Source organism: Phaseolus vulgaris, chromosome 8 (assembly GCF_000499845.2).
Source record: "Phaseolus vulgaris cultivar G19833 chromosome 8, P. vulgaris v2.0, whole genome shotgun sequence".
NCBI classification, from domain to species: Eukaryota; Viridiplantae; Streptophyta; class Magnoliopsida; order Fabales; family Fabaceae; genus Phaseolus; species Phaseolus vulgaris.
The window spans coordinates 42,736,860-42,808,948 of NC_023752.2; the positions used below are offsets into that span (position 1 = coordinate 42,736,860).

Here is a 72,089-nt window from a genome sequence, read left to right on the forward strand (position 1 = left end):
TTTATGCTTTACTTCTAACTTTCATTCATTATCAGGCGTGTCTATAATGTCTTAGCATTGTTACATATGTTTAAGACTATAACAGTTGTCAGTACATTAAACTCAGAAATCTTTCAATTCTTTTCATTATTTTTTTACCTGGTATTCAATAGATTTTAATATATTGTGCAATTGTGATTGTTATTATATTGTTCATTATTAATCACTCAGTGATGTATTAAATCCTTTGATTGTTTTTACGTGTTTTGGCATACATTTTCACTTTTGTTATATGGACTTTTAATTTATTTTTTTTGTTCTATGAGCACTATATGTTTTTATTAATATTTGATCATTTGTCATTATATATTTCATATATTTGATTTCAAATTATATCAAAGAAGGTGGTCGCATAATTTAATATGCTTTTCACCTAAAACATGTTCTGTTAAGGAAAAAACATTTCTCTTTTATCTGTTCTACTTTAAATGTGTTTCTATAATGTAATTAATTGTACTTTTTACATAATTTTTTTTAATTGCAGAAATTAGTGCAAGATCTTTTTAAAGATGTACCTACATGATGAAGTTAGTGGCCAACAATCAAATTTACATATATCATTTTTATTGAAATCTCAAATTAGCAAATAATTGTAATGTAAATGTTATGGAGACAATTAATTAGTTCCTCTTTTTCTTTTATAATTCCTGTACTATTTACAATGTAAACTAATGTAATCTGATCATGATTTGTTTAAATGTTTATCTACTATATTTAATACTTAATTTGAATTTGAATTATTCACATTTGAAATAAATTTGTCTTTATAAAAAATTTCTAATTTATATTAATTATTATAATTATAATAATGATAATTAAATATAGTAAATTGTGTATGAAATTTTAGGTTAAATTTTTTTTATCTATGAAATTTTATATACCATCGACTTGAAATTTCGAATTACTTGAACAAATTACTTTTTAAATTTATTTCCAAAAATTATAATAATATTACAGACACTTTAAAAAGTAACAAAATTAATCATCAAAATCAAAATGAATACAATTTTCAAATTTTCAAAATAAAATTAAATTAATTTGAAAAGTATTTTACTTAAAATAATAATGATAAATAAAAAAATAGACATTGGAACTTTCTGGAAACACCAAATAAACCATTGGGTTTCCTAACCTTACTTTCCAATTCATTATTCACTTTTCATCTCTTGGAATTTCTATATTGAAAGCAAAGTTATGTTTTTTCCAGCAGAGAAACAACCTTTGTGGCAAACGTCTGTGTTTCCATCCTTTGTTTCAGATTGGCTTACTTCCTCTCTACATCTTAGCAGAATCTGGTGGGTTTTGTATTTTACATTGCTAATTTGTTAATGCTTTATTCTTGAGCTCTACAACATAAGACCCTATTTCTCTTTAATTTTGACATACCCACTTTAGAGGTATGCGTGGTTTCGGAAGTGAAAGTAATTTTTGTTAGAATGGATGGCTTTAAACTAGAGGGGGTGAATGGTTTAAAGACGGTTTTCGCAAACTTTTAAGTCAAGAATGAAATTACTTCAAGAAACAATTGATAAGGAATTCAGTTTGCCAAATCAACAAGCAAAAACAACAGCACCAGGAAAACAATCGGTTGTTTCGCAGAAACAATCGGTTGTTTATACCAGTTTGCAAATATCAAAACTGAATTTAAAAAGTTTAAGGATAGAGAGAATGCACACAGATGTTTATACTGGTTCACTCCAAACCCAGAGCTACATCCAGTCTTCTCAGAAACTACTGAGGAAATCCATTAAGCAATCAAATCTAGATCACTTACAACACAACCAAGAAAGTGACCTTGATCCCCTCAAGACACACACTTCTCTTGGCCAACACACCAACACTAAGAATGCTGATCTTGATCCCCTCAAGAACACAGAGCAATTCTCAGCAAACACACAAACAAACTTGTTCTACAGAATACAAGGATTACACTTGTTACATAAGCAAATCTAAAATCAATACAAGCAGAAATCATATCTCACACTCTTTGATCAATCACAATCTCTAAGCAATCTCAACTCTTTGAAAAACTCAAAAAACTTGTATTCAAAAGATTGTTACTCAAATCTGTTTTTCTGAATTTATTCAAAGATATTGTTTGTTATCAAATCTTAACAAACTTATTCATTGCATTTAATGATTGGTCAAAGCATTTAAAGACTGAAGCGTAAACAGTTAAAGCATTTAAAACTCAGTCAAAGCTAAAACAGTTTTTCTGTTATGGTACCAAAACAAACAATCGGTTGTTTCCTCGAATCAATCGGTTGTTTTGGTTTTAACAGCTCAACCATTTGAAAAACAGTTTTCAATCTTTTCTCAAAACATCTAAGTATAAAACAATCGGTTGTTTTTCACTTAGTTTGAAAAACACTTTTTCTTTTAAAAGATTGAGAATGTTTATGCTTTGGATTCAATCTAGAGTGGATTACAAAACTCAAACTACCCCAGATCCTAACTAAGACAGCTCAGCAACATTAAGCACAGCCAAGCCTTCAACATGCTTCAAAGGGTTTGGATTCTTCAAAGCTTAAACACCACTTGGTTCAACAATCTCCCCCTATTTGATGAAGACAAATCCCTTATGCTTGTGTTGTACTTGATTGAATCTGAAGCAGTTCCTGCAAGATATAGTTTTAAGCAAAGCATAGAACTTCTGATAATTGGTTAGCACAGAAACAAATACAGATATTCAGAGCATAATATCATAGTAAACCATAAGCATATATAGGAGCAAAAACCTATAAGGTTTCACTCATCCAAACTGTTTTGCAGAAAATTAAAAACTGAAATTTAAACACAGCATATTTAAACACAGCATATGTCTCCCCCTATTTGTCTTCACAAATAGACAAAGAGAAGAGATAAACAAGATAATTGTTTTGATTACATCAGAATTAAACAGCAAAAGCAGCAAAAACAAAAAACTGATATAGCCAACAAAAACAATCGGTTGTTTCGATACATCAACCAGTTGTTTTTCTTCATTCATCATCATCAGCAAACTGAAGGTCAAAGATTTGGTTCTGGACAGCCTCAATCTGTTCATCTAGAGTCATGAAGCGTGCATCCCTGTTGTCAAACCTGTTGTCAATCCTCTGGAAATTGCTGACACAAAGATCATGGAGATTTCTTTGATTCTCTTCAAAGCTATCAAGCCTATTGATCATGAGTCTCTCAAAAGGAGACATGGTTTGCATCCTTTCTTCTTGATTCCCAACACCAGCACTAGGTCCAGCATCTTGATGTGCTTCAGGTAGATCTTCATGTTGAAAATCCATATCAGCAAGTTCATCTTGTTCATGATCAGCAGCAGCACTAGATGAGGCACCAAAGTCACCATCTCTGCTAATCCACTTGCCACCTACTTTGGTAAAACCCATTTTGCTGAGTGATCCATTGTTCAACTCTTGAGTTGACTTGACCAACTCAGATGTTTCATCTTCTAGGTTCACTTAAAAATAGAGTAGAAAGTTAGATACCAAAACAGCATATGGATAGCGATAATCACTTAACCTCATTGCCTTTTGCATGTGCTCTTTGATGATGTGAATCCAATTGACTTTGATCTTCTTCATGATGCAGAAGATGTACATCAGATCTTCCTCAGTAAGAACAGAAGGATTGCTCCCCCTTGGTGTTAGAATCCAAGTCACAATGAGGGCTAGCAACCTTTAATCAAGCTTTAGGCCTCCAACAGAGCATGTCCTAACTTGAGCATGTTGGTTCTTCAAGCAACTTTTGTAGTATTGGATTTTGTTGAAATCCTCCACTACTCCAAGGTTTCCCTTATTAATCCTGAGACCATAAAACTTAAGACCAGCAACAGCAGCCCATACCTCATGGGTTATCTCCATTTCTACACCTTTTACATGAGAAACTAGGTTGTTTCCCTCAAACTTGAGATTTGTGTAGAACACCCTTATCAAATATGGGTAGATGTTTCCCTTCATCTCCAGGAACTTTCTGAGAGATTAATCTTTGAGTAGCCTCCTTACATTGTCAAGCTTTTGGCTTTTCAGCCAATCAAAGCACACAACCTTGGGGTTGTTTATCATTTTGGTGCTTGTTTCAAACCTATACCTCTCAATTAGATCATTGTCTCCAGAAAAACATCCTTCTAGCCTTCCTCCAGACCTTACAGCTCTGGTTTTGACTCTCTTTGAGATGGGAGGAGTTGAGTCCATGATGGCAGAGAAGAAAACAGAGAAAAGCTCACTCACAGATTTTACAAGAGATATTGCAATTGGTTGTTCTTGTGGAAGAGATCAGCTGCAACAGATTTTATAGCAGTAATAGAATAAAAAAGAATTCAATGTTGTGAGTGGGTACCAGATTTTCAGAGAGAGAGGACTTGACCCTGCCCAGCACAAAAAATGTCAGAAAAATCTGAAAATCACATGGTCTTCACATGTGATCTTTGACTAGTCATTAAGGCTCTTGAATTTCCAAGATTTTGGAATATATTCCTTTATGAATGTTGTAACTTCTTTCTGAACGTGATCAGCTTTCAATACAGGTTCATTGACCAAGGATTCTCTCTTTAAATTGATCTGCAACGGATATAAATTCAAAATAAAAATTAAATTGATTTCATCATAGTGTTGTCAGGCTCAAAATAATCGGTTGTTTCGAAGAAATAATCGGTTGTTTTTCTGCAACAGTTAAACTGATTTTGAATTTTAACCATGAGCAGAAAAAGTTCAAAGCAGATGAAGTTAAGCATTTTAAAGAAGATATTTAAGCATGAGAAAGAACTTAAAAACAGAAATTAAGAACAGAGAAAGGAAGGTCTTATCCTTTATGTTGTTCTTTCAATGAGCCATGTGCTTTGTGATCAAGAAGTTTTAATTTGACTGTTGAGGGATTGTGGACAGATAAAACATTGATTCAGCTTCAATGTCGGTCTGTTCCTTCCAAGAACTTGATCAGATGACTCAGTCTTCCACACTTCTTTCAGAATTCCTACACAAGCATGAGTTCAAGCAACAAGATTTGGCCCCTTTACAAATGTGGGTCCAATTGATTTCTTTTTCTCATTTGGAACCTCACATCCTTTAGGAATCCATTTCATGAAGCCCTTGGGAACAAAAAACTTTCTTATTTTCCAAAATCTAACCGAATGGCCCTTCTTCATGCAATAAAAGCATGTAACAACCGGTTGTTTCGAATTAACAATCGGTTGTTTTACTGGCTTTCTTAAAAAAAATTTGAAAACTTCTCTTGATGGTTCTGTGGATTGAAACCTAAACCAGCCTTTCCAAAAACACAGCTTTGAGATGCCAAGACATTCTCAAAGTTAGATTTCCCTTTTGAAAGCTTGTCCACAGTGTCAACCAGATAATGAACCTTTTTCTCAAGATTTTCACAATTTTCGCAAATGAGAGTGTCACACTTGCAAGAAGAATTTTTGAAATGATTTTCCAGATTTTTGAAATCATTTTTAGATTTTTCAATCTCATCTTCAACTGATTTCACTCTCTTTTCCAGCCAGCTGTTAAGTTCTTTCAATCGGTTGTTTGAAAGAACCAATCGATTAGCTTCATCATGAGTTTCTTGAAAAGCTTCAAGCAATTCACTATAATTTTGTTCATTTAAAGAAGCACATGAACGTACCTCACTTGAGCTACAAGATTCATCATCTTCTTCAGCTATCAAGCAGATGTTTGCTTTCTCATCTTCACTTGATTAAGAACTTGATGATGATACCCCATTTTCATCCCAAGCTATGTAGGCTCTCTTTGTCTTGCCTTTATTTTCCTTATTGCTAGGCTTTTTCTCCTTGCTCTTATTTGGATAATCTGCCTTTATATGACCTTGCTCACCACAACCAAAACAAGTATAGTTATTGGAATTAAAATCATTTCATTTCTTGTTTCCATACCTATCTTTGTTGTTGTCCTTGTTGCGGTTCCTCTTCAAGAATTTGCTGAACTTTCTTGACAGCAAGCTAAGGTTTTCCTCATCACTGGATTCTTGTTTTCCTTTGTGCTTGGAAGCTTTTAAGGCTATGCTCCTTACGTGTTTGTCTTTGCTTTCTTGAAAATTGAGTCGAATCATCTCTAACTCATGTTCCCTAAGCTTACCAAACAAAGAAGTTGTACTGGGACGACCGACCGGTCTATGGACCCGGTCAATCTACGCAACTAGACCCCACCTTAAGGTACGAGGTCGACCACGTGGCACATGTGGCCTACCGACATAAGAAGCCCAAGTCAAAGGCTGACCCGATTAGCAAAGGCTAACCCATGGTTAGGAAACAACCTAATCCAACCCTAATAGCTAAACAACCCCCTAATCCGACCCAACAACAAGGGCCCATCAAGGTAATATAAATATCACGCATTCCAAGGAAGAAAGTACGTCATTATCTACAGTATTCTAACCAGTCGAATACGACACGTGAGACACGGCCGACCGAGTGGCATCTGAAGACAGTAGTTCTCCCAGTCCCCAAACTAGTTTGAGAACAGAAGCCATACTCAAGGATGTTAGATCTTTAGATTCAGAAATAGCAGTTACCTTGGGTTCCCATGCTCTATCAAGAAATTTCAAGATTTTGATGTTTAGCTCTTCCTTTTCAAAGGTCTTGTCAAGGCTCATGAGATGATTGATGATGTGCGTGAATCTTTTCTGCACCTCAGCAATTGTTTCACCTTTGAGCATTCTGAACATCTCATACTCTTGGATTAGAGCATGTTTCCTAGCTCTCTTTACCTCATTTGTACCTTCATGAGTTACTTCTAAGGTGTCCCACATTTCTTTTGACGATTTGCATTGAGATACCCTGAAAAACTCATCAGAATTTAAAGCAGAGGTTATTATATTTTTGGCAATGCAATTGAATTTGGCTTTCTTGCTTTCTGAATAAGTCCATTGAGACCAAGGCTTTTCAATGAAAGATCCATCTTTTTCAAACTTTGGGACAAAATGACCATTTTCAATTGCATCCCAAATTCCTTTGTCAAGTGATTCCATAAAGATTTTCATTCTCACTTTCCAAAATTGATAGTTCAAACCACAAAACAGAGGTGGTCTGTTGATTGAAGCACCTTCCCCAAAAGGTAGTCTATCAGCCATTTAAAAACAGTTTTAGGATCAACTTGAATAAATTTCAAGAACCAAGCTCTTGATGCCAATTGTTAGAATGGATGGCTTTAAACTAGAGGGGGGGTGAATGGTTTAAAGAGGGTTTTCGCAAACTTTTAAGTCAAGAATGAAATTACTTCAAGAAACAATTGTTAAGGAATTCAGTTTGCCAAATTAACAACCAAAAACAACAGCACCAGAAAAACAATCGGTTGTTTATACCAGTTTGCAAATATCAAAACTGAATTTAAAGAGTTTAAGGATAGAGAGAATGCACACAGATGTTTATACTGGTTCACTCCAAACCCAGAGCTACATCCAGTCTTCTCAGAAACCACTGAGGAAATCCACTAACCAATCAAACCTACATCACTTACAACACAACCAAGAAAGTGACATTGATCCCCTCAAGACACACACTTCTCTTGGCCAACACACCAACACTAAGAATGCTGATCTTGATCCCCTCAAGAACACAGAGCATTTCTCAGCAAACACACAAACAAACTTGTTCTACAGAATACAAGGATTACACTTGTTACATAAGCAAATCTAAAATCAATACAAGCCGAAATCCTATCTCACACTCTTTGATCAATCACAATCTCTAAGCAATCTCAACTCTTTGAAAAACTCAAAAAACTTGTATTCAAAAGATTGTTACTCAAATCTGTTTTTCTGAATTTATTCAAAGATATTGTTTGTTATCAAATCTTAACAAACTTATTCATTGCATTTAATGATTGGTCAAAGCATTTAAAGACTAGAGCGTAAACAGTTAAAGAATTTAAAACTCAGTTAAAGCTAAAACAGTTTTTCTGTTATGGTACCAAAACAAACAATCGGTTGTTTCCTCGAATCAATCGGTTGTTTTGGTTTTAACAGCTCAACCATTTGAAAAACAGTTTTCAATCTTTTCTCAAAACATCTAAGTATAAAACAATCGGGTGTTTCGACAAAACAATCGATTGTTTTTCACTTAGTTTGAAAAACATTTTTTCTTTTAAAAGATTGAGAATGCCTATGCTTTGGATTCAATCTAGAGTGGATTACAAAACTCAAACTACCCCAGATCCTAATTAGGACAGCTCAGCAACAGCAAGCACAGTCAAGCCTTCGACATCCTTCAAAGAGTTTGGATTCTTCAAAGCTTGAACACCACTTGGTTCAACAATTTTCGTTCTTTTTTTATTATGCATACAAATATTAATTAAAGTTCTATTTTTTACATGCATTTAGTTGACATATTTAAGGTTAAAGCACTTCATTCAAAAATCAACCCAATTTTATTTACAATTTACTTATCCATGATTTTTGTTTGCTCATTTATCTTTTCCTGGAATTAGGCAGTACAACACATTTATTGAAACCAACAATGTAAGAAAAGGAGAGCTTTTGTGGGTCGTTGACAAATTTTAGGGTTTCTTGCAAGGGTTCTTTTTTTGGGTTAAATATAAGAGCGCTTTTTGAATTGTCCAGAACAAACATACATAAAGTTTTCATTTTTTTGCTTACTACGATTCTCAAAATAATGATATCCATGTTTAAAATGTTGTGCTTTCATCTTTTTGACAACTAACTTGAACATTCTTTAAGGTTATGCTTTACAAATAATTGCCATTTTAAATTTGTTCTGTATTCAACCTAACAACAATAGGATTTGTATACCTGAAAATAGTTTGTTCTGAGTACAATACTCTTTGAAGTTATGGAGGAACTGAGGCCAAAGTTTACTACAAGAAACGGGGTTGGTTCCCATTCTCAGGTAAACGGTAATGTATCAAGGAATACAACTACAATTATATTTACGTTTCTTTAGTCATATATGTTCTTCATTGTCTTTCTGAACATACACATCAGTGTAGTTTTTATTCGTAAATATTATTTATTTTAGCCAAAATAATGAGAAAACAGTTTATGATACAAAATACGTGAAATATTCTTTTTTTTCTGTTTCCACCAAAGAAATCCAACTTTTTTTTTTAATTGTAGCATCAGAATTTTTCATCACAAGTCATTCCAAATGGAATACCATTAGCTCAGATAACCATTTCAACTTGAATTGAATCTATGATATCTTATTTTATATTTCACATATATGTATATAATAGAATGTATTGCTATTTGCAGAACATGTCATTCCCAACAGAGAACTGTTAATTGTAACTTACCAAATATTTTAGTACTTGTTAACTGCACTTTTGAACATATTTTGTAAAGGTAATTACAATCGAGGAAGTGTAGTTAATAACACAATAAGCTTAGATAACAGATCCAGTAAATACAGTGTTGAAATCCTGCAATCAATGACTAAGAGCTTGAATTTTGAAGATGTGCAAAATGAAGCAAATAATGGTAATAACACAATGTGGTTAGATAACAGGTCCAGTACATACAATGCTCAAATCCTGCAAAACTAAGACCTTGAATTTTGAAGAGGATGAGCAAAATGAAGCAAATAACTGTAATAAAAAAGAATTAAATGTTAATTTTAATTTAGTTAATTGCTTCAAAAGCACTTTGATTTACTGTGTTTTGTGTTCAGATCAGAGCATAGAAGTTTACACTTCTGAACTATATTCAAAAGCTGAAAATGAAGGTGCATGTCTCTAACTTTAACTTATGTTTTAAAATTAAATGCATTAATGTAAAGGTAATACATAACCTTATTTAATATTTCAATATAGATATTGTTTCATTTGGACAACCGAATATTCAATGTCAATATTGTTTGGCCGAGGTGTGGTATGAAGAAAGATCCCTGAAAGCAAAGACTTACCTAAAGGTTGATTTTTCTATATGTTGACAAAAAGGAAAAGTACAGCTACCTTTCCTACAACAACCTCATAAATTGATGCTAGAGTTATTAAATGGTCAAGATCCACAAAGCCAACATTATTTACAACATATCAGAAGTTACAATAGTATGTTTTCATACTTCAATTGGAGGAAAAGTTCACTCTTCGGTAAATGATGAGTTTGGGCCTCCTCAATTTATTCTGCATGGATAAAACTATCATAGGATTGGAAGCTTACTCCCTGACAATGGAGAAATGCCCAAGTTCGCACATATATGATACTCAAAATGAAGTCTCAAACAGAGTATCTCACTTTGGGTATGTGTTACATTAGGTTAGTTTATTTTCAAAAAATTCATTTATAAAATCATTTTGAATTAATTATTTATTTAAATTTTATGTAGGTACAATTTGAAAAAGTTGAAGTTTGATAAATCATTGATTCAAGATCTTACCAAGATGATTGATGATAACAATGTTCTAGCAAAAAGTTTTAGAAGGGTCAAAGATTTTGTAAATTCTAGTGTACATTTAGATTTTGGATTGAGGTTATTTAGACATCGGTTAAAAGATCCTAGAGTGTACAATACCCCTATAACTGATGAGATAACAGCGTTAATTGTGGGTGATATGAGCAACTTGGATGTAGGACGAGATATCATAGTGAAAAAATATTCTGGACAATTGTTTAGGTTGCATGAGACACATACAGCCTTCATCCCATTACAATATCATTTAATATTTATCACTATTACCTACAATGTAAACTGGTCTGAAATACGTGAGTTTGTTACATCAAGAGGATTAACTGCTGTTGATAGGCCAGACATAGTTTGCAAATTATTCAAGATGAAATTAGATCAAATGATGTTGACTTCAAAAAAGATGAATATTTTGGCAAAGTTAATGCAGGTAATGACATTAATCCATATTTTAAAATTTCATTGAGGTTTTATGCATTATAATTCAAACAATTTCTATCTTCTAATAGGTATGTACACTGTGAAATTTCAAAAAAGGGGTTTGCGTCATGCCCACGTATTATTGTGGTTGGATGGAAAGAAAAATTTAAGAACTCCAACAGACATTGATGGAGTAATTTCAGCAGAATTACCGCATGCATATTTATATCCTAAATTGTCAAAGGCAGTTGCAACATACATGATACATGGTCCATGCGAGCCGCTCAGTTTTCCTAACGGTACATGTTCAAAATTTTACCCAAAGAAATTTAAATTGTTGACTACTATTGATGAGGATGGATATCCTTGTTACAGACGTCAGGATAAAGGAATATTCATTCTTAAAACAGGAATTAAGTTAGACAATACAAATGTTGTCCCATATAACCCATTGCTACTATTGAGGTACCAGACTCATGTTAACACGGAATATTGCAACAAATCCAATTCAATCAAGTATTTGTTTAAATATGTCAACAAAGATCCAGATAGAGAAAATTTGAAAATTACTAATCCTCAGAAATACTCTACTGAAACACCAGTCATAGATGAAATTAAACAATATTATGATTGTAGATATATATCTCCCTGTGAAGCTGTGTGGAGAATATTTGCCTTTGACATTCATCATAGATGGCCTTCAGTTCAAAGGTTGATTTTCTATTTGTTATACGAGCAACCCATTCTATTTAAAGACAATGAATATATTGATGAAATATTGCATACAAATGATCATAAAAGAACAATGCTTTTAGCTTGGTTTGAGGCTAATAAAATCTATCCAGAGGGGGAACTTTTGACTTATTCTTAATACCCTAACCATTTTGTGTGGATGGCAGAACAAAGAGAATGGAAACCAAGGAAGAGGGGTGTTAGTATTGGAAGGCTTACATATTCTCTTCCTGGGTCAGGGGAATTATATAATCTCAGGTTATTGTAATTATGATAACATCAGGACTATTAATGGTGTAATTTACAAAACGTATAAAGAGGTTTGTTATGCCATGGGGCTATTGGCAGAGGATAAAGAATTTATTGATGCCATTATAGAGGCCAGCAACCTTGCTTCAGGAGCTCTTGAGAAGATTGTTTGTTACACTGCTACTCATGAATACTATGTCTAGACCTGAGGAAGTTTGGAACAAAACTTGGAAATTGTTATCAGATGACATTGTATACCAAAACAGAAAAGAGTTTAACCTACCAGGTATAACTTTCTGTTTTCCTCAAACTTTATAACATATTATTTTGCTCAAGGTATGACATGTTGTTTTGCTAGGTCTTACAATTGAAGATGATCAAATACAAAACCTTTGTCTTCTACAACTAAAAGACTTATTAATTTCTAATGGTAAATCTTTAAAAGACTTTAACAGTCTTCCACAACCTATTCATTCAGATTCTTTTATTTATGATAATAGATTCATTATTAATGAATTAAATTATGACAAGTTACAAATGTCTGAAATGCATTCTTCTCTTTGTCAATCTCTAACTGTGGAGCAATTGTTGGTGTATGAGAATATAATGACAGTAGTACTGTCACAAGTTGGCAGTTTTTTTTCCTATACGGGTATGGTGGAACAGGAAAAACCTTTATGTGGAAAACTTTGTCTACTACAATTAGATCAAAAGGGTTGATTGTGTTAAATGTAGCTTCCAGCAGTATAGCTTCTTTGTTACTACCTGGAGGAAAAACAACTCATTCTACGTTTTGCATTCCTTTGTTAATAAATGAACATTCAACCTGCAACACACCTCAAGGAAGTTTTCGTGCCAGATTGATGATTTAAACTAAATTAATTATATGGGATGAAGCTCCAATGATGAATAGATTCTGTTTATAAGCTCTTGATAGAACTCTAAGGGATGTCATGAGAGCTGTAAGTGAAGAAAATGCTCTTAAACCTTTTGGTGGCAAAGTCATTGTATTGGGAGGTGATTTTAGGCAGATATTGTCTGTTGTAAAAAAGAGGTCAAGATATGACATTGTGAAGGCAACAATGAACTACTCAGAATTGTGGAAACATTGCAAAGTCTTCAAACTTATAGAAAATATGAGATTAAACAGTGAAAAATCAAAGTAAACTGCATCAGAAATAAAAGAGTTTGCAGATTGGATACTTCACATTGAAGATGAAGATATGGACTTAAATGAGTTGGGACAAGCAACTATTGAAATACCACAAGACATTCTAATTCTAAATGTTGAACAACCTTTATTACGCTTGGTTGGATTTGTTTATCCAGGGTACATGCAGAATCTGAACTCTGATGGACTTTTTTATGATGGTGCAATATTGTGTCCTATTACAGAATGTGTGGACCAAGTGAATAACTTCATTCTATCTTTAATCCCCGGAGAAGAAGTTACTTATTTAAGTTCAGACTCTCCTTGCCAATCTGATCAACAAGAAAATGCTCAAGCTGAGTGGTTTACAACTGAATTTTTGAATGATATCAAATGTTCCGGAATTCCTAGTCATGGTGTTAAATTAAAAGTTGGAGTTCCAATAATGTTTCTAAGGAACATTGATCAAGCCAAGGACTTTGTAATGGAACCAGATTACTAGTAATTCACTTGGGGAAGAATGTCATTGGTGCCAAAGTTATTACCGGATAAAATATTGGTGATAACATATTTATTCCTAGAATGAATTTGACTCCTTCTGAATCAGGCATGCCTTTTAAGTTCCAAAGAAGACAATTCCCAATATCTTTGTGCTTTGCTATGACTATAAACAAAATTCAAGGTCAAACACTTAATAAAGTTGGTTTATATCTACCACGTCCAATGTTTACACATGGAGTGTTGTTTCCAAAGTAAAATCCAAGAAAGGGTTGAAAATATTAATTTTGGATGATGATGGAAATACCACTAATTCAACTACTAATGTGGTTTACAAAGAAATATTTAAAAATGTTTGAAACATATTGTTAACCCATACTTATCAGGTATGAAAATTCTTTAATCGAAAACTATTTATATGTCTCATATATTTCTTCCAATATATCTTCTAATATATCAACAATAAACCCATATTTTTTGTGATCCTGCCTGTTGACCGAAACGCTGGAGCCTTACCTCGTCAAACCTGGATCAACTTCTGCGCCGTGTTAGCCTCCGTCCTTCACCGCGATCCACCTCAAGAACCTGCAAAAGACAGAACGGCGCCGCTGCGGCCGATCACGCTCCGACGCCCAAGTCAGCGACTGAACCACCAAATACTAAGAGAAAACTCAAGAACTCTAAGGAACCGTGCACAAATTCTCTCTCAGCGTACTCAAGACTCGCAAGTGTAAAGAAACAATCTAAACGTGCGTACCTCAGAAGTTCGTTAGAAACTCTTATATACCTGGGCACTTTCTCTCTCCTGGCAGTTACACATCTGGACACGTGGCTCGCATCCAGCTGTACACGTGCCATCATCTGGAGCATCCTTGACTTGGGCGCTACTTCTTACTCTTCAGGTTTTTTGGCTAAGTTACTTATGCATGATACAACTCAGTGCATAGCTGCCTTGGAGCGTGATCTCTTCTGGGTGGCGAGTTCGGGTGCCTTCGTACACACCTTCCCTGTGGTCTCGCCGGCCGCCTTCATGATCTGCCCTACCTGCTTCACCGTGTATGTTCAAGTAAGCTGTCTCCCGACCTCATCCTCTGGCCAGCTGGGAAATGACTATCTGCCTTCATCTTCGGCGATGTCCATGTTTCGGCGATCTCTAATTACTTGGTCGCCTGGGTTCACATCTGGCGACTTCATCTTCAACCCGGTGACCGCCGGTTTAGGTATGCTGGAGATCGGAGCACGCCAACTTAATAATTGGCGACTACACGAACCCCCCGACTTCCTTCCCTTCTGCCAGCCAGGTGTCCCATCCAATACGCCTATATAATAACTCGATGCCACGTCATCACTTCCGACTACCAGGGCGGTACATTTTGTATTTACAGGTTTCTTCTATTTTCCATAGTATATCTTTCAACATGACTATATTGCATTACAAAGAATGGTATTTATCTATAACTTCTTAATAAATTTCATAATTTAAATTCTTTATAATTTTGGTTTTATAAATTTGTTTCTTTTGAAGGGTTTTAATACAGGAACTTCATTGTACTTAGTGAGAAACAAGGGGATATTCGGTACTTAGTGAGGGTTGGAGTGGTTCGGCCATCTCCATTTGAGGGTGAAGATTGAAGACTAAAAACCTAATTCTAAAGAGAATTTGACAAGGGAGCAATTTGAATGGCACTTGGGCAGCATTTCATTACTCAAAATAGTCTTCCAAATACATGAGCCAAGCCCTCTTATTTATAGTGTTTAGAAGGCTGGAAATTAAAAAGAAAGTGGAGGGAAATTCAAATGAAAAGCATTTGAATTTGGAGCCAATTCCTAACAAGGAAAGTGTGACTTGGTTTCATTTTTTTGGCACCTCCTAAATCTACACCTACACCTTCTTTTTATGTCACATGGAAGGTGTGGCTTAGCTTTATACATTTGCACCTCTTATATTTATATCTACACCTCCCTTTATGTTCTACTAAAAATACTCAAAAGTAATTACAAAAGAAACACATCCAATGATGCTTAGTTGGCCAATATCTTCTATTTGTTGGGCTTGAGCTGAAGCTTGAACTTGTATTTGGGCTTGGGCTTGAGCTTTTTCTATCATGGGCTTGGGCCTCTTCCATCATCCCCTCCCTCTTGAAAAGGATTTGTCCTCAAATCCAATGCTTCTTCTTCATCATCATTATGAGGATGTATGTGGTTGGATGGTTTCCATCATCCCCTCCTTCTTGAGAGAATCTGTCCTCAGATCTACAGGTTTGATCTCGAACAACAGCCTTATTCTTATTTTGAAAACTAGGCTCGTCCTCCAGGATCAAATGTCCATCTATGGGAATCCTGAAACAAAGCAAAGGAGTTAGTGTGAGCAATTGGAGAAAACTTAATTGTATAAAGTTGCCATTTTTGTTTTTCTTTTGTTTTTTGCAACTTTTCACAATATTTCCTTTTTGATGGTTGTATGTATCCTCTAATCCTCTTATGTTTTATAAAATTTCCAATAGTAGTTACTTTTCCCTTAGGCATAATTCCTTTAGGAGGTGGTAACAACTTTAAAAGGGAAAGAGGACTATGTTCACATACAACTTCAAATGTAAAAATATGAGTAATCTTGTGGACTACTCCATTGTATGCATGCTCAATAGGAAAAGGATACTCATCCCAAGAATTGTGGTTGTCTCTCATGATTTCTCGAAGCATAGTAGAAAGAGCTATGTTTTCAATTTTATTTTGACCATTCTTTTGAGGATGATAAAAATTGAAGAGAACAATTTAGCTGCAAGTTTTCCGACGAGAATCCTCAAATCATGGTTTGCGAAATTTGGAGCTCTATCCAACACTATGCTTGAGGATAAACCATGAAGATGTATCACTTCTCTAGAGAAGAGTTTATCCATATCCATAAAAATGGAATCAAAAACCTTTTGTTGTCCTAGGAAGCTCTAATATGAAATTTAGGCTTGTGTCTTCCCAAGGAACATTTGCAAAAGGTGAAGGAGTATAGAGTTCATGAGACATTGCCTTAGGTGTAGTTTTAAAACAAGAAATGCATCTAGGGTAATGTCTTTGAACCTCCTTTCTCATGGGTGACAAAAGTTTTCCTTTTAAAAGCTCTAGAGTTTTATCAACTCTAATTTAGCCCATGAGTTCTTCTTCATGAAAGAATTTTTTTCTTATGTGTAAAGGTAGTCCTGTTGTTACAACCATTGTTTATGAGAATTTGTACATTTTGCGATGGTTGTCTCAATAAGACATGACAAGTTTCTTTAGGCACTAGCTCACATAAAAATTTGTCTTTGTAGATGCCTATAGATAACTTGTCCTTCACTTTGTGATATCTTAGCACATATGAGAAATAATCTACTTCATCTTTATCTATGCAAGCCTCTTTCAAGGATTCTTCTTTTTTGACTAGGCTTGCAAGTGTTCCTTTACAAAAGGTAAGGCTAGGTTGTTCAACAAGAAGCATATTTTCAAAGGTATTTTCAACTTTTACTTCTTGTTGAATGACCTTGTGGGAAGGCACACTCTTTTCCCAGGCCTTTTGTTCTTCAAGGGTTTTCTCTTGATTTTCTATTTTTAATATGCTTGTAAGGGGTGTTATAAGATATTCCTCATTCTTTCTAGATTCACACCACCCCTCACTTGGTTTTCCTTTTTCTTTTTCTTTAGCTTCCCTTTCGTGTTCCTCTCTTTTCTTTTGTATCTTTCTTTCCTTCTTTTCTTTATGGGAAGCAAACAATTTTTCTACCCTCATTTCCCAATCTAAGCAAGCTTCTACATTTTCTTTTCCATGGAAATGGGATAGGTCTACCCTAGCCTCTCTTAGGCTTTCTTGTTCTCTTCTATCTCTTCTATATCTTCTAGGGGGTGCTTGATAATAATCTTTTATTCTAAGGCTTCCCTCCCCAAAAGAATCATGATCTTTAGAGATAGATGCATGAGAAGGTAATTTTTTTGAAATTTGAGACTTCTCATCCTTTGCTTTAGTCAATTCATTAGTTTTGGTCTCATTCTCCAATTGTTTAGATGAAATTGATTGAATATCCTTGGAAAGTTGTTTTAAAAGAGATTTCAAGGATTTCACATCACTTTTAAGAGATTTAGAGGAGTGAGAAGACATGACTAAAACTTTGTGTTTAGAAATGTTTTACTTTAAGAAAGATGAGGGAAGTTAATGAAGGTAGTTTTCCAGGTAAGAGAGGTGAGTCACAATGGACTACTTAAATACCAAGTCTTTGCCTTAGCCAAAAACTATCCCTCAAGATCTTCACACAAATCTTTCTTTAGGTAAATCACTTAAAACACAATGAGGATGTAGAAATCAAATTTTTAATGCATAAAACAATGCAAGCTATCTAGCAAATTATCAAAGCTTTAAACTAGACAAAAACAAAAGCAATTAAGCGTAGCTAACTAAAGGCAATTGGCGAAATTAAAGCAATTAACAAATGCTAAGCTAGAAAGTTTAAGCTAGTCGGCCCTAGGTGAGGCTTCTTGGACACTTGGAGCCCTTGAAGACACACTGATGGAGATCAAGATCAAGAAGAAATAGAAGCCAATAATCAAGGACAATAAGAAGTAGAGGCCCAAGTTGTAGACGCTCAAGAAGTCATTAGCCCACCTCATAGGCTTACAAGGAGCAAGTTCAAGGAATTAGGAAATAGTGGAAGGTTGTTTTCTCTTTTTATAATATCTTGTGTTTTAAAAGGTTCTTAGAGGGAAACATTAGACACCTCTTTTGTAAAAGCATCTTTAGGCTTTAGTTTAGAAAATTCTAGAAACTTGGGGAGTGAGCTTAGTAAGGGTGTGAGTGTAGGAGTCTTTTGGGTAGCTTATAGAATAAGCTTTGTAAATGACCGGCCCTTGCTCCTATAAAAGGAGGGCTTAGGTCCTTCATAATTCAGATTTGATAATTGAAGTAGCAAAACTCTCCCAAATTGGTGATTGAGTGTGTGAGAAGTTGTCTTCTCCTCTTCCTAGTCTCATCTTAAGTGCCTTGGTTCTCTCAAGTGGCGGCATTGCACACTTATCTTGGAGCTCTCACATTTCAAGTGGCGTGTCCATCAACCAAGCTCTTCATTCACATAAGTTCCTCTCTTCTCCATCTTTTCATTTCATCTCCTTGTTCATACGAAGCTTAAACATGTCTTAGGTTCCTATTCTTGCAATTTCATTCGGTGCTTTAGCTGAATTCTAGTTATGGTTCGATTCTTCTTCTCTTTGGCTGGTTTCATTTGGTTCTTCTTCATTTCCTCTTAATTTTTTCGGTGCATTTCAGTTTCTAAGCTTTTTAATCGGTGCTTTTGTATTCTTACCTCTTTTAATCGGTTCAATTGGCAAGAAATGGGTCTTCTATGTGAGTTTGGTGTTTGGTGCAAGTTTTGGTGAGTTCTTGAAACATAGAACATTGATCCATTTCTATTAAAAGTGCCTATTCATTCTCCAACTCAAGTGGATTCCATAAAATGTCAAAGAATCATCTATATCTTGCTAGTGGAATCATATCACATACTCACCATCTAATTGCATGATTAACAAGTAATTAACAAGAGTTAAATTGCAAAGAAATTAAATGGCACTCCCTTTGTTGATTTTCTAATTGCACTCCCTTTGTTGTTTCTTCTTTGTTGGGTCTTCCCAAGGTGTGTGGTATATTTAGTATGTGTTTGTTGCTGCCCCTTGCCTTTGATCCTCTTGGGATTAGGTAATTAAATTCTTCAATCTAGCACCTATTAAGCAAAACTAGACTCACCTCAAGTCAATTCCCACTCAACAAGTACCAATTGATATTTAATCCACCACCAAGCTTAGAGGTCAAAGAAATAAAGCAAGAAACAAATTAATTTGAAAAACAGTACCACACAAATGGAATTAAATGTGACACAACTTAGAAAGAGTTCAAATGAAATTAGACAAGCAAATAAAAAGGTACTCAAAGAAAGGATGGCACACAAAAAGGAACCTATGGAATAGCACTAGATTTGATTTAAAAACCAAAAAGAGCACCACTGAAACAAATTGTTGTGGTCCAGAAAGCGTGATTTTCACAGATTTATGCTGAGCTGGCCTTTTAATATTTGCTTCTGAAAATTTATATTCAAACGCATGCACCATTTAATTTTAATAATTTTTCTAAAATCAGTGCTCAGAACCGCCAGTTGTAGCATCAGGATTGCACACTGCTTTTGTAATATTTATCTTTTTTTTCTATTTCTTTTTTTCAACTGATTCTTTTTTTTTCCTCTTTCTAACACCTCAATCTAGCAAAATCCAGAGTCTCAGAATTTTCTTATGTGGCATTTAATTTCCATAAGCAAAATCAGCCAAAATAGAATGGTGGAAAACAGAGGATTCTGCAAATCTGGAAACAAAAAACAGAATGATATACCAATGAAAACACAATGGAAATGGTGTAATAGAATTTGTGTGGATCTAACACACAAATATGAACTCAAACTAAAAATAAAAAGCACCAAAGGATCAAAACACAACAGATTTTAGATCAAGCATTCAAACCAAAAACAAGAAACAAAATAAACCAAGAAAAGTACTACTAGGATTTGATGACAAATATGGAAACACAAGACTTGACAAAACTTATAGATTCAGAAAATAAAATGACTCAAACATATTAATATGAACCGAATAAAATTTCAATCAAGACTCAAGAAACCTAAAAAAATCAAAAACAGCAACACAATGTATCAAGAATCCTACACAAAATTGAAATAAGATGCTCAAGCAGAATTTGAACAAAATCTACCGATTGAAATGAATAGATAAACATTCAAATCATATTAAAAACATAAAAACAGCAAGACAACTTGGAATCAAGATGAACAACTAGGAAATAAGAAGAACTCAAAAAGAAAACACAAAGAGATGCTCATCTTTGAAGACCATAGCTCATGATACCAAATGATGGCATTCCTATGAGCTCTTCTTTGATTCTGATGATGATGGGTGCGGAAGCTTAGTGGAGGAGACTGGAACAAGGCCTTCCTAGGAAGTGTGGGTGCCTTGAAGGTGCATGAGGAGTAGTGAGGGTTGGAGTGGTTCGGCCATCTCCATTTGAGGGTGAAGATTGAAGACTAAAAACCTAATTCTAGAGAGAATTTGGCAAGGGAGCAATTTGAATGGCACTTGGGCAGCATTTTATTACTCAAAATAGTCTTCCAAATACATGAGCCAAGCCCTCTTATTTATAGTGTTTAGAGGGCTGGAAATTAAAAAGAAAGGGAAATTCAAATGAAAAGCATTTGAATTTGGAGCCAATTCCTAGTCACATGGAAAGTGTGACTTGGTTTCATTTTTTTGGCACCTCCTAAATCTACACCTACACCTTCTTTTTATGTCACATGGAAGGTGTGGCTTAGCTTTATACATTTGCACCTCTTATATTTATATCTACACCTCCCTTTATGTTCTACTAAAAATACTCAAAAGTAATTACAAAAGAAACACATCCAATGATGCTTAGTTGGCCAATATCTTCTATTTGTTGGGCTTGAGATGAAGCTTGAACTTGTATTTGGGCTTGGGCTTGGGCTTTTTCTATCATGGGCTTGGGCCTCTTCCATCATCCCCTTCCTCTTGAAAAGGATTTGTCCTCAAATCCAATGCTTCTTCTTCATCATCATTATGTGGATGTATGTGGCTGGATGGTTTCCATCAGGTTATGTATTATAATATTTTACACATGTGTTGTTACATAATGCTCCCTAAATAAAGTGATCAAACTTCAGTTGTATTCAGCAGGTATATGGTTCTTATTTTACAAAAACAAGCAGCATAGTCACCAAAAATTAATAAAACTTTTGTTAATTAAATTTATTGTATCATATTATTCTATCTTATTTGTTTCATAACTATTAACTTCAGCTTTAAACTATTGAGACAAAACCTATGACAAGTACTCAATCATTCTTAATAATTTATAATATTTTCATGATTCTATTAATTGTCCATTCTTATATTGAGGTTTCTCTTTTATTTATTACATTTTGCAATGATACAATTAACATGTGGTACGAATTGATATTTGTTGACATTAAATACAATATTGATCAATGCTCATACTATAGCACCTAAAGAAAAACAACTATGTAGTCCATTTTGTATTGTTTTTAGTATGTTTTGTTCTTTTACTGAGTACTTTTTTTCTGTTATAAAGCTTTGAATTTAACAATACATCTTACTTCTTTTGTTATGGAATTTATTTTACATTTCCCATGAAATTATTGCAAAATTGTTGTATGAATTCAGCGTTAAATAGACTTGGTCACAAGTAATGAAGTTGTTATTTATTTTATAATAGTATTTCCTATAATTCATGACATTGCTTTAGGTCACAATTACTATGTCAAAAGTCTTTATTTAATAATATGAAAACATAATACAGTGATTTACAATACTATGCATACATGTAGGAGTATACATTTAAATTCTGGCTTGCTATTTTTGGAACAATGTGTTTACCATTTTTTATGTGATTAACATGTATAAGGCAACTACATGAATATATGATTTATAAAATTACTTTCTTTATTACTACCTCATGAATATTTTCCTCATAGAGATTGTATTTAAATATTCTCTATGCTTTAACTTTTGCAGCTACAAAACACCCCTTGCAATTTGATGAAAAACAAAATGCTCAAGCTGAAAGTTTCACAATAAAACTTTACTATTTATGGATCAAGTCTGTCTTTTAAATTTGAGAAAAGATAAATCTCAATATATTTATAATTTGTTATCACGATAAATATAAGACATGATCAAACACTTATTTCTAATTTGGATCATAAATTTTTATTTTTTTTGTGTATTTGATGTATTCTTAATTGTTTACTAATAATTGAATAATTGATGTAATTTTGATTAAGTCTAGCATCATTCTTAATTTTTATGTATAGATTTTTTATTATAATATTATTATTTAAATATCAAATAATGAAAATATTCATGTGCGTTGCACGGGGCAACATACTAGTTTGATATACATTTGAGTTTTAGATTGAATAATCCAAAATGTAAACCTCCGGATAATTTGAACCTTTATATCTACACGAGTGAACCTTTATATCTACACGAGTGCAGAAAGAAAGTATGAAGGTGATAAAAGAATAATGTATGGAGGTACAAGAAGAAGCAGTCCTAAATGGCTAGCAAAGAAATATGTGTCTCAATTGACACATATTGGGAACAAAAAACACAACACACTTTCATTCCAGAAAGGTAATCAAAAACTACATTCTGAATTACCCTCTTGATGATAAAAGTGTGTTGGCTTGAGTTTCTATGGGATTCCGGATTACCCTGTTGATGATAAAAGTGTGTTGGCTTGAGTTTCTATAGGGAGCATGAAATACCCAAAACTTGGTCGATTCCAATGACAATGCTTTTTTTGTTCTCAAGCTAACCCGTGAAAATGGTCAGTATATCAATCATCATTTATGTTATTACGAAAAGGAACCTGGTATAAGGCATAGCAGAAGTCATATACTAGCCAACTTATCAACAACATAATCGACAACTCGGCTACTCTTAAGAAATCTACCATAAACCTGTCAAGAAATATCCATCAGCGTCAATAGTTTAGAGTGATGTCAACCAAGGGACATGAGAATTTAAATTTATGCACAGTTTCATGTCCTCTTAATCTTCGAAAATGTTCCTATTTCAGAGAAGTAGGTGCTTTGAGTCCCACTACCAAATTGGTGAACATGAGCCTCTAGATTTGTCAGCTCAATCCCCTGAAAAACAATAAGTAACTCAACATTAATGCAAAACTTAAAACCAAAGAAAAAGTAATTATGGTTATTGTATTGGCCAGGAGTGTTTGGGACCTCAGTCCAAGTGTTTAGGTATGTTTTGGGCGAGTATGGGCCCAAAGGGTAGGCCATGAGCTCGGCCCAGATGCGGGTAGACAGCTCGAAAAAAATAATTAAAATAAAAAAATATTCTGATTGTTTATAATACATACACTAATTAAATATCGATAAAACTTGTTGGAAATAAAGTAGTTAACACCCGAAAATAAAGGTGCATGGAACAAAATGTTTTATTCTTATTAAGCACCCGAGAATAAAGGTGCACGTAAGCAGTATGTTTTTCTATTATAATTATATGATTTTTGTTGAGATTATATTCTCCCTATTGAAATCTTGCTCTGTAGAGATTGGAGAAAACCGTTGAAGGGATATCTATAAAAGGGGCTTAAGACCCCAAGTAAAGATATGTTGTTTCTGAATACTTGAGACTGAAACTGATTTGATATTTTTGAATGCTCTCACTGACTTAATCGTCGGAGTGTGATCAACAGGTAGAACCCCCTTTATCTCAGTGGAGCACCCAACACCTCAAAGCACTAATTGGAGACAAATCAAAATAGGAGCTTGCCCATTCAATTCGTCCAAGGTCAACTGGCGAGAACAGTTATTGTGCTAAAATTGCTATCAAAATCAAGTATTCCATCGTCCATCATAAATATCAGTTAAATTATGGATATGAATTAATTCACAAGATATATCCACTCTTAAACGAGATATATAACTTCATTGTAACTTCATTAAATCTTATATTCTATTATACATTCATTGGCATGTAGACTATATTCTGCTATTGAATTGCATCCCGTGTTGCATGAATTTGATAAGGATTGTGATGTCTCTTGTATTAGCCCGGATCTGGCCAAAATGTGTCACTCATAAAAGGACGAGGTTGCATGACCCAGTTTTAAGAAAACCTAAGTAAAAAGCTTTTTATTATTCAAATTGTTTATATAAAAAGGGCTAAAGTATTGATTTCCCCTTTTGGACCGAACATGTCTCCTCCATTTGAGACACCTATATCACATAGTTGTTTGGTGTTCATTGCTTTAACCTTTCCGTGTGACACTTGGTTCTACTATCAGGATTTTTTTGTCTTAGGGTCGATAACATTCTTTGCTAATCTCTTTGATTATGGCAACAATTCTTGAATAATTCTCTTCTATGGTAGTCTCCTCTCTTCATCCTCTGTCCTCTCTTTTTCTGAGTGAACTTGGAGACCTATTTGTGTTTTACTGGCCCCTGTTTCTGCTGCTACTATATTGTTGGCTTCCTAGTTCCTTTTTGTTGTTTGTTGTTGTATTTTATTAGAGACCAGCTAAAGTGAAAGTGGTCGATATTACTTGGCAATAATGTATAAGTGTCCCTACTCATAAACTTCAAGTGAAATGCAAATTTTGTTCTCATGTTTGTTGGGGTTGAGTGGTGAAAATAAAACATATACAAAATTAAAAAAAGTAAGTTCTTGTATAAGTTTTTCGGATGACCTTAAGGAAAATATTCATAAAGCTAGTAAAGAAAAAGCAAAGGTAAGCTTGACTCTTTGGAAGAAGGAAAGGAGGGGACATCAAACATTCTCAAGCAAAAGACTATGAATGAACTTTGTAAAAATTGAATATATGGAAAAAGGAGATCACTTAATAATTTTCTTGTTTACAATCCAAGTGGGAGTGTTTTCTTGAAGTCTTAGATAATATCATGTGATAAGGATGGCAAACAAATGTTTGAGTTGTTAAACAACATTGTTGAAGAAATTGGGGAGGAGAATGTAGTCCAAATTGTGACAGAAGGGGCATCAAATCTTGTGGCAGCAAGAAAATCTTTAATTGAGAAGAGAACCAAATTATTTTGGTCCCTTGTACAGCACATTGTCTTGATATTCCATAATGCCATTGACAATGCAAAGAAAATCCCTACACATATATATCTACATCCTATGTCCCATAAGGACTTCACCTTTGTTTACAAAGGACTTTCTACAGAACGGTCTCATGATCTTACATGCAAACTGAGAATATAAATATCAATTTGCCAACTTCCAGGTGAGTGTTGAGTTACAAGGAGATATTATTAATTATTGTAATTATTACCAAAAATAAATAGTAGGTATACAAAGTGTTATTATTTATTGTAATTATTTCTAGGGTGGTAGAGCTTTATATAATGTACCCTCTTGTACTGGTTTACAATCAAGGAATTGAATCAGATTTTCTCCCCAGTTTTCCAAGTATGTTCTACTTATTATATTAATAAGTGAATCACAATACATTTTGATTCGCGAGTCAGAAAATTGGCTTTCCGATTCACAAGTAGTATCCTGTTTCAACTACCTTGGTCAGTCCCAAGAACAGTAGTGTTAGTGAGACAGCAGGATGATCACTACCACAAGCGCTATGGATAGATACAAGCCAAATAATTACAATGCTAAACAATGTTTTCAATCAAAGCTTCCAACAACCAATTTGGGATAAATTCACTAATTTTAGAGTGATAGCAGGACGACTGCTACTCCAAAGACTATAGGTACAGGCTAAATAATTTAAATGCTAAATACTGTTTCCAGTTACAACTTCTCAACCATTTTCAAAATTCACTACTTTCGTTCTAGTTAGGTTCTAGTGAGCAGGAGAAAATATACAAAAACAACACAAGATGAGCAAACCTGAACAGGTGTGAATGCAAGACTTGATGTCAAACCAGATGTAGCACCACTGCTACCATAATTCTTTTCCTTGAATCTGACAAATGAAAATAGTCCACCAGAATTGTCATCGTGGTCATTTAGATAAATAATGTACAAGAGACATGGATGATAATTTATCATCTTGCAACAAAATCAGAATATTAAGTAACTAGAACATAATATAGAACTTGAGCAATGAGAAGCACTTACCTTTTAGCAACTTTTGCAGCAAGTTTGCTTTGACCAACAGACACACGCAGTTTGCCACTTCCAGCCTGACCAAGCATTCCATAGCCCTCACCCAGACCATCTCCTGTAATTCGCATGCATAAAAGTATAAGAATATAAGGAGAGATTGACAATTTTACATTTTAAATTTCCAAAGGATTTCAGATAAAGTCATTAATGCCATGTTAGGACTTAAGGGACTTATTGTGTTATAAGAGCAATTTGGCTAAGCATGTAATAGCTTTACCGTTTTATTACCATTGTACTTTGACGTGGATTGCAAACATGGAACATTAGAGGTATAATATTCTGCCTATGGCTTGTAAGTACTATTTGTTTTACTAGTTCGTGATAGATTTAAACTTTAGATAATATATTATATTATATGTACTTCTTGTAATTGTAAAAAGTTGTTTTCTTCTCCCCTATTCCGAATTGTACACTGCTGCCATCTATAGTAGGCAAGCTGCTCTGCTTTCTTTTCAGTCAGTGTACTCAATGCTCCTTTCTTTTATATACATATTTATATATATATATATATAATATACAAATGGATTCAAACTTCATTTTATAAGCCATTTTTATAAGATTGAGTTAGATTTACAGTTCACTTTCTAAGAATATGTGTATACATATATATAGGCACATATGTATATATATACATGCATATATGTATATATATACATGCATATATGTATATATATATATATATATATACATGCATATATAATTTACAGCTGAGTGCCAAAGTGTGCAACATCTCAATATCTCAAGTTGGTATCAGGGCAAGTGTTCTTCACTCTGCTGCCTCTGTCAATGTCGGCCGTCATCCACCACCAGCCGCCACCGCGCCACTGGACATCACTGTCCCACCCTGCTGCTTGCTGCCAGTGTCTATTGTTGTCAGCTGCTGTCAAATTTTTTTATGGCTAATGTTTGTTGCGAACTCACAATTAGATGTTATCTTTTTATGTCATTGAGAGGCACTGGCTCTTCACTCATCTCCTTTTAGTCCTTACTTGAAGGAGATTTGTTTCATGTTTGTTCCCAAACATATTTGCTGGTCCAGTTGTCTTTTCATGGAACACCTACCATTACTATTGGAAAACTCAATGGAAAGAACTACTTTTCATTATCTGCATCAATAGAGCTTTGATTTCTTGGTCAAGGATATTAGCAACTAGAGGAGGAAAGTAAAATATAATTTGAAGAATAATGCTCAATAGCTGAACACCTAAGGTGTGGTTAGGCACTTCCCTTAAAGACTTATTCTCTATATGTTGCACAAGCCACCCACGATATAACAGGAACCTCTAGTGTGATATAGGTTACAGGAACTAACAAGGTATAAGACCCCAGATAAGAAGCGAAGAGTAATCAAAAGTGTGTTTTGGAGGAAAGGGGATATTCCTATTTATACAACTTCGGTTGTGACCAATACGGACACATGACTCACTCACATGAGCATGCAGAAGTAACACTATGAGGAAAAGGAAGTAATATTCACATTGTCTCAAACAGTCATACATGTGCAAGGCAACGACTATAGGAAGCAAGTATAGCATAAGAAAGTAAGAAAACTCATCAGTCATATAATAAGTATCAGATAAGGATGGGAACAAATGATAAAAAGGAAAAAGCAACGTTTATGATAAAAAGACCTTGATAGCCCATTATCGAGCACAAGGGCAATTGACATGTTTTTTAAATGAGTTATGCCTATGAGGCCCAATCTCATGCCTCGCACAAGCCTCACACCTCTTACTACCCATTTTGAATTTATAAGAAACATATTGGAATATAAACACTTGAAATATGACTGAGCTCCAAATTGCCTAGTTCAATCATATTTCAAGTGTTTACACACCAACATGTTTCTTATGACTTCAAAGTGAGTAGTAAGAGATGTAAGGCTCGCAAACATGATCTTGAGGCATGAGATTGGGCCTTAATGCATGACTCAACTTAAAAACCTGTTAATTCCACCCCCAACCTCTGCACGGGAGAAAATAGGCTACCAAGGCTTTTTTTGTCATAAATTGTATTTATCTTCTTTATATCATTTATTCCTATAGTCCAATCAATATTTAGTGTTTATTATATGATTGTTGGGTTTTCTTACTTCCTTGTTTTATGCTATACTTGCTTCCTGTGGTATTTGTCATGCACAAATATGACTGTTAGGAACTATGTTAACATTACTTCCTTCTTTCTCGTAATGTTACCCTTGCATTCTCGTGTGAATGGGATCATGTGATGTGACTATTGGTCACATCTGAACTTCTATAAATACCTCTCTTTTGAAACACCTTCAAGTACACTTCTTATCCTGGGTCTTCTTACAATTTTTTCAGTTTTATAGCCTCGTTATAGTACACGAGAGGTTCCTATTGTATGTTATTGGGCTTGTGCGATACACCACAAATAAGTCCTTAAGGACAATGCTCAACCATGCCTAAAGATGACCTATTGTTAATGTTATTAACTATATTTTACTACAAATATATGATATTGATTACGGAGATACTCTTTCCCCTATTGCCAGTTTCCAAATCACTACAATCATCTCTTTCTATCTATGGTTTCTAATTGTCATTAGCCCCTCCATCAACTTCACATTAAAAATGCATCATTTTTTCATGGAGATACTCTTTCCCCTATTGCCAGTTGCCAAATCACTACAGTTCATCTCTTTCTAACTATAGCTGCTAATTGTCATTAGCCCCTTCATCAACTTCACAATAAAAATGCATCATTTTTTCATGGTGAATTGGATGGAGCAACATCCTAGGTTAGTAGCTCAAAAGGAGTTTGGTCTAGTTTACAAACTTTGTCAACCTCTCTAAGGCCTTAAACAATCTCTAAAAAACATGTTATAATTAAGTGTAGATTTCATTCTATATTTATTAGGACAGATTTGTTAGTGATTTTATTTTATTTTATTTGTATAGCTTTAAACACCCTTTATTTCTGACTTTCATTACCTATTATTTCTTTCCTTAATTAGGTTGTAAAACAGTCTATAAATATAGACTGTAATCACATTTGTAAAATATCTTAGAAATATATTTCATTTATTTCTTTCAACTTGGTATCAGAGTCATTTTGAGTCTATCCTACGAGTGTTTGTTGGGCTTATCGGGCCACCCGCTATCGGACCGTTATCGGACCACCCATAATATGTTGTCCCACGTACGAGCTGTGACTCTCAGCGTGAGGAGGTGTATTGGAGATCCCACATCGACTAGAGATAAGGACATTTCATTGTATATAAATGGGTGCAAACCTCACCCCATGACCCGGTTTTATGGGGTTGAGCTAGGCTTAAAGTCCACTTCTTAATATGGTATCAGAGCTCCTGATCTGGGAGACTCTGCTTCTGCAATTTTTTTTTTAGCAGCCTTCATTGCTGCAATTTTATTTTATTTTTAACAGCCTTCATTGCTGCAAGTTTTTATTTTCCTTATCTTTTCTCCATATTATTTACAACATGAAGAAAATAAAGTGTGCTAGACTACAGGCACACACTTCTAATCTTCAACAAGGTCGTGAATCTTGGTCATCCTCTCAAATATGGCTTCAACACAGACGTCTTGGTCATCCTCCATTTAATATCCTAAAGTCCTTATTTCCTGTTTTATTTACAAAAGTGTCTGCTGAGTCATTTTATTGTGATGTTTGTCAGTTTGCTAAACACTATCGGACAACTTTTCCTCCCAATGGTAATAAAAGTTATAAACCTTTTGATCTTATTCATTTAGATGTATAGGGACCTTCACCTATTCCTAATATCTCGGGTGCAAAATGGTTTATTTCATTTATTGATGATTGTAATCGAGTTACCTGGATATTCCTCATGAAAGATAAGTCTGAAGTTTTCCACCTGTTTGTAAAGTTTTACAGAATGATTCAAACACAATTTGAAAGTCCAATTAAGAGATTGCGTTCTGATAATGGAAGAGAATATGTGAACCAAGACCTTTCCAAGTTCCTTCAGGAAAATGGAGTTGTTCATGAATTGTGTGAACACTCCTCAACAAAATGGGGTTGCTGAAAGGAAAAATCGTCATCTCCTTGAGGTTACTCGAGCTTTACTTTTCCAAACATTTGTTCCTAGATCTTCTTGCAGTCCTGACTGCCACTTATTTGATTAACAGATTACCCTATCGAGTTCTAGAGGGTGTTACTCCTATTCAGCTTATGACCACATTCTATCCTTCTATTCCCATGTTGAATAGTCTTCAGAATTGTGTCTTTGGTTATCCTGCTTTTGTCCATGTTCATAGTCCTTATCAGGGTAAGTTAGATCCTCACGCCATCAAAAGTGTCTTCATCGGTTATGCCTCCAACAAAAAGGGGTACAAATGTTATCATCCTCAAAGTCGTAAAGTTTATATTTCCAAAGATATCACCTTCCATGAAACAAAGTCTTTCTTTCCAAGTTCTCAGCTTCAGGGAAAGAGTATTCAAGAAGTTGAGGACCTTGAGTTGCCACCTTTTCCTTTGTTGCAGGATTTCGTTCTTAGGGAGAATGACAAAGACCCTATGCCAACATCATTACCACAGAAGAATAATGAGGACAGATACTTTGGGAAACAATATCAACGAAGGCAACAAGAACCCGTTCTGATCGAACAGCAACTTCAATTGTCCGAACCGGAGGTAAGAACTCATACCTATGAGATTTTTTAGGACACCTTAAATGAAACTAACCTAGATTATTTACCTATTGCCTTGAGAAAAGAAAAAAGATCTTCTGCCAAATACCCTATATCTCAATTTGTGTCTGCAGAAAAACTTTCTATTAGAATCCCTACATCATTACAAGAAGCCTTAAAGGATGAGAACTAGGTTCGAGCCATGAATGAAGAAATGAAGGCATTAGAAAAGAATGAGACTTGGGAGATTGTAGAGAGACCACAGGATAAGAAAGCTGTGGGTTTTCGGTGGATATACACAGTGAAGTATCAATCTAATGGCACATTGGATCGATATAAGGCAAGGTTGGTTGCAAAAGGGTACACTCAAACCCATGGGCGATTATGAGGAAACTTTTGCTCCAGTAGCAAAAATGAATACAGTCAGAATTATTCTCTCCTTGGCAGCGCACTTTGGTTGGGAGATGCATCAATTTGATGTTAAGAATGCCTTCTTGCATGGAAGCTTGGAGGAAGAAGTATACATGGAGATTCCACCTGGTTATGGTAATGTTAATGAAGAAAATAAGGTGTGTAGACTTAAGAAGGCTCTGTATGGTCTTAAACAATCACCTCGTGCTTGGTTTGGAAGGTTTACTAAAGCTATGGTATCTTTGGGGTACCGACAAAGCCAAGGTGACCATACTCTGTTTATAAAACATTCTCAGAATGGTAAACTCACTCTACTTTTGGTCTATGTAGATGATATGATTATTACAGGTGATGATGAGATTGAAAAAATAAAATTGAAGGAGAGACTAGCTGCTCAATTTGAGATGAAGGATCTTGGGAAGCTGAAGTATTTCCTTGAAATAGAGGTTGCTTACTCGAGACCGGGCATCTTTATTTCTCAAAGGAAATACATCCTTGATCTTCTCAAAGAGACTAGTAAGTTGGGTTGTAAGACCACTAGAGTGCTAATAGAGCAAAATCATAGGATTGGGAATGATGAAGAAAACCCAATAGTGGAGAAGACACAATATCAAAGACTTGTGGGAAAACTCATTTATCTATCACATACTAGGCCAGACATAGCCTATGCAGTTAGTGTGGTTAGCCAATTTATGCATGATCCAAGGGAAAGACACTCACAGGCAGTAGATAGAATTCTTCAGTACTTAAAAGCCTCTCCAGGAAAAGGATTGTTATTCAAAAAGGGGAAAAACTTATCCATGAAAGTATATATTGATGCTGACTATGCAGGATCAATTGTTGATAGGAGATCCACCACAGGCTACTGCATGTTCTTGGGTGAAAATCTAGTGACATGGAGGAGCAAGAAGCAAAATGTATTTCCAAGATCAAGTGCAGAGGCAGAATTTAGAGCCATGGCTCAAGGGGTGAGTGAACTCTTATGGATGAAGATCATACTTGATGACCTAAATATAAAATATGAAGCTCCTGTGGGCTTGGCATGTGATAATAAGTCCGCTATCAGTATTGCACACAATACGGTTCAACATGATCGAACAAAGCACGTAGAGATAGACCAACACTTTATTAAAGAGAAGTTGGATGATGGTCTTATAGCCACTGAGTGCATCCCTTCAAGACTCCAATTGGCAGATATGTTTACTAAGGGACTTCCCACAAAACAATTCGAAGATCTTACTTGCAAGTTGGGAATGATAGATATACATTCACCAACTTGAGGGGGAGTGTTGCATAATTAGGAGAATTATGTTATAATTAAGTGCAGATTCCATTCTATATTTATTAGGACAAATTTGTTAGTGATTTGATTTTATTTGATTTGTCCATCTTTAAACACCCATTATTTCTGGCTTTCATTACCTATTATTTTTTTTTCTTAATTAGGTTGTAAAACAGTCTATAAATAGAGACTGTAATCACATTTGTAAAATATCTTAGAAATATATTTCATCTATTTCTTTCAACTAAGTCACTTATAAACCAAGATCTGGGATGTCTGAAATACTTCCTTAGGATAGAAGTAGCTCAATCAAAGGAAGGTAGTGAAGTTTGATAGAGGAAGTATGTTTTAAGTATTTGGAGGAAACAAGCATAACTAGTTGCAGACCAATGGATAGTCCTATAGGTCCAAATCAGGAGTCAATGGCAGAATAGTGTGAACCATATTCTAATGCAGAGAAATATAGAAGACTTATGGAAAAACTCATTTATCTTGCAATCACAAGATCTATTATTTCTTTTGCAATCGATGTTGTTAGTCAATTTATGCAAGCTCCCCATTATTAGAATGTTGTGATCCCTATTATTCTAAGGTATATTAAGAGACTATAGCTCAAGGTCTATTGTACGAGGATAAAGGGACAAATCTCAAGGTATTATAATGTTGATCAGGCAGGATATCCAATAGACAGGAGATCTACTATTGGGTATATATATCCATTCGTGGTAATATTATCTCTTGGATTGGAAGAGTAAAAAAAAGAATGTTGCACGGTAGTGCAGATGCAAAATCCAAAGCAATGGCCATAGTCACTTGTGAATAGATATGGATTAAACAACTTCTTCAAGAGTCAAGATTTTGTGATATTCAACAAATGAAGTTATATTGTGACAACTAGGAAGTTCTTCACTTTTCCTCTAACCCAATTTTCAATCAAAGAACCAAACATCTAGGAATTAAATGTCATTTTATTCAACAGAAGTTGTTGGCCAAGGAAATATCCACTAAATTTTTCAACTTAAATTACCAACTTGCAAATGTCTTGACAAAGTCTATGAGAGGGTATCAAATTCAATTCCATATAATATATATGCTCCAGCTTAATAGCCTACTTGTTTCAAACTATGGATATGCATGCATATACTGTGTACAAAGAAATAAACAAAAAGAACCAAAAACGAGATAGAATAATTATGAAAAATGAGAAGATTTGAGATGAAGTCACATATATAATCAATAATGGATAAAACCATAATCAATTATTTATGTTAACATGTTATTTCTAATTATGTTTTAAATAAATAATTAAAATAATATATAAAATAAAATAAATCTATTTAAATTTGATAGTTTATTTTAATATATTTTTATTATGAAATATAATTTTTTATTTACTAAAATTTTATAATAATTTTGTTTATTAATTTAAATTTTATATTACCTTTAATTTACATTTTTGAAAATTTATTTTTTACATTAAATTATTTTTAAAATTTTATTTTATAAATTATTTTCTAAATATGTTAATATACAACCAAATTTATTCTATCACATCTACTACAAATTTTCCTCTCACTTTTCACTTACTTTCCCTTCATTTCTTTCCTTTTCCACTCTACCATCAATCTGAACAAAGCCTAAAGGGAGTTTTAGATTGAAACATAACATAATATATTATATGTACATTTTGTAATTGTAAGAAGTTGTCTTTTTTCTACCCATTCTAAATTGTAGCCTATTGCCATCTATACGCACAATCTCCTTTGCTTTCTTTTCTATTAGTGTACTCATTGCTCCTTTTTTGATAGATATGTATGTATATGTATGTACACACACACACACACATATATATATATATATATATATATATGTGTGTGTACATATGTATACATGTGTGTGTATTTGTGTGTGTTCATATTTATGTATCTATGTATGCATGCAAGTATGTACATAAGTATATATTTATGCATATATGTATATAAAATATATAAATAATTTATATACACCTAAGTGCCAAAGTGAGCAACTCAGCCTTTTCTTCTCAATATCTCAAGCAATATTGTTAAACTCGCACAATCCTACAAGTATGGAGGACACCACAAGCTAATGTGGATAATGGATAGGAGGAGGTGTTGATTTGAGCGAGTACGCGATGATCCTCATTGAATCGTATCATGAAATTAGGGTGAAATATTGGAAGCAACCGGTGTCGATTTGATCTTGGAAGAAGAAAAATTGTTTTGAAAGAAAAACATGCACAATAATGACATATGGATAGATTAATAGGAGAAGGACTATAGTGAATTTTCTAGTAAATAGTCCTAAGGGGACTATTGTCATTTTGAACCCTATTGAAGCTTTTCACATATGTAAGACAGTTGTGTGATCCAAATTGTAACCGATAATACAGCAAATTACAAAGCAGTTGTAGAATTGTTAATGCAAATGAGACAGTTTTATTGGACACATTGTGCAGCCTACTACATTGATTTAATATTGGAAGATTTTGAGATGTTAAGAAAATTTCAATACACATCTAGTCTTATTTCCTTGTTGCACAAATTTACTAAAGGGACAAATTTGATAAGACTATCCAATACTCGTTTTGCCACTTCTTATTTGACTATGAGATGCTTAAATGAAAATAAATGATCACTTATTGAGATGTTCACATCCAAGGAGTGGCAATCTAGTCAGTTTGTAAAGACCAGAGATGGGGAATTTCTTGAAAATTTGATATTGGATAAGGGATTTTGGAAATACAATTTGAATTGCATGAGGGGGTGCTCTTCCCATGCACCTAAAGATATTGAGAATAATACCTTAACATGCACTCAAAACCAAAAATCCATCACAACAGTGGGAATCATATGGTGATGAACATCCAGAGTTACAAAGATTTGCAATTAAAATATTGAGTTTGACTTGTAGTTTATCCGGTTGTGAGCGTAATTGGTGTGCTTTAGAGAGTGTAAGAATTCAAATTTGTTTTATAATTATTTAAGATGAAGACATCTTAGCTGAAGATGAAGATGCTAGTGGTGGTGGTGTTGCACCTATGGATGACTGGGAGGTTCCTCCAATTTTTGATAATGATGAAGGTCATGGAGATGACATTAATGAAAATAAAGATCATGTGGAGGAGGAGGATGATTATCCTGCTTTCAATATGAAGGATTTCCTTGGATAGTTTGTTTGTATTAAACATTTATGAATTTATTAGTTGTTTTATGCATGAAGATTTTATGAATTATGAACCTTAGTTCTGTTGTGAATGGGATCTTCCTACTTAAGACTTATTTTATTGGTATCTATCAGTTATTTCTATCAGCTATATTATTTTTAATTGATGGACATTTTAATGAATATAATTTTTCATATACTCGTAACTCTTACGAGTTGGGTTACCATTCTCGAGTTACGATTTTTTATCCCCTTTTCCAATCCTTGAGTTTCACAACATTGATCTCAAGTACCAAACTCACAAAATTCTATTTCAAGCTATTTTCTAATTTTCACCTTATTTTTCAGTTTCACTATTTCCATGCCCAACCTCGGGATGCCTTCATACTCTGTCTGTTTAGAAATTTTGAATTAAAAAACATCAGAATTTCATCAACATGTGATTCACGGATAGTCGCTGCATCAATCATTTGTATAATTGGATTAATAATTGTTAGGAATTAGATCAGAATTGCCATAACAAACAGATAGAAAAAAACTAGCTATTTGGAATCTCTCATTTGTAATACAGCAGAACACACTGGACTAAAGAAATAGAGAAAGTCCTGTCGCCCACCAATTTCCAAACTCAATTCTTGCGTACTTTTCTCTTCAATCTTCTTTTTCACTAATAGCCTAACAGAATATCCCATTCCTTTTTTCCCACTACCACTAACTACATTGGCAGGTGAATATATTTTTCAATCCCCTCCCTTATTTTTCCCTCTAATCCTTCACATTTCTTATGTGATCATTATTGGTTCTTATCATAGGGTTTTGTATCACTATCACAACTTAATTATTCAAAGTCTAATTACTTCCCATTCTCCTTTTTATTTCATCTATATAATCCTTAATTCCCTATATTTCAAAATATAATAAACATAAATTCACGTATCAAATTAAAAAATCAAAAGCAAAGAAATTGCTATGCAAATGTAAATCAGATCTGGACGAGCAAACTGGTAAGATTACCTGATGAACTCTCTTCTGAGACTCCAAACTGCATCCTATTTGCTAACTTCCTCATGTCTGTTATTGCATACCTGTAATTAGAATCAACAGGTCATAAATTAAAAAACAAAAGAAAAGTAATAAGGCAGCATACCTTCAACCAGCAACCTAAAAATCCAGTACAAACAAAAATTTAAGACTGTGCTGACCTTTCCTTCATCTTTCTTAGGCGTCGACCACCTCTCTTCTTTTTAGGCTCAGAATCAGGAACTGGAAGTGGTTTTGGTTGCTTTGCAGGAGGGGGCTCCTGCCACTTCTCAATTTTTTTGTGAATCTCATCCTTGAAAGCCCTTCCAGTGTTTCCAGATGGATCCCCACGTATGGAATCTACACGTGCTGCAAGTGTAGACTTCGCAGCCAGGAGTCGACATGCTCGCATCCTTAGAGATGGAGGAGTAGTCTGAAATATCTCTGTTTGCTCAAGGTAACCTACACGAAATTGAGATGTTGCTGTGGAGAACCCAGCAAGATTCTTTTTCTTGGCACCAAGAAGCTGAACATTACAAGCAGGCATTTTTGCTAGAGATGCCAGACCACCAGCTGTGCCCATGAGTTTAGCAGCAACAGCACTCCCAACTATAGCAGAGAGATTAGGTGCAATGTAGCCCATTCTACTCTCAACAAAATCTAGAACTTTCTTCTTTGCTGAATCAAGAACAAGTGCTCGATCACAGGCCTCAACTGTCTTACTAAGGACTTCTTCTGGAAGAGGCTTGCCAGTTGTAGTTGAAGCAGTAACAGACACAACCATTATAATTGCTGAAGGTAAAAGCCCTTCTAAATCAACAAGAGTCAAATCCATTTCATTTCCTATCTTCTTGACAACACGTGCATAATCGATTGGGTGATGCACCAATGACTCAAGCTCAGGAAATTTTAATCGAAACTTTTCACGAATAAAATTGTGGATTATAATAATTTCATTCTCAATGTCAACTGACAGCGCATTGCAATCCACAATCAATTGATATTCAGGATCATCTTCTAGATCCCCTCCCTGAGTCGAGACATCTGACCCCATTTTCAGGGCCTCCTCCACTTTCTGCAATAAAAAGTAACATTATACATAGTTCAGAGACCCATGTCAATATATATGCCTCAATAAATAAAACACCCTAGGTATCAGAAAAAAAAATGAAACTAAAAAGGCAGAACAACACCATGACAACATAAAACAATGAAAGAAACCTTAATTCCCAGCTCAGTCAAACTGATTCTAGATTCTATGAAAGTCAATAAAGCACCCAACAACAATAGCAATAACAATGGCCATTCACAGACAAGCCTGGTTTTAATTTGTAACGATAGTAGTAATGATATTGGAGGTCCCACCAACAACAACTGAGAGAAAGGTTTTAAGCAACAGTACGTGACCATGATTTTGGCTGCAACATCAAGTTTTTAGACTGTCTGCAACTGTAACAATATCACAATGGTAGCTGCATCAACAGCATCTGTCCCAAATTTGGCGTAATATCAAGGAGACGGCGTCCACAATTTAAATGCTCGACTGTGGGCAATTTATAATCGCTCATAAAGAAATGAGGAGCAACTAACCTGTATAATAGCAATGTACCTCTGGGTTTTCTGCAACTTGGAAACACTGTCCAAGTCATCATAGTTGAGGTTTTCTAGGTCAGCCAGATCACCATCAACATCCTCTTCCATGTCTGCAGTATCGACATCGTTATCCTCCTGAAACAAAAGGAACCAACCACCTTCTTCGTAACAAAACTTTTCCGGAATTCTTTCAAACCTGGCAGGTTAGGTAAAAAATTAAAAAGATGATGAAGAAGAAGAAGAAGAAGAAGAAGAAGAAGAAGAAGCTTACCGGAATTTCAGCCTCGTTATCAGAGAGTTCATCGAGGTCGGCGAGAAAAGAATCAGCAAGCGTAGCCTGGAATCAAACATGCACAATAATAATATCCCAAATGTTCATACTTCAAAATTAAAATTTGAAACTTAAAAATGTTCAATTAAAACCAAGAAAAACAAACCATGTCTCTGGACGAGGTGGGTGGAATCGATGTTCTTGTGAATTTGTATTCTAGTCAGTGACTCTCAAGAACTCAAAAAATAGGATTATAGTTATAGTTATAGAATACATGCGTGAACGTAATGGGTCTCACTTATTTTAATAGAAAAGTAATTATTATAATCTTGTAGATATTTGTTTACTTTAAGAGAAAATTACAAATTAAAAACACCTTACTTTTGATAAATTATTCAGAGTAGTTTATCCAAATAAATTGGTATGCGAGTTGTTTTTAAAAAAAACAAAGAGAAACACTTTTAATTGAAAAATATTTTTTATAATTGATTTATGCTTTCTTTTGTAAGAATCACTTAATAATTATCACTTTTTCCAAAAAAAAAATTTAGGCTTAAACAAACTCACCTTAAATATATTTTTAATTATGGTAAAATGAAAAGGTTTTGATTTTAATATTTGTTTCGTACTCTCAAGCTCACATTTACATTTTTTAAGAATAGAGACCATAGTTTATATGCACTTTCCTTATTTAATCTGTAATTTTTAAAGATAAAAACAAAAACGTGACGGAATTCTAAATTTCAAAGTGGATATAATATTTTATACTCCCACCATTCTTAATCATGAGTTCTGAGTCATAGATTTAAAAGCATACATTGGTATAACCCATTTTTAAGTGATTTTTGCATAGTGTGTTGTTTATGTTCGCCTTTAAATGTTCTAAGTGGATACTTTATTTTTGTAGAGAACCTAATTATTTATTTGTTAAAGGTGGAATTAGCATGACACCTCAAGGAGATCCAAACTCCAAAACCATCTCTGGTTGTTGGGGAGGTTGGCTTGAGTGACGTTCGCTTTCATTCCGACAAGGGCGCACAAATGGCCTCGAATTTGAGAATCAAGAAGAGGGGGGTCGAGAACCTCGTTCCATCCGCCCACTCTCACTCAGACAAGTGTGCTCATGAAGTTGAAATAATAATGACCAAGAACCAGAATCCTGAATCCAACTCGAGAGTGAAGGCGAGCTTTTGAAATCCTTCATATTACATGCTCAAACACAACACGTCGCATAACCTTTTGAAAGTAGATGTTTCTCGTTTGCAAGATGCAAATGTAGATTTTATTTGTGGTGATGCTGAGAATCTTCTCAGTAGGGTTACTACCTTGGTGAGTTTGGTTAATAGTAGAGTAAAAAAGAATATAAAAATGATGAACGACCAACAATAACACATATCCAACCTCCAAAAGGAAGTAGAGAGACTTTAGGCCAAAGTTATGGAGGTTGGTTGGCTCCATTCTGAGACGACCCGATGGGCTCAGAAGAAGGTTGACCTTTACCTCTAGATTCATTACCAAGAAAGAGACATGAAGTCAAGAGACGAAGAAGTTCGTTTGAGGAAGGAAAGCTAACTCAAAAGGAGGTTAACTGGAACATGACCGTTGAAGGCTTAAAGAATGAGATAGTTGGTTCCTATGGTGTGAGTTTTGAGGATATAGTTGAGCAAGTTGTTATTATCCATCCTACCATTGATTTCTCCAAACTGAACTCTTATAATGTGGTGGTGGATGGAAGGATAGTTAGGAACCTCTAAGACTAATTTTCTCTTTATTTTAACTATATATTTTTATTTAGAAATGTAATGTATTTGCTTCAGATATTTTTTATTTTCGTTGTTTCTAATTTTTGGGTTTATGAATTGTCAGTTGTGCATTTATTATAAATCATATTTGTATTCTTTAGAATAGTTGAACTTTTTTTTAACCTTTAGTAACTAAGGGAAAGTTAAAGTAATATTGTTCTTAGTAGGCAAAAATTAAAACTAATTTGTATGTTATATATGTCCGGCGTACAAATTGTAATGAAGAAGATTACTTTAAGTGAAATAGTTAAGTTAGGGAAATAAACCTAATTTTGATTGGCAAACAGATGTGAGTAAGTTGATGAATTCATTCGGAGTTGATCATAAAGGTATATTCGAATATCATTTCAATCAATAGAAGATCCAAGTTGTCTTGGTCGGAAAAGTAGATCTAAATTATTTCAAACGGAATGAATTTGAGTTATTTTGGTCAGAAAAGTAGATTTGAATATCATTTCAACCAGAATAGATATGAATTGTTTTGGTTGGAAAAGTATATCTGAATATCATTTTAATTAGAATGGATCCGAGTTATTATAGTCGAAAAAGTAGATCTGAATATCATTTCAATCGAAATGAATCCAAGTTGTTTTGGTCGGAAAAGTAGATTCAAATATTATTTCAACTGGAATGGATCCGAGTTGTTTTGGTTAGAAAAGTATATTCGAATATCATTTCAATCAGAAAATATGAGTTTTTTCGGCCGAAAAAGTAGATCCAAATATCATTTCAACCAGAATAGATGAGTTATTATGGTCAGAAAAGTAAATCCAAATATGATTTCAACCCCAATATATTTGAGTTGTTTTGGTCAAAAAAGTATATCCGAATATCATTTCAACCAAAATATATCTGAGTTGTTTTGGTCAGAAAAATAGATCCGAATATCATTTCAACTATAATCTGAGTTGTTCTGGTAGAAAAAGTATATCTGAATATCATTTCAAATAGAATATATTTGAGTTGTTTTGTTCAGAAAAGTATATCCAAATACCATTTCAACCAAAATAGATCTAAGTTGTTTTGATCGGAAAAATAGATCCGAATATCATTTCAACAGAATAAATATGAGTTGTTTTGGTTGGAAAAGTAGATTCAAATATCATTTCAACCATAATAGATTTGAGTTTTTTTGGTCGAAAAAGTATATCTGAATATCATTTCAAGTGAAATGGATCCAAGTTGTTTTGGTAAAAAAAATAGATTCAAATATAATTTCAATCAAAATAAATTTAAGTTTTTTTTATTGAAGAAGTAGATTCGAGTTGACTATTTCGACATGTTTCCAAAAGTAAAACACAAATTCTAAAATATGGAAAATGCAATTTTATTGAAGACAACCTTACTAAAAACTATTGAGAAAAAAAATCAAAAAAAAAAAATCAAGGAAAAATAGTGTCGTATCATGCCTTTCAAAATAAATTGTTCATCATGAAATTAGCAGTATAAATTTAACTAAAAGAAAATCTAAGGTAAAAATTTTAATTTAGTGCAAAAGAAATGATAAAGAAGTTGGTCTATTTTCACCTCCTTTTTCTTGCCAAAAATATTTTTTTTAATATGCAAAATCATGTGGTAATAAAAATACAAGCAATTCATTTCCAACAAGTGAGTCACAACCTTTCTATTTTGTTACATTTCATTTTATAAATGATATACATTTCAAAATTATGACTAGGCATACCAAAATAAAGTTAACATAGAAGGAACAATTGTACTAAAAAAAATAAGACAAATAGAAAGCATTGAAACAACGTAACTTCTAAAAAAATTAATAATTGATAATCATCATCAGAGGAAAAAAAAAATATTTGCTTTATACTTTTAGCCATTTTATCTCTCATAAGTCTTAACCCACGGTGGGTTTGTGAAAGTATGACTAGTTTTACATGCCCCACTTTGGGTGTCAAATGTTCTAGCCAAGATAAAGTTGGGTGACTTCCGAGATGATCACCGGATCATAATCTTTCTGGATTGAATATAAGGAGAGGAGGGGGTTCCACCTACTGAAAATTCTCCGACGCTCAAGCCAGTGAGAGCATAAATCCACGTAGCTTTTTGTAATTTTTGATATGTTGCGGTTTGATGAATGCATTAAGTGGGTTAAATGGATGAATAAAATTGAATGGTGAAGATGAATTTGGTTGGTCTATATAGAGACTTATAAGAGGTGAGGTCAACTCCTAAGTGATTATAAGTTAGACACCAAACTAGTGCTAACAAAGAGTGAGCAAAGAAGACAAATTGTGCACAAACTTAGGCATCATTTCCTTATCAATTCTAAGTTAAACTTATAAGATGACTAACACTTATATTTATAGTGCTTAGGGCAATTAATGTACAATTTTTAACCCTAAAAACACTTCACTCCTAACTTCACGAGTGTTCTACTCCAATTGGATAAAATTCTCTTCATTCCCATGATGACAATAAACTTTCTCTCATTGGAGTAAATCCTCTTAAATTAGAGGTTGACAAGTGACCATTCTTAGTTGGTGGAAATCCTCTCCATTGAGGGGATGACATGTGAACCTTCATACCTTCCATGTCATTCCATGCTTTCTATTTGCACTTTAGTCATTTATTTATGTACCCTAGATGGACTAAAGTTGCATTGGGTCCAAGGAGGCCCAATTGTAACTCTAGTTGAACTCTCTTTTCCTATTTACACCCTACTCTAATTGGCCAATACACGACTCATGAAAAATGGCCCAAATACAAGCCCAAAATTAAGTTTATCTACTTTGTACAATTTTTACAAAACTAGAGAATTTGGAAGAGCAAACAATAATTACTTCTCTCCAAAAAGAGAGTCTTCTGAGCTCCTTCTTCTTCCAATCTTCTAGCCATGACCCTTTTCAGAGGCCCATTACGAGTCTTTCCAGTTGGTCACCCATTAGTGTATAAAGTGAGTATAGTGTCAAAATATGAGTTAAATCTACTCCTTGAGTGTGGTGGCTTATTTATAAGTCTCCATAGGCCTAAACAACTAATATTGACTTTCAATAGCCTTCGTGAGGGATAATTAGATTTAAGGATAATATCATGTAATAAAATCAACGTATTATATAATAAAATCAGAGTATCATGTAACGAAATCAGAGTAACATGTAATAAAATCAGAGTATCATTTAATAAAATTGAAGTATCATGTAATAAAATCAAATATCAAAGAATTATGTAAATTGTGTGATAATAAGATTGATTGACAAAATATGATATACTTGTGCAATTTTAAGTTTATTACGTGGTGATAAATCCGTATGATTTTTAAAGAAAATATCTGATATCTTGGTTAATTTCAAGAGATTATGCTAGGAAGTAAATGTGGGTCTTTTTGCAAACTCGTCCACCGATCATTTTACTTTGTTATGAGCCATAGACACATATTTGGGCCAGAGAGATATTCATATGTTTTGGGCCAAGACGATATTTCACGAATTTGGGTCGGGATGTACAACTACTTTTTTAATCCCTAACATTAAATTTAAGATAAATAATTAACATTAAGTGATGTCAGACTATATTAGACGTATTGAAACAAGACCGACAAATATCCTAATTATCCCTAATGATACTATGCTAACAAATTTAAGATTGGAATAATTTTCATAAAATAAATTTTTATTTTTTATCCTTAAAATTTTGGTGATCAATTAATTTTATTCCTTGTAAAATGTAAGAGTTTTCTCTTAATCATTGCAAAATATTTTTCTCTAATTTTCATCCTTCCAAATATTAAAATCACTACTTTTTTAGTTCCTAATATTAATTTTAAAATAAATAATTAACATTGATTTGACATTTCTTCAAACTTGTCAAAAAGTGTGAAATGTTACGATTATATTACAAAATATTGTTGACATCATTTGAAATGGTCTATTGACCTTTTATTCAATACGTCCCTTGAAATCTCATACCGAGATGAATAGTAGTGGCTATTGGAGAGACTAAAAGTAGAAAAAGAGTTAAGAACTGGAATCAAATTAACGGGACTAAACACATATATAAGTTTTGGATATAAAATCTACATTTTTCATAGTGTAGTTTGGGCCTTGGGTATGAATTCGGTTTGTGCATAATTTTTTAAATAAACTTAATTAATAATGGATTGGTTTAGGTTAGGTCTATTAATTTGTTTAAAGTTTTCTATGAATATAAATGAAAATTAAAAAATACATATATTAATAAAATGTATAAATAATAATTGAAATATAAAAGTAATATGAATTGTAAGGGGCTTGTGTTTTCGTTAGTGTTAAAACATAGTTTAAAAATTATAAGTATGTTTTAAATAAGAAGGATATATATATATATATATATTTTATTTATTTATTTTTCAATTCTTTAAAACCATTATATTTTCAAAATCTAAATCCTTTAACTTTTTTATAGAGATAATTGATGATTTTTTTGTCCCTTTTCTTTATTGAATTCATGGCACCTAACCGTATTTTTGCAAGTTATTATAAAATTATTTATATTAAACTTGATAATTGAAATTTATATATATATACTCAATTCCTCATATATCATTATTTACACTTTTATTTTTTCAGCACCATTTTGTTTTTATTTTCCTATCTAACACTCTTTTGTTTTTACTTCTCTATCTAGCACCACTTCAAAAGTAAAAATAAAATAAAGTAAATAAATTAAAAAAAAGTAATAATTTTAATTTTGAATGCATTAAAAAATAAATATTTTTAATTATTAATAATAAAGAAATTATTTTTTATTAAATAAAAATAAAAGATTAATAAATTAAAAATGTTTAGTTTACTTTTTTTTGTAAGAATGAAGAAAATAAAAAATTAAACCTTACAACAACATAAAAGTTAAATCTATAAACATAAGGATTGATATGGAGATAAGAGAACAACATGGTCGAACAAAAAATGTTTATATTGTCAAACATGAGGACACAAGAAAAAATGTGTCCAACATTATTGGATCGTTTACTTCTCGTCATTAATTATGTTTCATTTTGTACAAACTATTTAATGTACCATTGAATAAAATATTAAATGAATGATCATCTCTAATTTATTTTCCTTTTTTATGTTCAAGATATACTTTTTTTAATATCGCCCTATATCTTTTATTTTTATCTTGTTTTGATTTGTTTTTATTTTTATATATTTTATCTTTATTTTATTTTGTTTTGTCTTTATTTTATATATTTTATGTTTTAAGTTATTATTTTTTTCTGCCATTCTTTATTTATTTCTGTTTTTATTTTATTTTTATTGTTGTTGTTTTTATTTTCTACATTTATTTATTTTTGCATTTTTTTCTTCTCATTTTTAAGCATTAAGTGTAGCATTTGCATTAGTTTTTTTTTTAGGATTTTACATTTAGGATAGACACTTCAATATTATTTGTGTCCATTACTAATTAATACTAATTGACTTTGGTTTTTTTTATAATTATGTTCTGTATTTTTTATTTGAAATTAACATGATTATGTCATCAATAATAATAAAAATAAATACTAATTTTTGTTTATAGATTTAAATTTTATGTTGTTGTAGGGTTTAATGTTTTATTTTCTTCATTCTTAAAAAAAATTGAAACTAAACATTTTTAATTTATTACTTTTTTATTTTTATTTTGTAAAAACTTATTTCTTTATTTATTAATTATATTTCTAACTATTTTAATAGTTACAAATATTTTTTTTAATGTATTCAAAATTAAAATTATTAATTTTTTAAAATTTATTAATTAATTTATTTTTTTAATTTTAAAATAGTATAAGAAAATAAAAGTATAAATAGTGTTATAGGAGAATTAAATCATATGTGTACGTTGTGTTATATTTAAATAATTGTTAGAATTTATGTTTTTTGATATTATTTAAAGATAGCATGTATATATTGGTAAAATAAATTTGATGGGTTTGAAAAGCTATATTAATCTAGAAACATAATAAGATTATAAGTTGGATGATGAGAATGAATAAAGTTCAAAGTAGGATTGCTGAATAAAAATGGTAAAAAGAGAAAAAGTCCAAAAAATGGGAACACTAGAAAGAAAAGTCACGGAAAACATAAGCAGTTTTCAGCGAGGGGCGTAGAGCTGCACGTATGTGTATGTATGTATCCTTTGCAATCACCAAGAGACCCTTCATCCAACTCAACCACCGTCACAGAATCATAAATTTTCTTGCCCCATAAACCATAATCGATCCCAATCTCAAACAAAATTCGCATTTTGAAGGTTCAGCGAAACATAGAAATAATTTTTGGAAGAATTAGAAAGAAATTGAGAAAGGAAGAGAGAGTGTTACAGTGGAGGAAGTAGTGGTGAGAGAGAAATGCCAAGTGTGGCTGTCAAGCTCTACAGCGTGTTCTTCAAGTTCCTCTTGAAGCACCGTTTGCAGAACCGGATCCAAACCTCTTCCCAACACTCCGACCCGTTTGGTATTACCACCCGACCCGAAGAGTCTGTCGCCGCCGCTAATCCCTCCTTCGCCGACGGCGTCGCCACCAAAGACATCCACATCGACCCCTTAACCTCTCTCTCCATCCGAATCTTCCTCCCCGAATCGGCCCTCACCGCTCCCGAGCTACATTCCAAACCTAATAATCGCCCCAATCACGAGCCTCAGCCTCAGCCTCGATCCGCGCGCCTCGATTCGATTGCACGCAGGAAGAGCTACGGGCCGCCGCTCCTAGAGGAGCGCCGGAGCAACAGCTGCGGAGGGGGCTCCAGCGTGGAGGGTTTGAACCTGATGACAGACGGTGCGTACAGGGGTTACTCGCCGCCGGCGGGGGCGAAGGGGGAGCGGCGGAGGCTGCCCGTGGTCCTGCAGTTCCACGGCGGGGGGTGGGTTAGCGGAGGGAGCGATTCGGCGGCGAACGATGTTTTTTGCCGGCGGATCACGGAGTTATGTGATGTGATAGTGATTGCGGTGGGGTACCGGCTGGCACCGGAGAACCGGTACCCGGCGGCGTTTGAGGACGGCGTGAAGGTGCTGAATTGGCTGGCGAAGCAGGCGAATTTGGCGGAATGTAGCAGGTCGATGGGAGGTGGGAGGAGTGGAGGGCATGGTGGTGGTAATGGTGGTGGGGAGTTCAAGAAATCGGATGCTCATAAGCATATTGTTGATTCCTTTGGGGCTTCTGTGGTTGAGCCTTGGCTGGCTGCTCACGCTGATCCTTCAAGGTTGTTACTATTTCATGATGATTGTGTTTTATTTATTTGGTTACTATTATGTGGAGTTAATGGTTGTCTGATCAATGATTTATGAATTTAGGTTGAAATTTGATCTTTCATGGTCCTTGTTCTTGACTTGTTATTGGACTGCATTTTGTTGTTGTTTAGTGTGTGTGTAAACATTTCCATTGCCTCTTTTGTATAGAGATAGTGAATCAGGTAGGTCAAGGATCCTGAATTGGGGAGGGAGAGTTTTCTAATGAAAGTAGGTAGGGACTAGTTTAAGCTGAACTCCAAATTTTATGTTAATTACTCAGTGGCAATGGATTTGATTCATCTGAATCATAAATTATATATGCTTGGATAAAATCTAGGACTCAAGATGAGAGTTTTCTTGTGACAATGTTTGATATATTTGACAAGGTCACATTGTATGGAAGTTTTAGATTTGGGGAAAATAGCTGTTAACTTTTTTTACCGATTCAATAATTCCCGAATTTCCATCTCAAATGTGGTCTATATCTAACTTTAGTTGTGCGTAAATCACATTTTGGTGCACATTCCGGTTACAAACTTATAGATCTGGTTGGCTGAAACATACTAGAGAGAATGAATTTCTCTAATATTGTTTGTACGTTTATGTTAAGCATTATGTGTCCATAGGTCACTTATAATACGTATTATGAAAAGTACAACACATTGAAAGAGAGGTGACAAGGTGATGCCTGATGATGGCATGACAAGTATTCATATTATGGAGAGGTTACTTGTTGGCTGAAACCAGTCATTCTGCACAACTGTTAAAGGAATTAGAGGGAGACTTTTGTTTTGTTAGAATTGGACTTGTAGACATGTATCGCTTAAGCAAAATTTTATGGATGTTTTTCTCCTAAAATTTCTTTTGTTCTTTCTTGCCTTCTGATGGTTTGTTATTGTCAGTATTGGATTTCCGTTTTCCTACAATGATGGAAGCCTCATGCACTAAGACACTCTTCTAAACTAATCTTTCAGTTGTGGCCACCCGATCTAAACCATTTCTTCTACACTAAACGATTATGTATCTTCTTCTGATAAAACCCAATATTAAATGATGAAGCTTGGTTATGGAATCTTTGACAATATTTATAATCAAATATCATAATTTTGTTTCTTCAAAATAGTTCTTTTCAAATAATAATCAGAACTGATCAGAAGGAATATTTGACCATCGTTAAAGATGATACGGTTAAAGGGAAAATTCTAATATTCTCTCTATGTAATACTCTAGGTAGCTTTATAACAATTCATATATAATTTGGTAATATTTCATTTTTTACGCAGTGGCTTTTATTTGTACGGTTATATGGCTCCATTTCCAATTGTTACATTCTGAGTGGAGTGCTGTAATTCTGAGAGTAACTAAGAATCTCCTCTACAAGGGCACTTGCATGTGTGCATTGGGAGTTAACAAATTCATAAATGTTCTTTTGTATTGTTGGTCACACTAATTTCTTCCTGATATGCTTCCTTTGGTTCCAGCTGTCAGATAGTCCTCATGGAGTAATGTATTTCACCATTTTCAGTTAATATTTGTTTTTTTTAATGTTGAAACAGATGTGTTCTTCTTGGATCAAGTTGTGGTGCCAATATTGCAGACTACGTAGCTCGTAAAGCGGTGGAAGGAGGCAAACTTCTGGACCCTGTCAAGGTGGTAGCGCAGGTTCTAATGTATCCATTTTTCGTAGGAAGTGTTCCCACACGGTCTGAAATAAAGTTGGCAAACTCTTACTTTTATGACAAGGCCATGTGTACGCTTTCATGGAAACTTTTCCTACCTGAGGAGGAATTTAGTTTGGACCATCCAGCTGCTAATCCCCTTGTCCCGGACCGAGGTCCTCCTTTAAAGTTGATGCCTCCAACATTGACAGTTGTGGCCGAACATGACTGGATGAGGGATCGTGCCATTGCATACTCAGAGGAGCTCCGGAAGGTGAATGTGGATGCACCTGTTCTTGAGTATAAGGATGCTGTACATGAATTTGCAACGCTTGATGTCCTTCTCAAAAGCCCTCAGGCCCAGGTTTGTGCTGAGGACATAGCCATATGGGTGAAGAAATATATTTCTCTTCGGGGTCATGAATTCTCATATTGAGTAGGATATAGCAGATTCAGATGATGATTGGCAGGAAGACGTTTACACCTCATGGGACCTGTGATATATTATTTGATTGGTTTTGATTCTTGATAAGGTGTTTGATGTTGACTGGTTCCATGTTTATACCTGGCCAGTTTATTATTTTTTGGTTTGTAAAATAGAGTTGTCTGAGTAGCATTAGTTGAGCCACCAAGATGCATTCACCTCGTACATACTGCACTTGACCATTCTTGGGCCATTTTCCCTGTGTATTATGAGTCTTCTTTCTCACTAAAAAAATGAAAAATTTAAGGAACCATATTAAGTGTGAGTATATGGTATCCAATTCATTACCCAATCTAAGATTCTCCAAATGGTTTGAGGGTATGTTCAACTGGCCACACTGAACCTCAAAACTCTAGGTGTTGTAGATTTCATTGATTTTTATAGCTATGTCGGTTATATTACTGATTTAAATGTACTAATATGCAAACAGCGCTGTGTCCATTGAGAACTGTTCTCCTTTTTGTCACTAACTGTGCAGAGTTGGACTCTGACTTCTCCGGTTTCACAACTAAATGGGGAGAATTTGCGCAAAAGATGTGAAATTGAAAAGCTCTCTTAAATCTTATACTGAATGCTTACCATCATCCCACACTTATAGCAATATTACGGGTGATATTCAGTTGATCTTCTAAAGTGATGGGGAGGTGTGTCTTTTGCACATGCTGCATGAAGGGGATAGATATGCACAACAGACCTTTTAGCAGATCCTCGAATAAATAGTTTTTGGGCAATGAATTTCTGATCGAAAATTAATTTGTTGTGATTGAAATAGAAAACAAATTTATGATAAAAAATTAAATAAATTAATGGTTTTTTATTTTGTCCAACAACTTCTAAACATTTTTAATTTGAATGGATTGAAGCTACAAAACGATTACTCTTTTTAGAGATTACAAATTATATATGTTGATAGAAGAATTTAATTCGGATATTATTTTTTAATTCTAATTTTATAAAAGATGTTTCATTAAAAGAAAATTACACAAAGGTAATGGCATTTTGTAACCCTATATTTTGATGCTCTCCATAAAATTTGAAATTTTAATTTTATTCTTTAAAAAATTATATTCTTGACTATACATTTGGAAATAAAATTCGTAAAATTTGAAATATATGTTTTATGAACTTTTTAAATGTTATTTATTTGTTGTAAGTTGTGTACTATAAAATTTAACCTTTTAATACAAAATTTATTTTTTAATAATAACAATATTTCTATTCTACTGTTAGTTGGTTTAATATATTTTTTTAAGTGTGAATACAAGTTATCTAAAAAGTCGTATATAATCTATAAATCATTAACATAGAAATTTAATAAGACTACTCAAAATCTTAGCAATAGATAAGGAGATATCTGTTTGTGGTATTTGATATCGGTTGAAGAACAAACTTTAAGATAATATTAGTTTAAATTTCAAAGGATAATAGATAAGTAACTAAGGCTTATAATATAAAATACACTCCTCAGTAGGGAGTTTCCTGAATGTTATAGTTTGAGCATTGACGTCCATCATGGGTCAGCGAAACATTTTTGAACACTCTTTCTTTTATTGGAAAACCTAATATAATGTTTCAGGAGGAATGATGAAGAACCCTAAACCCTAAATCATAAGATGTTAGTAAAATTCGACATACATATTTTATATTAACAGGTAAAATTTGAAATATATATTTTATGAACTTTTTAAATGTTATTTATTTGTTGTAAGTTGTGTAATATAAAATTTAACTTTTTAATACAAAATTTAGTTTTTAATAATAACAATATTTCTATTCTACAATTAGTTGGTCTAATAATTTTTTAAGAGGGAACACAAGTTATCTAAAGAGTCATATATAATCTATTAATCATTAACATATAAATTTAATAAGACTACTAATAAAGAAAAAGATATTTGTTTGTGGTACTTGATGTCGCTTGAAGAATAAACTTTAAGATAATATTAGTTCAAATTTCAAAGGATAACTCACCAATTAAGACTTATTATAATATAAAATATACTTCCCAGTAGGGGGAGTTTCTTGAATGTTATAATTTGAGCATTGACGTCCATCATGGGTCAGTGAAACATTTTTGAGCACCCTTTCTTTTATTGGAAAACCTAATATAATGTTTTAGGAGTGATGACGAAGAACCCTAAATTCTATGATGTCGGTACAAAATCAAAATTTCAAGTATTTCTCTAATTTTTTTATCTAAAAGAGAAAAGAACTAACCTACAATAGAAGAATAATGAAAGTAATTTAATAATTGCATAATCATAATCAGGTTTCTTATCTATCTCAATTGTTGTTTTTTCCCGTGTACTAATATTAATCATCAATTTACCATTACAAAAACATTTAACAAATAATTTTGTGTGTGTATGATATAAAAAAAGTTATCTTAAATAGATTCAAAATGATTGGTTTCGTAAAAAGTATATTAACAAAATATTTTAGAAAATATATATATTTTTATTTAAATTTAAATATATCTTTGGTCTAAATATTTTGTTTGTTTTAATAAAATATGTTATGAGATATATATTACATTATTTAATTTTAAATATATATTCTTGTTCATATTGTATTATAGTTAAGTACTTTAAATAATGATGTAATATAGTAATATAATATATAACAAGTATACATTTAATATATTAATGAAGACGGTGATGGTACCATCACATTGGTAACTCACTTTTAATTTTTATAAATTTAACTTTTATTATATAAATATTTTAAAGGTATGAAATTTTTATGATAGTATTTTAATTTTTAATTTTACTATCGTAATTTAGTGTTACTAAAAGTGAGAATGTGTGAGTTGTATGAGTTGAATGATCTATTCATTGAAGGGTTGTCGAGCTTTGATAATGATTTAGTGGTGATTCACTTGCAAAAAAAATTTCAACACTCAAGTTAGTAAAATTTTAGAGAGATATAACAATATTCAAGTGAGTATATGAGATGGGTTGAGTACTTCCTAAAATGGTATTTATAGGCTTTTGGTCCTACTAAACTATCTCGTTAACCGATACCTATTATCGGAGTGACAACGAAAGTCAGTTATTCCAGTGTAACCGAGTTATACGGATTTGCAGGTGGTTAATTCCTACTATCTCAAGTGGGTATTATCTACCCAGTATTTTTTGGTATTAGATAGTACATAAGATCCCAAGCTTGGGAACTGATTTTAGGGTAATCAAGCTTTTTGGATTTTAGTCTATTTACATCTTTGTCGAGCTCTTAGAAGCGGGTCGTATTTTCAAGACTAGTCACAGATTGGATTGCACAACCATTTATATAGCTCGTTGGTCTGAGCTTAAGATAGTTAAAGGCCAATTAAGGTGGTAATTATTGTCATTAAATGATAATTAAAATAGTAATAATGACATGTCATAATGAGGAAAAAAAACTCATGAATATTACTGAGGTTTTTTTTTTTAATTTCTAGTGACAAGTTATATGGCTTCAAGGTGTCTCGTTAGTTTGGTAGTTGACGTTTCACCAAAAAGCTACCTCGGGGGACACATTGTCCTAAGTGGATGTAATGCTTCATTTTTGGCGTTTGTCTCTCTTCAAACTACTTTTCAAATGTTAGGATTTTAAATGAAACATTTTAAAAGATATATAAAATTAAACATAATACAATTGCTTCATCTTCTTTTGCTTGCTTACTTATCTTGGTGTGCGACCTGCTTTAATTCTTCCTCAATCACTTTTGTTCCTTATTACATTTGTTGTTTGATCCCTCCTAGTTATGTTCAATGTCTACTTCCTCTTTTTCTAATCTTTTCTCCTCCTTTAGGAATAACCCTCTCGTGAGTAGAGAGGTTGTTAAGAAGATCTCTCCATGAGTCGTATCGACACATTTTCCATTGAAGGGGATGCTCTAGAGGAAATCGTTCCTTAGGTTATCCCTGTCATGACAAAGACGATTGTCATGGTGGCCACTACCACCATGTTAGGGAAGAATAAGGCTAGTGCCACCCCTGACTAGGAGAAAAGCCTCCTCTTAAGATGTTGAAGAAGCCTCTGGGCCAAATTTGTCCAAGAAGGCAAGGAAGGATAAATCCTTCCGATCTTCGACCCTAAATACTCTTGGGTACTCGGTAAGGTTTCTTATTATGCCTTTGATTTTACTTCAAAGGTTAAGATGGAAGAGTTTATATAGTTTTTTAGTGTATATTCTAACACAATGGTCGAGTTCATTATGGTCAAACCTTGTGCTAAGGGCGATCGAGTGTGCATGAAGCCTCAGTCCGATGATGGGGACTTTAGTTATGTTTACAAGTACTTCTTCAAATAACTCAATATTCAATTCGTTTTAAGAACAAATTTTCCTTGATCCTGTCGATGCGTTATATGTTCACCATGGATCTAAATTCTACACAAAATCACTTGAGAATACAATTGTAGTCACTTACAAGATCTCACTGTTTTGTGATTCCCTCAACTCATTAGGTAGAGTTTTGGTGGTGGATTATGTTAAATCAATTTAAGTTTAATTGAATGCCACTTCTTTTACTCATTAAGCAGACCAAATCAATTGTGGTACAGTTGAGGATTGTCGTATCCACAAAGAATTAACGATATTAAAGTATAATTATCTTTCAAGATGAAGTGATACGAAAGTTGGAGATAGTTTGCATATAACTTTTATAAATAAACTAACTATTAGTAATGATAAAACTTCTAAATATTAGATTGAGAGGTGAAGTTTAGACAAATCACTAAAGCAAGGAAGTAATAATATAAGTTGGGATTGAAATAACTTTGTGAATTTATTTTGCTACTATTATTTATAAATGCAATGTTTATTCAAAATCCATGTTTCTATTTTGGCTAAACCAAGGTGATTCCTCGTTCATGGTTATCTAGAGCAATAAGCCATTGTTATGGCTTACCTTTGCATTAAGATGGAACAGTCCACCATAGTCTGAGCTCCATGCTCTATCACCATTGAATTCTATGGCTGGTTGAATAGGGTTCATAAACATGAAATCGCCTTCCAAACATTCATGCCCTATGGACAATCAATGCTCGTTCCTCACCATTGAACATTAAACACACTACCAGACCCAATGAATTTGAATATTAAAGAGAAACATGCATCTATAAAAAATAATAACTCCAAAAATATCACATTGCAAATGGTCAATCTTGGTAATCAAGATTGGCTTAAACGTTTCATCAAGCAGTTGGTGTGCAGTTTTCAATTTCAATTTGGCGTTGGCTGGAAATTGCTGAAAGGGGTGCTGTGTGGACGCAATTACAAATCAGTAAATTTAATTCTGGTTTTAATTCGATGAATTTTTAGTGCAGTTTTGAGTGAAGCGAGAAGTGGTGCTGTTTGGTGAAAAATTAAATGAGAACATGAAGCTTTTTCAGTGCAGAACCGAATTTAATTAAAGCATTTTCGGTGAATGAATTTTCTGGTGCAATTCATAAGAGTGCTGCTCATGAATTGGTGCTGAACTGTTTCAACAAGAATTGACAATAATTAAGTACACAGTGACATACAATTTCAGAACCTGTGGGTGAATTGTTGCATATTTCTCCAAGCCGTACACTGGATAGTTCATTTGGAGTCAATTAACATTGTTTTACTGGTTTTGGTGGCTGTTATTTTTACTGAATATTGTGATTCAATTTTGCTGTTTCTGTTACAAATATTTGGTTTCAAATTACCGTGTTGAGTTTCATTGCAGCATTGGAATGTGAATTTGAAATTTTTTCCGTGAGCAGCTGGTGCAAGTGATTTGGTGCAGTGAAGTTTTAATTTTCTGAGGAAAGTGAAATATTAAAGGTAGAAGGCAAAGCTTTGGGACCCAATGAAATTGGTGAATTGGCAATTGAATGGCACTTTAAATTTGATTGATGACTACTACGTGCATATCTTGGTGCAGCTGGAATTGGTGGAAGTTGTTTTGTGAGCTGCTGGAATTTGGCCATTCCACAGTAGGACCAATTGTTGATTTGGAGTATTTCATTGATAAAATTGAAACAAGCATTTGATTTACCGTGGGGTCCATGGCTTGTTGAATAGAATTCTTTGATCAATGGAATTGGTGTACAGTGAAATGTGAGTTTGTTTTATCCTAAAACAAAAGCTCAGGCAGTTTACAATTGAAGAAATTTTAATTGGAATAAAACGTGGCAGCAGAATTTAATTGGCTGTAGTGAAGCAATTGGGCCAATCCATATTGGGCCAACAACATTCTGGGTCTCATCAGAAATTTGGTCATTATTTATTTTAATTTTATAATTCATTGTAGTGTCTGGCTTTAGGTGTTTATTTTTTGATTGTTTATTTTCTTTTATTATCTTTATTTTTTGTTTGTTTTAAGTTTTAGATAATCTTTGTGTTTGTTATTTCTAATCTTCTTTGAGTTTGACTCTCCAAAATGAGTTTTTACTGTTTTTATTATTGACCTATTGAAATGAAATATATCTTAGATTTGTTCTTTGTGAAAATTGAGTTAAGTCCTAAGAGAAAACAAAGGACTTTGCAAGGAGTACCCACCTTTGGAGGACAAACAAGTAGAGACTTGGAGAGAAACACTTGTGAGGGAGAAAAAATAATTTTGAAGATTTTTTTTAAAAATTTTTGTGATATTTCAATTTTTGTAATTTGGCCATTATCTTTTCTTTAGGTATCTTGGAAGAGCCTTTGATGTTCTTCCATCTCTTAGAAGTTATCCGTTTTCTTTAACTTGCTTATTAGATAAACACTTTTAGACTGTGAGTGTGTCTTGAAGGTTCATATGTGCTAACAAGCCTCACCATTACGAGTCGTCTAGTTTAATTTTTGCAATTTAAATTCTTAGTTTTTAAGATTTTCTTTTAGTTTCTTTTTTTAGAAAACTCTTTGTTTGTGTTAAAGAAGTTTTCGTTCGAAAGAGATTTGTGAAGTGTATTGGGATAGGTTCTAGCCATAAAAGATTTGGTACTTAAAATTGTCCACTGTGACCCCACCTCTCTTTCTTGGGAATTTACCTTGTGTGCTAAACTCATTTTTCTTCTTTTGAAAAATCTTTTAATACAAAACTTAAGATGTCTAGGCATACTTCTAACCATAGAGTAAGTAACTTAGGATCTTTAGAAAAATGTTTCACACTTTTGGATGCTAAATTTCATAAAAGGAAAGGGGAAAATTTGAAAGAAAGAGATGTTAAACTTCCATTATTGATGATAAACTTTGAATTTTAAGGTAAAAAGAAGAGATAAGAGCTTGCAAAAAAATGAAGAAAATTTATAAATGGAGAAAAAGAATATTACAAGAGAAAAATAATTTAGAGAAAAAGAACATGTTAGAAGAGAAAAACAATTTAGGGAAAAATTACAAGCTTTTAAAGAAGGAAAGATGTAGGAAAGAAGAGACAAAAGAAAAAAAATAAAGGAAAATCCTTTTTCTGGAGTTGAACTTGACATTTACATAAATTCTTCTTCTTTAGAAAAATTATGTGAGGAGTTTTTTTGAAGAAAAACCTCTGTCTAGATTTGAACCCGACATAAATTCGTCTAGAGAAAAACCTTGTGAATAATTATCTGAAATGAAACAAGATCAAAATATTAGGCAACTTCATAAGGTAGAAAAGCAGAAAAATAAAGATTAAAATAAAAGTACTCCTTGGGGTACTCTATATCTATCTTTCAACCGGAAAGGGGTACATTTTCCTTGAAAAAAGGTCTTGTCTTACATTGACCTTGGAAGAAAGGTCTTGTCTTACATTGACCTTGGAAGAAAGGCCCTGCCTTATATTTTTATTTTTGTACATATATTGTTTATTTTACTATTTGTTGCTTTTATAGGATGATATTTGATCTTGGAGGAAAAACATGAATCTAAATGATAATAAGGTTGTTGTCCTGAAAAAACAATGTAGATATGAGGACAAATCCTTCTCAAGAGAAAGTGGATGATGGAATTTGAAAACTTTCCACCCTTGTATAATTTTAAATGTTGAAGCATATCTTTGATTCAAGTGATTAATCATGATTGTTACTATTTTTGTCAAGGATTAAAATATTGAAGAGCTTAGAAATATTTTTCAAAACAAAAGAATTAAATTCAGAAAGTTCATCTATCGCGAAAATAAAGGCTAGAGTGTTTAAAACTTTTAGAATTGTGAGGCTGTCTATAGAGTTTAACATATAAGAGTATTTATCATGTTTAACACTTCTGAGATAGTCTAACACATTTAGTACAGTGAGAAAGTCTTAGACATTTAACATTTAGATCGTCTAACATGTTAATACGTACACCGTCTCATACATTTATCTTAGCACTGCATATATGAAAATAAAATTTGATTTTTTATTATCAGCAAAGAATTCATAAAATTAAAATGGGACACTTCAGGGTGTCCCATCCCCGTATACATCAAATTTGATTCTTGAATACCAGATAGCACATTCGAGGCTCACAAAACCTGCTGAACAATGCATGAACATATCCTAAAAAGCTACTATGAGAAAAAGCGCACTTTCCAACAAAGTGCCATTTAGCTAGACAAATGACCATTATCAAATAGTAAAGCACAATTCTGGTGGCCTCAAAACTGGATGGAAGAGAAAGCAATTCACCATAATCAGTTTCCAAGATACCAAAAGCAGAAAGTATTGATATTCTGACAGCAACACACCAAACCAGAATTTTTTGAAAAAGGTTGATAAAAGCATCCACTCTTCAAAACCACCTCTTCTATACTTCACATTGTACCGATCCTACCTCCACAACAACCTCCAACTGATAAGATATTCTCATTTAGACATGACAAACACATGATTTGTGTTTCAAAATTGCATCAGCTCCTTCCCAGAACACCATAGGGGTTTGAATCAGCACAAAGAATTTTTCATCTGAACTAAAACATGCCCCTAAGACACCCCTAAACCTGCACCCTGTAGTTACTAAACTCGTTCCTGCAAAACTGCTCCTCCAGACACCAAAAATACTAGCTGCTTGAGGCTTGACCTCTACCACTGGTATTTGTAGTTCATACTGAGCTTCACTTTTCCAAAGCATGACAGAAAGTAAAGTTAACAACCACAAAATTGCTCCAATCTTAAAACCTGCAGAGGTACAAAACATGATACAACATCATGTTTTTCTTATCAGATAACAAAGAAATGGGTTTCAAAAGTTCTATTCCACCCACTCCTACTTATCATCCACTTGGTCCAACATTTCTTGCCCAATAACCCATCATTTTAGAATGGCTGCCCACCAAACCAATGCAACAAAAAATATATGGATACTCTGATCCTTGGCTCAAGTTATTAAGTTATTATGTAGCTGAACCCACCCGTGCCTAGTCCCCGAGCCCCGGCAGCCCCCCAATTGGACTTCATATACCTGATACAACCCCCACTTAACCATCCAGCTTTACTCCTTATACCTGTTTTACTTACAATACAGGTTCAAACCAAAAAACTACCTGCATAAGCAGTATATAATATATACTTGTGTGACTATATCTACTTCTCCACCATGTGGCCATCCATCAACCTTACACAAGCTTGTGACGTTAGATTCTAGAGTTTGATGCTCATGACAATACTCTTTCCAGCTTCCTTCCAACTAACCACTGAGCCTTCACAAACTTTGCCATTTGATTTCACATCCAATTCGATATCAGCAGCAAGAGGCTCAGAGAAACATTGCAGCACTCCAGAAAATTGTCCGCCCTCTCTTCCAGATAATGCCTTAATTTGATAGAAACGTTTACTCATCTTACAAGTTTTGTTATTATCATAATTTCATAGACTTACTTATACGCATAAGACTGTTTAATGGGGTGTTTGACCGTTTAAAAGTCACTACCGTCTATTATCTTAACAATCTCCATTTTTTGTATGATGACAAGAATCATGTTTTAATAACATCATAAAAACATAAATAAGCAAGTAAGAGATTTTACACAACAACAAAGCAAATAAACATTCTAAAATGAAAAATTATATGTCAAAATTGAAAAGAGAAATACGAAGTTGTAGACTCAGCCCACATGTAGAATATAGAACATTGAATGAATTATGTCACTCTTTTAGTGGTTTACTGGTCCCTTTTTGTTTTTTTAAAGGAAAATAATGTTATCTACACATATTTAGACTCAAGCTACCTCATCTAAAATATTCTAGTTGGTGTTGCTCTCACTCAGATCTAAATAATGCACTTGGTGTTACCCACTTTTTTGCCCATTCCTTTTCTGAATTCTCAGTTTGACAATTATATATATGTGGTTGTGCTTTCCAGCCAGGTTTATGGGTTGATGTGAAAAGTGACTTGTAGGGCTGAAATAATTGGAGTTAAGTAAATTAATTTATAGAAGTTTTGTGAGATTGTATACATTATTATTAATTTTTAACGTTTATAAGAAACTCTTTTATAAAAAAGATATAATATGATGTTTTAAAAACTAAGGAAAATAAATGTAATACATAAAGAACATTAGTTTGATATTAAAAAGGCCGTGTGAAAATAGAATAAAAAAAAAGGAAAGATTTGTGCAGTATCAGGAAATGTCAAGAATGCCGATGAAAATCTTTAATAATGTACTTTTTACTTTTCAAAAGTTTGATTTTAAATACATATTTTAATTATGTTTAATAGATCTTTTAATAAACAGAAATTTATATATAAGTATGAAACTAACAAATTTGAAATAAATTTACGAGTATATGATTCCAAAATGGTTATCGATCTAACTTGTTCTTTAAAAAAAAAGGTACAACATGAGTCATGATTTATGTGATACTGTAAAAATTTTAATAGAGCATGAGAAGTGGAGTGATAGAAAAAGGAACAGGATCAACAAAGACATTTCTAAATTCTTCTTCAGATTTTTAGAGGCATTCAAAACTACTCGAAGATCTTTTACAGTGGAAGCAAGTTTGGAAGAGTTTTATCTCTAAGAGGAGGAAGAGAGTTGTTAGTTTTAAGGATGTAAAAGTTGAAGGGCATGAAATTAAGTTGACAAGATAGTCATTGTGAATAAAAATGTTTGTTAACATTCTTAAGCACAAGAGGGAGCAACGTTAACACTGTAAAAGAAAAGGATGGCAAAAGCACTAGTAAGAGTTGCTAAAACCTGCATTAGGTTTTCAAGGTAAACAACACACGTATAAAGTGTAGGGATATGGTGTGCGGAAGCGTAATAATTTCAGGCTAATAGATAAATAGCCCCAAAACAAATTCTCTCTATATGGGTTAAACACTTACACCCAAGTGAAGAAATAGAGAGTATAGGAAAAGAGGGAGGAAGCAAGAGTATGTTGCTGTTTGTTGTGTTATACATTGCTTGAAGGAAGTCACTATATATAGTGGTTCTAGGAGACAACAATAATAAAGACAATTAATGGTAATTAACCTCCCTTTGATGACAATTAATTGTAGTAAGAAACCTCCATTTGATTACAATTAATTGTGGCAAGTAACCTCCCAATTATGACAAGAAAATGGAAAGGTGAGTCATAACCCACAAATCTCCACCTTGACTTGCCTTTGACTGGAACACTCTCTCGCCATGAGACCTTGATTAAGTATGGATAATATCAGTTAAGTTCAGGCAATGATCGAACTTAGCCGATGGAAGTGGCTTGGTCAACATGTCTGCAGGATTTTCGGCCGTATAAATTTTTTCAACAATTATATCTCCTGTATCAACAATGTCTCGGATAAAATGGTGTTTAATTTCGATGTGCTTGGTCCTTGAGTGGTACTTGCTGTTCCTGGTTAAGTGGACATCACTCTGACTATCACAAAATATAACAAGAACATCTTGTTGAAAACCAAGTTCACTTACCAAGCCTCGAAGCCATATAGCCTCTTTCATACCTTCTGTAGCAGCGATATGTTCTGCTTCAGTGGTGGACAAAGCCGCAATGGCTTGAAATGAAGAATACCAACTGATAGCAGACCCACATAGGGTAAAAATGTAGGCTGAAAGTGACCTTCTCCACACACGTATAAAGCTATATCGTATGAAAATATAGTTAAGATCTACATGAAAATACTACAAAATATTTAATTTTGATGTATTTAAAACCTTTAATTGCAATGTATTATTTATATAACAATATATAAAACAATATATCTCAATATTATATAATATGGGACTAAAATCAAACTTCATATAACATTTTTGAAGAGGAAGGAAAGATCGGGAACATATTTAACAATTAGGATGCTGATGGATTCGATTTTTTTAAAATTCAAATTTTTTTAAAATCCAATTTATATCCAATCTAAATCTAAATAAATGGATTTGATTTAGAATTTGTATTATTTTAACTAAATCAAATTTATTTGGATTTTTTTAAGTCTATTTAAAATGAATTAAATTTAGATTAAATTTACTTTGTTAATTAGATTAAATCCATTTCGGGCTAACCTAACTCAACCTTGGTCTAAGCCAACTCGATCTGGATCTGGATCGACTTGGTTAGATTTATACTCGGGCCCACTTAGCTAGACCTGGACCTGAACCCACTTGGCTAGACGTGAACCCGGATAGAATCGGGTCGACCTGGACCTGTGCCGAATCTAGTCGACTTGGACTCGGGCGACTCGCATAGACTTGGACTCGGGCAGACTAGGCTCCACTTGGTACCAATAAAGCTTAGCTCGACATGGTCCTGAGTCGACTTGACTCAATATGGGTCTGGGCCAAATCAAATCAACATGGGTATGAACTGACTCAACTCGACATGGGTTTGGGCCGACTCAACTCTACTTCGACAGAGTCAACATGGGCCATGGTCCACTCAGTCTGACATTGGCTCGAGCCAACTCAATTTGACCTGGGCTCGGTGGCCATTCTTCTTGAGCCCGAGTCCAGTTAGCTTGACATGGGCATATGCCGATTCTGCTCAACATGTGCCCGACTTGGCTCAACCTGTGCCCGTCGACTTGACATGAGCCCGGGCAAACTCGGCTCTACATGGGCCAACTCGGCTTGACATCGGCTTAGACTGACTCAACTCGACATCAGCCAGAACCGACTCGACTTGACATCGGCCATGACAGACTCGACTCGACATAGGCCCAGGTCGACTCGGTTCAACATCGATCTGCCCAGGTCGATCTCGACTTGGCAGGACCTACTTAGCTCGACTTCGGCCTATATTGACTCAGCTCGACATCGGTCTGGACTGACTCGGCTCGACATTAGGTTGGGTCAATTCAGCTTGATATCGGCCTAAATGAGTTAGATTGACATCGGTCGATGGCGAACTCGGCTCGACATCAGCCAAGACTAACTTAGCTCGACATGGACACGGGCCGACTCAGCCTGACATGGGTCCGGATCGACTCGGCTCGACATGGGCCCAGGAGAACTCGGCTTGACATTGGACCAACTCGACTCGACATGGGCCCGGGCCAAATCGGCTCGCCATGGGCCCGACCCGACTTGGCTTGACTTTAGCCCTGACCAACTCGACTCGACATCGGCTAGAACTGACTCAGCTCGACAACGGCTTGACATCAGCCTAAACCGAATCGACTTAAGATGGGCCCGGGTCGACTCGACTTGTCATCGGCCCGAACTGACTCAGCTTGACACCAACGACTTAAGTCGACATCGGCCTAGGCAGACTTGACTAGAGAGGGAGGTAGGACAACTAGGTTCGACATGGCCTCGGTCGACTTGGCGTGACATGGTCCAGATGCCGACTTGACTTGGGCTTTGGCCCACTTAGCTCGACTTGGACTAGGGTTTACTCGGCTCAACTTTGGCTTGGGCCGACTCTGCTTGACTTTTACCTGAGCTGACTCGCTCGAGTTTGGCAGGGACTCAGACTAACTTTCCTTGACCCTCGACTCAACCTAGGCCGCGACCAAGTCAAATTCAACCCAAAATTTATTTTGGATAATCCAATATATATCTAATCCATAATCAATTAAATGGAGTGGACTTAAAATCCAAAAATATGGATTTGGATTTGAGATAAATTCATTTAAATGGATTAAAAGTAATATGGATTTGGATAATTATGGATTGGATTTGGCAATTTTGATTTTTTGCCCACCCTTATTACTAATATCTAGAAATGGAAACCCACTGATGTTTACAATAGAAATGGAACCTTCCACTCATGTCTAGTAACAAACAAAATGTTAAGGAGATCCTCTCTTCGGCAGAAATGCCAACTATCTCTAAAAAATGTTAGCACATATGGTACATTTATGGTTATGAAGGAATACACACACAACCCAAAAAGCTTACAACACTATTTGTTTTTTACAATTTATTGTGGCAACCAATAGAAGAATGATTAACTTGGTTGTTTGCTTCAGGGTGATAGTGGGTGAGTGAGAGCGCGAATTTGAGTGAGCTCCCCATTATCTTTCTCTCTCACATGCAATGATTTGAGACGAAAGTCACGTAGGCATGAACGAATTTACCTGAGTGTCTTTTCTTTATGCATTGTTCTTTCATAGTGTAAAGTTGTGGCTTGTAGTTTGCATGTGCTAAACCTACTGCCATGAAAGCATTTCAATTTTCATTGGGAAAGAAAAACATAAGTGTTGTGTTGGTGATAAGTGTCTAATTTAAGTAATATTTCATATTAAAATATAGACACTTATAAGTGTCTAATTTCAGTAATATTTCATATTAAAATATAGACACTTATAAGGATTTATTGCTAATTTACATATAAAATAATCCCTAATTTATGAATTTATACATTTTTACATTTTTATAATCTTTATTTGAATAAGAGTATTTTATTCCCAAATTTGGTGTTAATTGCAGATTTCTAGGGAGGATTGAAGATTTAGAGTAAAGGAGAATAATTTGAGCCAAAAAGAGAAAGCTGGAAGGTCCCAGAATGGAAAAGGATGCAAAGAAAGATTGAGCCTTTTTTATGTTTTATTATTTAGCCCATTAGCCCGACATAGGAAGCAACCTAACCCTAAAAAACTAGGATAAATAGAGGGCTAGAGGCTCAACCCTAGTGTGCCAGATTGAGAGGAAAACAAATTGTAACCAATTAGGAGAATGGAAGGTGCTAGAAGTATGCGTAGCTAATTCTACCCTTTGGGATTGAGAGTAATCTGCTCAAACTTTTATGTATTAAGGTGATATCTTATATATTAATATTCAGTTCTTGATTGATTATTGGTATTGTTGTTTTACTATTAACTTTCCGTGACAAATTGAGAATCTTAAATCTGACCGAGAGGTATTTTTATGGTTTGGACCTAAACATCAATACTTAGCATATTTGAGTGCTAGGGATAGACTTGAAATGTTAATTGCCATTAACGTCTGAGTGTGATTCTAATTTGTTTTTATAAATATGCAAGGGATCGATATTTAGGAAACATTCTTAAGGATTTTATATGCGAGAGATCGATATAAATGAATTTTCTACGGGCATCAATTTCAATCAAAGAACTAAATATTAACATGCTAATCAAAATACATAAGAGTGGGAGGAGATAAAACCTAATCCCTATTTTTCCAATTGAATCAACTAATTATTTGTTTGTTTTTTTATTGATCAGTGCCAACACAATCACTTCTAAACTCTTTTTATTGTTATGTTGTTATATTTGGTGAATATTGTATTTGATAATTTATTTACCGTTCTTTATGGATCGATATTCGTCCTTAGGGACAATTATTACTTTTGACAAACACGGTGCGCCGTAAGAAGTCATCAAGTTTTTGACGCCGTTGCCGATGAACAAATTTGATTTGTTGAGTATAAATTCCTAAATATTATAAATATTTTTTTTTTTGATTTTTTGATTTTATTAAAATTAAATTTGATTTGATTTTATTATAGATTTGCTCTTTTAAAAAAAGAAAGTTGTTGTTTTGATATTATTTTCTTTTCTTTTCTTTACGTTATTTATTTTATTTTATTTTTATTTTTATTTTTATTTTATTTTGTTTTGTTTTGATTTTGTTTTGTTTTATTATATTTTATTTTATTTTAGTGTTTTTTAGGATTAGTTTACGTAGTATTATGTAGGTAGTTTTATTTAGGTTTCCGTAACTGTTATTTATTTGTTTTAATTATATTTTATTATTAGTTTTAGTTTTTATTTCTACGTAAGCTAGTTAGTTAGAATATTAGTTAGTTGTTTACATTATAGTTTTCAGTTTTATTCTTTTTTTTAGCTTTATTTTATTTTATTTTTATTTTATTTTATTTTATTTCTAGTATTTATTTTTTATTTTTAAGTACGTTATTTCTTGTTTTTAGTGTTTTCTTTTATTTTGTTTTTAGTTTTTATTTTATCTATATTTTTTTTTTGAATATTTTTGTTATTTTTCTCTTAACGTCATTTTAGTGTTTTACTTTTGTTTTTGTTTTATTTTTATTTTATTTTGCATATTTGTTTTTATTTTTATCTTCAAATTTATTTTATTTTATTTTATTCGTTTTAAAGAAGAAAAATACTATGTTTTTTTTTCTCCACTAATATGTTTTAGGAAGGAAGCAACATGGCAAAAGAACAAGCACCACCTTAGGAGGACACTTGGAGATTATGTCATGTACCAAGGACCAAGACATTATCCTAGTATCGCAATACCTGCTACCGCTAAGGCCTTGAAAATAAATCCTAATTTTCTCACTCATCAGTACCCATCAATTCACAACAATGGAACATGAGGATCCATATTCACATTTGGACACATTTTATGAATTCATGGGAACAATAGGTTTTTAATCCGCTGATATTGAAATTGTTTATATGCGCTTGTTTCGTTTTTCATTAGCAGGAAATGCTAAAGATTGGCTTAGATCACATCCAAATCAGAGTCTCACTAGTTGGAAGGATGTAGAGGAAAAATTTCTGCAAAGAGTTTTTACAATCTTTCGCTACATCAAAGCAAAGTCTGAAATTTTTGTGTTCAGACAAGGAGCAGATGAATCATTATGTGAGACATGAGAAAGATTTAAAATGATGCTTAGAAAATGCCCAAATCATGGGTTTGAAGATATTGCTTAACTGAGCATATTCCTGAATGGTCTCAGATCTGACATAAAGATGCTCCTAGATGCTGCAGCTGGTGAGACAATCACTAGTGCAGAAATGTAAAACAAATGCGGCTATTTTACATTTACAAATGCGGTCATAGAACCGCATTTGATCAGCACGCATTCGTAAATCGGGCATTTACAAATGCGGTCATAAGACCGCATTCATAAATCACATTTACAAATGCGGTTACTTAAAATAACCGCATTTGTATATTATTCTGAATGAGGGATGAGGGTTAGGGGTTTAGGATTTATGAATGCGGTCTTGGTAAAAACCGCATTCATAAATCACATTTACAAATGCGGTCATTTACCAAGACCGCATTTGTAAATAGTGTTTTTTTTTAAAGTGCAGTTTGTATTATGCAGAAACCATATAATTTAATAACCTGCATAATGATCAAACCCAGCCAGACAAATACAGAAATATAGTAATCAATTGAAATCATCAAAATGTACATTTACAAGTGATCAAATTACATATAATAAAACCACTATTGTTTACCTATGCTAGAGTTATAAAAATTAATGAAATATGTGGACCAAGAATCTCTAACATATGAAATGCCTTCCTCATTCATTGGTGTTTCTTCTGTGAATAACTGCATTGCAAAGTTGACATAAATTAGTTTTTAGATATATATATGTTCAAGAATTATAAAAATGATTTAACATATATAGTACCTCTTTCCAACCAGTTTTAACACCTAGTCTTATAATGGTAATCATCCATTGCATAATGTAATAGCCACACTCATAGCTTCCTGGTTGTTTATTACACTATAATTCAATAAAAAGTAATATGTTAGTATATTGATAAACAATGATAATAGAGAAAGAAAAAAATTACAAACCTTTATTCTTATCCAGTTCAAATTATTTGAATTTAATCGACCTTTTAGGATGTTATATCCACGCCATGAATTGGTTAATACAAAAAACCTCGTTAGTAGATGGTTAATTAGTAACATATACAAAGTTCAGTTTATAATGTACTTACGTATCAATGATATCCTTAAATTTTCTGGGAATCTTCTTGTGTAGGGAACAGAACCACACAACAGTCTTATCAACCATTGATAAGACAAGTAACTGCCAATGATGCCTATATCATCAATGAAAAGAGTTAGTAAATATTTAAAACATGAAATAATAATAATTGATGACATATAATTAAACTTACTCATTAATATAAGGGCATAAATAAATTTGTTTTCCCTCTTTTTCCAGGGTGTTAGTGATGTATGCTTGAGTCTCATATGAGTTTGGTCCAACGGGATTAGTATATGCAGGATCTAAGAATCCATACATATTTTCCTTCCCCTCAGTGATACAGACTCTATGCAAAAACCTACAAGTTTTTAGTTAAAGAATAATCAATAATAATTTAACATAAAGTAAATTGAATAATAGGTAAAGATACTTACATCATAAAAAATTGAATTATACTTATATTGAGCTCCTGTTTCCCAGATATAAATTCTGATAAATCTGTGTTGTAAATCATCAGTGGCAGTTCAGTGTTTATTTGAAAAAATGTATTATCCCACGGAACTGGAAAAGGATCATTGCCAATCTGACTAGCAATGAGACGTAGGGAAGCTATAGGATCGTCAACTGGAACCTCACGCTTCTTTTCCGGACTTGGTGGCTGAAAAGGTTTCTACAAGATAAACAACATTTGTATTAAATTATATGTAATATATAAATATAAATAAAAAATAATATAATGAAATGAAATTATTACATGAGGTTCGGGCATAGATCGAATGAGCTCTCTGGGCCAGGCAACGAATGTCTGAAATGCATCGACCATAGTGGTTACCTCATCTGAAGGTAGTGGAACACGAGCATCAGGAAATCGTACTTTTTCAACTGTTACCTTCGCCACATCAGGGGAGAGAGGAACGTTATGTAAGGTGGTGGCGTTTTTATAGACTTTTCCAAGTGCCACCACCTGAGGAAGTTTGCCGCCCACTACCAGTAGCTCACAATCCTCCGTCTGCCCATTGATATCATCCCCTGATGTTGGAGGAGCCGCACAACTCCCTTTTGTTGTGCGATAGAAACTCTTGTCGCATTCGATCATTCTCCTTTTTCATCTCTAGCCACATCAAATCAGTCTCCTTTCTCATCTCCTCCATTATTTCTTCATGTAACTTAGTCTTCAGTTGAGTTTCGTTCTTGGAGGAGGAGGATGGCTGTCGTTCTGAAACTCCAAAATATAGTTTAATTCCGACCCCTTGTCCAGCTGCACGAACACGACCAGAGTGTTCAGGTCGTCCAATTGCTTCAACCAGGATATCGTGACGACCTTTAGCAACAAATTTACCGTTGGATTCCAAGGAATCCTGCAAGAGTACACAAAAATCATATTTTCAATCTTTAATATAATTAATGCTTTAAAAAAAAAGAAAATAACAAAAATAACTTACAATTTTTTCGATTATAACCCCGGATTGCTCAGAACTTGGTGCACCCGACTTTTTAATTCGAGCCCTCTTCCATTTTACATGACGAAAAAGTGGTGATGGAGGAGAAGTGACCCCTGTTTCCACATTCTCAGACAACGTCCCCTGTTGAGATTTCTCCTTTTCCACCATCAGTGTTTGCTCAAGTTTTCGATACCCCGAACGAGACATAACGTGCGGGGTAAGATTTTTCAAAGCTATCTCTTGAGCTTTCTTCCGAAGATCCTGTCATAATTGAAATAAACAAACTAAAGTAAATAAGATAAACTTATTAATGTTATATAAACAAAAAAGTTACTTCACTTACCATCCAAGCCTCATTTTCATGGCTTTCTCTAAAAAGATGCCATGTCTCTTCATCAATATGTTGGTACTTTAAACATGGATTTTTGTCTTTAAGGTCGCCAAAAATGTATCTCGAAGTCAGTCTTGACTTAAAGGTACGAAATTTGAGTCCGATATTGGATATAATCTTTGATCGAAGCGGTTCCACATCAGTGTTTGCTCAAGTTTTCGATACCCCGAACGAGACATAACGTGCGGGGTATGATTCTTCAAAGCTATCTCTTGAGCTTTCTTCCGACGATCCTGTCATAATTGAAATAAACAAACTGAAGTAAATAAGATAAACTTATTAATGTTATATAAACAAAAAAGTTACTTCACTTACCATCCAAGCCTCATTTTCACGACTTTCTCTAAAAAGACGCCATGTCTCTTCATCAATATGTTGGTACTTTAAACATGGATTTTTGTCTTTAAGGTCGCCAAAAATGTATCTCGAAGTCAGTCTTGACTTAAAGGTACGAAATTTGAGTCCGATATTGGATATAATCTTTGATCGAAGCGGTTCCACATCAGTGTTTGCTCAAGTTTTCGATACCCCGAACGAGACATAACGTGCGGGGTATGATTCTTCAAAGCTATCTCTTGAGCTTTCTTCCGACGATCCTGTCATAATTGAAATAAACAAACTGAAGTAAATAAGATAAACTTATTAATGTTATATAAACAAAAAAGTTACTTCACTTACCATCCAAGCCTCATTTTCACGACTTTCTCTAAAAAGACGCCATGTCTCTTCATCAATATGTTGGTACTTTAAACATGGATTTTTGTCTTTAAGGTCGCCAAAAATGTATCTCGAAGTCAGTCTTGACTTAAAGGTACGAAATTTGAGTCCGATATTGGATATAATCTTTGATCGAAGCGGTTCCACATCAGGAATTTCAAAGTTTGCCTGCAAAATAACATCAGCAAATTAAAATTAATCAATGAATATTAAAAAACATTATATCAAAATGTAAAGCTTACCAGAACATCCTCCCAGATCATGTTCCGATCGACCTCTAACACCTCATCCCATGAATTAATCAGAATGGAGAGCCTCTCACGAGAAACAACTCCAAGATAGCTCATAAACTCATCTGCCTTAGGACCAAAAGCCACTCCAATGTTGACGTCAATGTCAACACGTGTCTTCTCACCAGCAGCACGTCTCAATGTGAGACGCTTCAATCTAGTAGGTCCTCTACTGCCTCGTCCGTATCGAGGTTTGATTGGGGTCTGATCATCATCCATGTCTCTGTTAAAAAAATTAGGTAACAAACATTAGTTAATCTGCATCGAGTTAAAATCTTATAAAAATAATACATAAAAATGTAAATAAAAAATGCTTATTTACAGGTTGCATGGAGGTTGAAAGTTCATATGTAAATTCCTTCACTATGGTCTTTACGGGATGCATGTACATCATCAACTACATCGTCATCTTTATTAATTATCTTTGGTGTGAATGAACAGGGGTCACCATTTTCAATATCTTCTATGGTCTCCCCTTGTTTTTTGCCGTGTAAAACGACATACCAATGTTCTGACGTAGGATCTTTCACGTAGAAAACTTGAGATGCTTGTTGAACCATTATAAATGGCTCATCTCGATACCCTATCTTTCGAAAGTCCACTAGTGTGAATCCTGAATCATCAATTTTAACCCCACTTTTATTGTCAACCCATTTACACTTGAAAACTGGAACAGAAAACTTAGTGTAGTCAATCTCCCATATCTCTTCTATAAACCCATAGTATGCCATTGATCCAAGTACTGGATTTGTATCTTTCGAAGTCGAAAACTGCATTGACTCGGCTTCAAGAGTAACACCAGAATTTTGAATTGTACTCTTTTCATCCATGGACTTCGTGTAAAATATACAATTATTCACTTCGTACGTTGTACATGAGATGACATCAAACTTCAATCCAGCAGCCAACCAGGTCAAGGTCTCTGATGCCGTTGAATCCTTGAACACCTCGTCTTTAAACCAAGGCATGAAAGTTCTATTATGTTCCATCAAGACCCATTTCTCTGCTTGTCTTGGGTTATTTTCCTTCACAATGGCTTTATGAGCTTCTATGTATGGTACAACTTCATCTGTGTTATTCAATATGTACAAATGTGCTTGCAAGACTTCTGATCGAGATTTGCTTACAATATTCACACCACGTAAACATTTACTTGTAGAACACCTGTGGTGCCATGAATTAGCTGGAACACCTATTGGATTTGCTTTTGTCATGTACTCTGAACAAAATTCAATACTTTCTTCAGCTATGTACCTTTCAATCATTGAAGCCTCTGGACGATAATGATTTTTCACATAACCTTTCAAAATTTTCATATACCGCTCAACAGGATACATCCATCTTAAGTACACTGGTCCACACAATCTAACCTCTCTTACCAGATGCACAACTAGATGAACCATGATGTCAAAAAAAGACGGAGGAAAAAACATCTCCAATTCACACAAGATAACAACAATTTCATTTTGAAGTTCATCTAGTTTTGAGGGATCAATGACTTTA

At 33.8% G+C, this 72,089-nt stretch overlaps 2 protein-coding genes across 13 annotated transcripts; one reads left to right on the top strand and one right to left on the bottom strand.

Moving 5' to 3' along the window:
• Positions 1-9,230: 9,230 nt before the first annotated feature.
• On the bottom strand, positions 9,231-38,923 carry LOC137823522 (U4/U6 small nuclear ribonucleoprotein Prp31 homolog). Of its 12 annotated transcripts, none has more exons than XM_068628699.1 (8): positions 38,783-38,922; positions 38,617-38,682; positions 38,343-38,541; positions 36,935-37,827; positions 36,747-36,817; positions 26,181-26,283; positions 25,950-26,025; positions 15,126-15,794 (listed from the first exon to the last, which is right to left on the bottom strand). In XM_068628699.1, the coding sequence occupies exons 2-8, from the start codon at positions 38,646-38,648 to the stop codon at positions 15,753-15,755; spliced, it is 1,416 nt and encodes a 471-aa protein (XP_068484800.1). In that variant the 5' UTR covers positions 38,649-38,682; positions 38,783-38,922; the 3' UTR covers positions 15,126-15,752. The 12 variants fall into 12 exon arrangements, with proteins under 12 accessions (XP_068484804.1, XP_068484800.1, XP_068484810.1 ...); XM_068628700.1 differs by lacking the exon at positions 15,126-15,794 and adding an exon at positions 19,066-19,199; XM_068628698.1 differs by lacking the exon at positions 15,126-15,794 and adding an exon at positions 22,894-23,212 and having other exon boundaries at positions 38,343-38,480.
• Positions 38,924-46,388: 7,465 nt separating this feature from the next.
• LOC137823523 (probable carboxylesterase 11) lies at positions 46,389-50,050 on the top strand. Its single transcript, XM_068628710.1, has 2 exons — positions 46,389-47,588; positions 49,173-50,050. Exons 1-2 carry the CDS (start codon positions 46,738-46,740, stop codon positions 49,708-49,710), a joined length of 1,389 nt encoding a protein of 462 aa, XP_068484811.1. The 5' UTR covers positions 46,389-46,737; the 3' UTR covers positions 49,711-50,050.
• The last annotated feature ends 22,039 nt before the right edge of the window (positions 50,051-72,089 follow it).

Bases quoted from the DNA above. Each gene is read 5' to 3' on its own strand.
- LOC137823522 (XM_068628697.1), bottom strand. From the start codon at position 38,648: ATGAACTCTCTGATAACGAGGCTGAAATTCCG. The intron at 36,818-36,934 runs GTCAGCACAGTC...TTCTAATTACAG, and splicing joins CTAAGAAAGATGAAGGAAAG to GTATGCAATAACAGACATGA. The intron at 26,284-36,746 runs GTAATCTTACCA...TGCGAATTACAG, and splicing joins CTCAGAAGAGAGTTCATCAG to GAGATGGTCTGGGTGAGGGC.
- LOC137823523 (XM_068628710.1), top strand. From the start codon at position 46,738: ATGCCAAGTGTGGCTGTCAAGCTCTACAGCGTGTTCTTCAAGTTCCTC. The intron at 47,589-49,172 runs GTTGTTACTATT...ATGTTGAAACAG, and splicing joins GCTCACGCTGATCCTTCAAG to ATGTGTTCTTCTTGGATCAA.